Here is a 72,089-nt window from a genome sequence, read left to right as displayed (position 1 = left end):
TGAGTTGCTTAGTCTTGATTCTTAAGCCATTCACAAAATTCTGCATTTGTTCTTGCATCCATATTGTGTGTAGGACATGCAACCAACAGTCTTTTGTACCTTTTATAAGCGTCCCCAAGTGACTCCCATTCCTTCTATTTGAAATTAACTACGTCGTACCTCTTGCGGATGTACACAGAAGAGGGAAAATACTCGTTGAGGAAAGTAGTCTCCATTTGTTGCCAAGTTGTAATGCTTCCAGCAGGTAAAGAGTATAACCACTCTTCATCATCCTCTGATAGTGTCAATGGAAACATCACTAACGTTTTGGCTTCTTTAGAATGCCACTCAATTTTTAGTGACGTAGTCATGGTCATAAATCTCTGTAGATGCTTATTTGCATCTTCATTGATTTTTTCAGAAAAAGGTCTTCTTTCAAGTTGTCTGATAGTTGAGGGGTGCAACTGAAAGTGATCGACATTGACCGGTTGATTAACTATTGTCATCCGGCCAAGTGGTGCATTCGCTCCTCCAAAATCACCTAAAAGTCTTTCCGCGGGAGGTGGATCAGCCGCCATAGTTTCAGATTCTAAATATGACTTCTCAAAAGGAATAGATTGTGTTTCTTCTTTTTCAGATTCCGAAACTATGATTATTTCTTCCTTTGCCTCTAGTCTTTCTTGTCTAGCCTTTCGGAGTCTTGCTCACAATGATCTTTCTGGTTCTGCGTCAAAAAGAAATTCAGCTGAGGTCTTACCTCGCATAAAAAGAATAGACGATAGTTAGTTGTTAGCAAAATTAAAATAAAAATGCAGAAACTAAAATTTTGGTTGCAGAGCAACAAAATTTCAATTGAAATATTAATCACTTATATTTTGGCAGTCCCCGGCAACGGCGCCAAAAACTTGATTAGAAAATTATAGCAAGTGTACTATTCTCTTGATGTAGTAATAATTGGGGTTATCCCCAGTGTCGATCTCTTGAGGACTGCGCAGAAACTTAAGTGTTTTAACAAATTCAATTGAATAAAAACTCCTAGGTTTGTTTCAATGTTGTTTGCAAAATTATAAAATACGAATTAAATAAGGTGTATTTAACAAAGATAAGAATAATGCTAGGGATAGGTGTGTGAAATCGAGTGTAATAACAATAATCTTAATATTAGCCAGATCAATCCTAAATCATATCATCACCGTCTTTGATAGTTGTTTTCCAAAATTCCTTTAAAGAAAACCATTTGTTATTCTCTTTATACCCAAATTCCTTAGCTGTATGGAGAGAATACCAAGTCCTTGGTTTTATCAGAAGTTATACGGTTACAATTTAATATCTCAATTCCTTGATGATATTAATTAAGTATTTTTATATAAAAGGGTTAAAGGTGGTTTTTCCGACCTAAAGTTAACCATAAATCAAAACACTATTTTCCAATACAGGTTTGCATTAAGAACATTATATAAAAAGATGATAATGAAAAAGCCATGAAATTACTGATAATAAGAACAAATTGTCATTACAATTGAAATCAGGGACACCCCCTAGCATTGGGGGGTTTAGCTAATCATAATATTTGAAGAGATAATGAAAGAGATGATAAACATTACAAAAATTATGGATTCCGCTGATCTCCAATTGCTATTGCTCTTGAAGATCCCCTTCTCCCAAACTCTTGCTTCCTCCTCTTTCACGTGAAAACAAAACTTCAATTTGATCAAAGATCACCCTAATGCTTTCCAAAAACTAGGTCTAAATAGTGTTAGGTTGTTCTTTAGTGATGCAAAATGTCAAAAACGCCCTTAATGAGTCAAAATTTGCAAAAACTAAAAAAGCTGAAAAATCTGTTAGTAACTGCTGACACGACCGTGTCATTCGACACGGGCGCCCGTGTCCGCTTCTTATGCCCCTCACGCTTCTTGCTTCTTTTTGCCCAGCCAAATTGACACGGGCGTGTCAATTGACACGGGTGCCCGTGTCAGCTTCTTCCCCTCACACTTCTTGCTTCTTTTTGCCCAGCCAAATTGACACGGGCGTGTCAATTGACACGGGTGCCCGTGTCCTTTTCTTCCTTGCATAATTTCTTCCTTTTTACACAATTTCTAGGGTGCCATGATTTTTCCGCTCTTGTGCTAATTCTTTTGGAACTTTTCTCCCGTATCTGAAATCATAAAACACTACCAAAGCAAGGTTTCAAAAGCATCTAATTATAATAAAAATCAACCAAGTACGAATTTGCAAAATACGAAATAACTAAGTTTATCGATCCTTTTAAGTATCTCCATATTCTTCTAGCATCCTTCATATGTGACACCCTTGGTTCACTCATGTATCTGCTCACTAATTCGACTCTGAAACATATATCTGGTCAACTGTTGCACATATATATGAGAGTTCCCATAATTTGTTTGAGTAAAGTAGCATCGACCTTGTCCTCCCCTCCATGTTTCTCCAGTTTCAAGTTTGGTTCGACAAGTGACGATGCAGGATTTGACTCATCCATTTTGAATCTTTTGAGTATCTCTTTAACATACTTCTTTTGAGTAAGCATTATACCTTACTTCGACATTTGAAATCCCATACCAAGGATATAAGACAAGTTTCCTAGACCCGATATTTCAAATTCCGTCTTCATTAGCTCTTTAAACTTCAATAAGTTCTCTAATCTATTTATAGTTACCATCAAGTCATCAACATATAAGCAGATGATTATTATATCTTATGCCACAACCTTAACATAGACATCATACTCAAACTTGAATTTGAAGAATCCCAATTCGATAAAGTATGAGTCGATGTTCTTGTTCCATGCCCTAGGTGTCTATTTTAGGTCATAGAGCGCTTTGTGAAACTTGTATACTTTCCTTGCTTCCTCTCCCGAATCACAAACCCGATGAGGCTGTGTGACACACACCTCTTCCTCTAAAGTACCATTAAAACTACTTATTTCTCATCTAAGTGAAATGTCGGCCAACCATGCTTGCATGCCAAGGCTACCACTACTTGATCAGTCTCCAATATTAATAGTGGAGCATATACTCCAGAATAGTCGAGTCCTGCTCTTTGAAGAAATCGTCGATCTAACAATCTCGTTTAATGTCTCGCTATCGACCCATCAGCATTGTGTTCCACCTTGAAAAACCACTTCACTTTTATAGCTTTTGTGTGTCTTGACATATCCATTAACTCCCATGTGTTGTTTCTTTCGACTTCCTGTTAATCTTCGACCATATTTGAATTCCACTATTTATTCTTTAAAGCCTCGCTGTAGTTGATTGGTTTAACACCTGCAAGTAAAGAAAACTGAAATAATTCTCCATCTGGTGTTACATCATCATCACCAGTCACTTCATAGTCTTGAAGTCTTGTTGGAAGAACTCTAGTTTTTTAGGTATTTGGCTTGTACTAGCCACACCATCTTCGACATCGATTGTGTCGGGAATGTTAGCGAGTGTTTCGAATTCGAATTTGACTCGAATATTAGCAATTGATTTGTCTTTGACTTCATCATTTTCTTCATCGAAGCCATAGCTCATTAATGGCTTGTTAACTGCATCACCTGAATTCCAATCTTAGAAATAATTTTCATCAATCACAATATCTAGACTCATCCCAATCTTCTCAATTATTGGATTGAACAACCTGTATAGTTTTGTGATATCCTACTAGAATCATCGGTTCACTCTTGTCATCAAACTTCCTTCTTCTTCCATTAGGAACATGCTTGTAAAAAATAGAGCCAAACAACTTTAGATGACTCACCGATGGTGGTTTTCCAGTCCATAATTATTCTGGAACATTTTTCTTCAACTTCTTGATAGGACACATATTGAGAAAATAAACAACAATGGTGACTGCTTCATCCCATAAGGATTTTGGCATATTATTCTGCTTAAGCATGCATCTCGCCCTATCCAATATGGTCATGTTTCTTCTTTCTGCTATTCCATTATGTTGAGGCATATAAGGAGAAGTTACCTCATGATCGACACCATGTTTTGAACAAAACTCCTCAAACATCTTGGATGTGTATACGCCACCTCTATCTATTCGCAGAACCTTGATCTTCTTCTCACTCTGGTTTTCGACAAGTATCTGGAATCTCTTAAAATTTCAAATACTTTATCCTTTCACTTGATCACATAGATCTCGAGGTTTTGACTATACTCATCGACAAAAGAGATGAAATACTTATTTCCACCAATGGCATGTTCCTTAAAAGGTCCCCATACATCTTAATGTATAACTTCTGGTATACAGGAGGATCTTATTGGTATATTCGAAACGAAAGACTTTCTGGATAGCTTCCCTAATAAGAAAACTTCACAGAGTTTGTCAGGCATCACAAGACTTTGTATACCTATTACCATATCTTGAGTGATCAATTGATTGAGTGACCTAAAATTCAGTTGGCCAAACCTTAAATGCCACAACCAAATACTCTTGTGGTCAACAACTATTTTAAGACATTATACCTCAGTCAAACTGATCATGGTCTTAAATGTCTTATTCTTTGACAGAGGAGATTTCAAGATCAAATTATTCTGAGTGTCGAACAGTTCGAATGCTCCATCTTTCATAACCATTGAGAAACCTTTTTCGACCAGTTATCCAACACTTAGCAGATTGCACTTCATCCAGGTACATAAACTACATCATTGATGATATATTTTTCTCCATTGCTCCTTTGAATAAAAATATTGCTAGTACCTTTTGCTTGCAATGAGCTATTATCTGCAAGTTTAACCTTGCTCTTCTTCGACTCGTCGACATTTTCGAACACTCATATGGTTTGAGCAGCAAGAGTCGAGGAACCAGATCTTGGATTCAACATGGTTATCTATAACTGCGACCATAACCACCATACCTTCAAATTATTAATTTGCACAGGAATTCCTCCTTAATTCATAAATTACATACCTCTTCATACAAACTCAATTAATCATGAGTGTTAGTGGAGGCTCAAACATGATCAAATAAAGATTACACATAAATGAAATACAAACAGACAATAAGTTGGACTGCTAAACAAATGGAAAAATCAATCATATTAAAAATGTTCATATAGGTAACACTATTTTTATAGAAACTGCATTTTATGTAGGTGTATGTCAAACTTTACTTTCAAGTCCATAACACATTTACTAAAAGTAAAACGTGTGCCAAAATCTATTGGCCTTTAAGGGGACGGTGTCCTTACTAATAAAGCTGCTAAAGGAAAAATTTGAAATGTACCAGTAAGACTATCCAAAACTTTGTCAAAATTATAGTACATATCATAAATCACACCATCTCACAATATATGGTCTTGAAATAGCTAGGTATTGACCTATTAAGCCACAAAAGTATACGAGTTAGCCTTTATTGCTAAGTATAAACATAATTCTCTAACTCTAATAGATAAAGAAGCCACCATCCATTAAAGGTCTAAGAAGAAAGGACCTCCATCAATCACTATGTCTTCAACCATTCTTCGCAACTATTTATCAAATAAAATAGATGACTCCTCCATGTGATCTAATTGTCACATATTCTCACACTAAGGACTTTTTTTCATTCTTAGAGCCTCATAGAAGTACCTTATATTATGATGGAATTTTATATCATTTGCTACCCTCTAGAGCCTAGTCCTTTTCTTTGTTTTAAACTGAATAAAATAGTTTCCTATCCGAACTGACTTGTAAATAATTTATCCGTTTGAAGTTATATATGTTCTGGACTGGCCCAATCTAATTAATTGGGCCATTCCCGCCTTCGGCCCAATATGCGTCAGATCACACGTGGCAGTTTCTGTCCGACCAGACCGGGCAAACTTGCCAAGTAATCGACCATGAGGACCCCTCGTGCTCGGCAAACAACCAGTCCACGCGTCTCCTAAATATCCGCCCCAGAAGGAGGAGTCTAATCCGCTCAAAAAAATCCTATAAATAGCCCTCTACATACAGAGGGCGAGGTAATCTTTTCTTACCCCAAAAACTCTCTCACTTTGTTGTACCTTGTGGAATATATACTTACTTTGGCATCGGAGTGCCTTGCAGGTACAACCCCCTTTTTCTCACATCCATCATCCCGAACTTCAAGCCTTCATTGTTGCTGGCCATCTGATCCGCTCGGTAAGATCAGTGGCGCCGTCTGTGGGAATACTAGCTCCCCCGTTCCTCTTCTTGCACCTTCTTGACTCATTCTTGCCTCCTGCAAGAACCCAGGAACCAAAGCTTTAATCAAATCAGTACTCATGGCTGGCAATAACAAAGATCCCTCTTCATTAGACGCTGCAATACTCAAGAAAAACGACATCTTCGTCGTCCCCCCTTCCAGAAACACCGTCCCTCGAGACGGTGTCACGGCGTCCCCTTCTCCAAAAGATCTCCAAGGTGATACATTTCATCGTTTCGAAGATACAAATGGGAAGGACAACCACGAAGAAATTCTAGGCAACCCTTTCCTCTCCAAAGAACAGACTCCTCAAGACCAAACCATAAACGTTGTTCTAGCTGCTCTTGCCCAGACCAATGCGCTCATACAGCAGCAAAGTGACCGGATCGGGGCCCTCGAACAGAGGCGCCGCTCGAAAACCCCCCTGATCGCAAAGCTTATTCTTGACGCGACGTAGTCACCAAGAAACGCCCTCGTTCCCCCTCCCCCACGGAGAACGCAGGCCCATATTCCAAGAAAGGGTCGAGCGAGCAGCGTTCCCGACACCGCTCACCGTCCCCTCGGCCAAAAAGGAAGTCTAGATCACCCCCAGCAAGGCACGACGACAACCGGAGGCGACGCAGGCGTAGCCAGAGCCGATCTTTTTCTCCATCCGCCAGCGACGACGAAGAGGAGCGCCATGGTCCTCTATCCCAGGCAATCTTAAAGGCTCCCCTGCCAACCGGTATCGAAAAAGCCCCTCCGCTGGGCACCTATGACGGGACAACCGATCCGGATGAACATATCGAGAACATCGATGCCCTTCTCGACTACAGAGGAGTGCCCGGTGCCATTAAATGCTGTTTGTTCCCTACCACCCTGCGCAAAGGAGCCATGACCTGGTATAAAAGTTTTCCCGACGAATCCATCACATCATGGAAGGTGCTCGGAAAACTTTTCTCCAGACACTTCACGGCCTCCCGAAGACACCCCAAGTCAGAAGCCTCCTTGGAAGTCATTATCCAAGGAAAGGACGAGTCTCTACGAGCTTACATAGAAAGATTTAACAAAAAGGCCGTACAAGTATCCACGACAGCCCATATGAAGAAATTCCTGCTCAAACGAGGTCTCCGACCACGTTCAGATTTCGCTAAAGCCGTCGAAATCGAAACACCCGCTACCCTGGACGAATTCTTTCTCAAAGCCCAAGCCTACATACAGTATGAAGAGAAAGAAGCAACCCATGCAGTCCGCAATTCCAGGCACGAAGAGAGCAGTAAAAATACACGCCAAGATGAGTCTCGCCGAGGAACTGACAAAAAGAAAGATGATAAAACTCGGGACCCTGAGGACTACAAAACCCCTGTGGGGAAATTCCGAGAGTACACCCCGCTGAACGCTTCGAGGGAGCGCATCTTGAACGAATGCGCAAACGCCGAGTTTTAGACGGGAAAGGTCTGGTTCCCAAAGAGCTTGCCCACCCGGCCAAACGTGGATAAATCGAAATTTTGCAGATTCTACAAAGGCCACGGGCACAATAATGAAGACTGCATCCACCTAAAGGACGCAATAGAGATATTAATCAAGGAAGAGCACCTGAAGCAATACGCAAAAAAGTAAGAGGCTACCAAAGAGGCTAAACCAATCACCAAGGAAAAACCGACGGAGGATACACCCGCCATGCAAGTGACCATGAGCGTTATCAAGCCGGAAGATTTTTATTTCCCTGATTGGGCCAACGCGGCAACCACCAACTCCTCCTACAGTGCCTAGGAGATGTTCTCGTCCGCAATGGTTATATCCGGCGGGGGTTTTAGAAAACTGACCGTCGAATCCGTGAAACGCAATTCGACGAACTAATCTCGGCCAGCGCGAACATAGCCTCGACCTTCCACCATGCCAAAGGCAGTCCTTCCTCAATATCTTTTTACAAAGAAGAGTTGCCCAGAGGAGCACCTAACGCGACCATCCCACTCCTCATCTGAGCTAGGATGGCTAATTTTGACGTGCGGCGCATATTGGTTGACCAAGGAAGTTCAGTGGACATCATGTACTCCCAACTATTCAAAACGCTACAGCTGAACGACAGTCACCTTATCCCATACGTATGGTCGGATTTACAAGGATTCAACGGCACGGTAACCAAGCCATGGGGGTTTGTGGAGCTCATAGTTTCGATAGGATCGGCAGAGGCCACAAGGGCAGTGAAAGTCCAATTTCTGGTCATCGACTGCCCATCAATATACCAGTGCATCCTCGGACGCCCCACTCTGGCCAAATTAATTGCGGTCCCCTCAACCGTGCACCTCAAGCTTAAATACTATACAACTAAAGGACAAGTCGCAACAATCAATGGTGATATCGAAGCTTCTAGGAGATGCTTCGAAGCATCTGCCAAAGGCCTATGCACGTTGAAAACACCACCTCAAGACAAAGGAGTAGCCAGCGTAATCTCCGAGACCAACAAATCAATGCCCCGCATCGACAATGTCGACCTGGACAGTCGTTTTCTGGGAGACCCCGAGCAGAGCATAAACCCAGGAACAGCAGAAGGGATCCTCCGGCCAATCCCAGACGGAGACTTCGAACTCGTGTCCCTCGGAGCAGATCCGACCAAACGAGTAAAAATCGGAGCAAATCTGCCGGACCTGACCAAAAGACAACTCAAAGCTTGCCTCCGCGAAAACGCCGACCTATTCGCATGGATCGCCGCCGAGATGCTGGTACTCGATCTAGAAGTAGCCTGCCATCACCTGACTATCGACCCCGCCTACAAGGCCGTCGCCCAGAGAAGAAGAAAATAATCACCAGAGAAAACGGCCGCGGCCGAACTAACTGTAAAAGACCTCCTAGAGGCCAATTTTATATTTGAAGCCAAGTACACCACTTGGCTCTCTAATGTTGTACTTGTTAAAAAAATCAAATGGAAAATGGCACATGTGCACTGACTACACAGATCTTAATAGGGCTTGCCCAAAAGATGCTTATCCTCTGCCCAATATAGATAAACTAGTAGATAGTTCCGCCGGTTTTAAATTACTTTCATTTATGGACGCATATTCCGGGTACAATCAAATACCCATGGCTAAAACTGACAAGAAATATACGGCCTTCATGACCGAATCGGGCAATTATTACTACAACATAATGCCCTTCGGTCTGAAGAACGCCGGCGCGACATACCAGCGCATGATGAACAAAGTATTCCGAGCAGAGATAGGCGATATGCTCGAAGTCTATATGGACGATATGATCGTCAAATCCCAAAGGGAAACCGATCACGCCGCCCACCTTAAAAAGGTTTTCGAGCAAGCCCGAAAGTGTAAAATGAGATTCAACCCGGAAAAATGCACATTCGGCGTCCACGCAGGAAAATTCCTCGGCTTTTGCTTAACAGAAAGAGGAATCGAAGCCAACCCAGATAAATGCAGGGCCTTTTCGGACTTGCCCACTCCAAATTCGAAGAAGTCTATCCAAACCTTGAACGGCATGCTCACGTCACTATCCAGGTTCGTGGCCAAATCCGCTCAGCATGCCCTACCACTATTCAAACTCCTGCGCAAAGAGACCGCCTTCGAATGGACATAAGAGTGCGAACGCACCCTCTCCCACCTCAAGCGGGCACTATCTAGCCCACCAATTTTATCTAGGCCAGAAGCCGGAGAAATCTTATACCTTTATCTCGCCGTATCCACCAAGGCCGTTAGCGCGGCCTTGATATGAGAAACCCCGGAAGGCCAGAAACCCATTTACTTCACAAGAAAAGCACTCCAAGGCCCCGAGATCAGATATCAACAGATCGAAAAGGTCGGACTCGCGTTGATAACTGTTAGGAGTGAATTAATGGTAAATTCATGTGTCAATATAAGTAATTTCTGGTCTAAACTAATGCAAATTGTGATAGATCCATAGGTTTTTAGTGAGAATTGAACTGAAAAGGTTTAGTTCATGTGTAAAGCAAATCGAATCACTTGTGGGTACTATTGATGCAGGTTTAGAGCTGAACTAGAGCTTTAGGAAAACATGAAGAGGAAACGAAGCTGGAGGTCTCAAAGGCAAAGCAAAAAGATGAAGTTTGACAAGGGCGCGCCGCGGGAGTTCTAGCCAGCGCCGCGCCAAAGTCTCTATTTCTGATCGCGCCGCGCTCATCCATTGCCGCGCCGCGGCCTCGGCGTTAAAAGCCCAAAACTTATAAATAGAAGCCCTAGCTTCCAAGTGAAAGACACATCTTTTGTGAGCGAAATTAGGAGAGCATTCTGAGTTTGCAGTCAAGAACAACAATTGAAGGCCAATTCTTTACCAATCAAAGACATTCCATTGATGAAGATGAATCCCTCCATTAATTCTTATGTGTTCTTCATGTCTATGGAGAGCTAAATTCCTCTTGTTGAGTTTAAGGTAGTAGTTAACCTATGAATATATAATGCCATTAATTATTTCCTATGAACAATTGTTTGAGTTTATTATCAATAAGAAACCTTGTTTTTACTTTACACCATTGTTGAATCTTTGATCGAAAGAAAGGATTTTAACTTTTGCCCTAGGTTACAATATTGATTCAATCTCAATTTGCAGAGATGGAATTGTGATTGAGTTTTCATAGTTATCGTTCCTTATTACTATTATCGATATTGATATTTGGAGAGATCGAATCTCATAACGGTAAAAGTTTATCTAATTTGATTTGCAGTCATGGAATCATATTTGAGGATAAGTGAAGATAGTAATTCAAATGATTGTTCAATTGTGAATTAATTGATAAGTTGTATAGGAATAGGTTGATGAACCCTAAAGCTCAACATATCTTCTTAATCGTTAACAAACGTTCATTATTTGCATTTAAATTATTGTTTAAATTTGATAGTATCATAATCATAAAACAAATCCAATTACTTTTTCTAACTCAAAATAATTAACTATAGAACGGCAGTGATATTAACCAATCCCTGTGGATACGATATATTACCGAAAATATTTACCCACAAATACTTCCAACAAATTGGCGCCGTTGCCGGGGATTGGTGTCAATATTGCACGCATTGCAATAGTTCTTATTTTGAGTTTTAATTTTTATTTTCTCGATTTGGTTGTTTCACTTGTTTGCTAGTTTTTGCAGAAGTTCGTGTATGCGCAGCAAAGTTCCCAATGATCAACTTCTTTTTGATCCCGAGATCGAAAGGACCGCTAGGAGGTTAAATAGCAAAGCACAAAGAAGAGCAAACATAGCAAAAGCAAGAGACAACGCGACTGCGGCATCGTCACAACAACTTGAAACAATTGACGAGTCGCAAGAAGGACTTTTCTTTCACAACGCGACTGGTTGTTTCACTTGAACAGGAAGTTACTATACAACCAACTATTGTCAACATGGCTGCTCCTGGACCATGTGCAAATAGTCCAAGACTCAACCCACAGTTCGCTAGAACTGCCGCCAACGGGCGGACTTCAGAATTGAAGACCGGTATCATCCAGTTGATATGTGCGAGTCCTTTCGCCGGATTAGACCACGAAGATCCGTACATGCATCTTACTCGATTCTATGAGTTAGCGGGTACCACAGGTGTCGCTCAAGCTGATGAGGAAACATTATTTAAGAGGTTGTTCCCACACTCTTTGCTATCTAAGGCAAAAGATTGGTACTTGGATCAACCTGAAACAGTGATGACTGATTGGAATACCTTAGAGGAAAAATTCTTGGAGCGGTTTTATTCTCAAAACCGATTTTTTGAAGCAAAAACGGCAATAGCGATATTCTCTCAAGGTAATAGTGAATCATTGAATGAAGCATGGGAGAGGTATAAAGCTATGTTGAGAAAGTGCAAAGGACACGGTTTCGCAGAGGTTGACCAAATCCACATGTTCCGTAATGGTCTCACCCCAACCAACAAAACACTCTTGGATGCCACAGCTGGTGGCTCACTTATGTCCAAGACACCTACTGAAGCTACTCAAATAATTGAGCGAATGGCTCTGAATGATCGTCAGGGTAACCACAATCGAACTGTCAGAGACAAGAAACTCGGATTATTAGAATTGAACAACAGTGATGCCCTGCTGGCCCAAAATAAGCTTCTAACATCACAAGTGGAACTTTTGACACAACAAATGTCTAAATTACCACAACAAATCAAGGAGCTGAACGGGGTATCTAATTCTTATCAAGTTGCTAAGTGCGAATTGTGCAAGGGAGATCATCAAACAGGATTCTGTCCACCAGTTCTAGAAGAAGAAGTGAATTACATGAACAACAACCAAGGACAAAGGCAGAATCAATACCAAAATCATCCATACCAACAAGGTTATCCACCAAGGAATAACAACCAAGGGTACCAAATAGGCCACCAAATCAAGGGTATCAACAACAAGCCTTCCAACCTTACACTCAACCACCACCACAACAAGGAGGACAGTCAAAGTTAGAAGAAACTATGACACAATTCATGCAAATGTCAATGACAAATCAAAAGAATCAAGAGGCAGCTATAAAGAATTTGGAAACTCAAGTGGGTCAACTTGCTAAGCAGATTGCAACTAATCAATCAAATGCAACTTTCTCGGCCAACACTCAAGAGAACCCAAAGGAGCATTGCAAAGAGGTGGTGACAAGGACTGGACAGAAAGGTGGTAAGGATGAAATGGAAACGAATGAGGTTGAGGATGATAAAGAAAAGGAAGATGAAAAACATGATGGAGAAGACGAAGAATATGAAATTATTAACAATGGGGCTGAAGAAGAAGATGTGAATAAAGAAGTCAAGAAGGAGAAATTAAAAAGAAGGAGTGCTAAAGATAAGATGGCGAACAACATGATTCCAAGTCAACATTTGCCATATCCCCATGCTCCATCAAAGAAAGACAACGCTAGACAATATGCCAGGTTTATAGAAATTTTTAAGCAACTACAAATTAATATTCCATTCTCTGAAGCTATTGCTCAAATGCCAAAATATGCGAAATTTATGAAAGATATCTTGACAAAGAAGAAAAGACCGGAAGAAGAAGAGGTTATTATACTTGATGCACAATGTAGTGCTATCATATCACGCCTCCCCCAAAAGGCGAGAGATCCCGGAAGAGTCACATTGCCGGTTACAATTGGGAATCAAAATATTGGGAATGGATTGATTGATCTAGGATCAAGCATCAATTTAATCCCTTTATCAATAGTGAAGCGACTGGGAAATATTGAAATGAAGTCAACAAGAATGACTTTGCAACTAGCAGATAAATCTACCACTCTTCCGTATGGAATTGCACAAGACATGTTAGTGAAAGTTGACAAATTTCTGTTTCTGGTGGATATTGTGGTGATTGATATGGAAGAAGACAAAGATTCACCTATCATTCTTGGAAGGCCATTCATGAAAACAGCCCGGATGATGATCGATATCGATGATGGTATAATGAAGCTAAGAGTCCAAGATGAAGAGGTATGTTTTAATCTTTTTGATGCCATGAAACAACCCAAAGACAAGAATGATTGCTTTCGCATGGATGTAACTGAAGAGATCGTAGAAGAAGTGGCAAGCCAAATTCATCTTTCTAACCCTTTAGAGAGATCTCTTGTTGATTCGTTTATTGTACTTACTCAAGAAGAAGAAAAAGAAATTGAGTTGTTCCTAAAAGAATTAGAGAAAGGTGGCAACACATCCAACAAGGAAGACAAAGTGGAAGATTTGGGGCTGAAAAAAGAAGTGAAAGAGTCGAAGATGGAATTAAAATTACTCCCAACTCATTTGAAGTATGTCTTTTTAGATGAAGAGGGAAGTAAACCGGTCGTTATTAGCTCAAAGTTAAATACTACAGAAGAGGCAAGACTCATCCAAATCCTTCAAAAGAATAAAGCGGCAATCGGATGGGTATTAGCAGATTTGAAAGGTATCAGCCCCGCATATTGCATGCACAAGATCATGTTAGAGGAAGAATTCAAACCGGTGGCTCAACCGCAAAGAAGACTAAATCTAACAATGAAATAGGTAGTAAGAAAAGAGGTGATCAAACTCCTAGAAGCAGGAATGATCTACCCAATTTCTGATAGTGCATGGGTAAGCCCGGTACAAGTTGTTCCGAAGAAGGGAGGCATGACGGTAATCCGTAATGAGAAAAATGAACTCATACCAACTAGAACTGTGACCGGGTGGCGAATGTGCATAGATTACCGGAGACTCAACAAAGCTACGAGAAAAGACCATTTTCCACTACCATTCAAGGATCAAATGCTTGAGAGGTTATCGGGGCAGAATTACTATTGCTTTCTGGATGGATACTCCGGATACAATCAAATCGTGGTCAACCCAGAGGATCATGAGAAAACAACATTTACATGTCCATTTGGAATTTTCGCATATAGGAGGATGCCATTTGGATTATGCAATGCCCCAACAACTTTTCAACGGTGTATGCAAGCCATATTCTCTGACCTTATTGAAAAGAGTATTGAAGTATTCATGGATGACTTTTCAGTATTCGGAAAGACTTTTGATACATGCTTGAACAATCTGGATGTGGCACTTGAAAGGTGTATTGAGACCAATTTGATCCTAAATTGGGAGAAGTGCCATTTTATGGTAACGGAAGGAATTGTACTCGGACACAAAGTATCGTCCAGAGGACTTGAAGTAGACCAAGCCAAGGTGGAGGTAATTTCAAAGCTTCCACCTCCAATAAATGTCAAAGGAGTACGAAGTTTCTTAGGTCATGCAGGATTCTACAGAAGGTTTGTTAAAGATTTTTCAAAGATCGCCAAGCCCTTGAGTAATTTACTCAACCAAGGTACGCATTTTAATTTTGATGACTCTTGTGTTCAAGCTTTCAATGACCTAAAAGAACGGCTAGCCACCGCACCTGTGATTGTAGCACCCGATTGGAAATACCATTTTGAACTCATGTGTGATGCTAGCGACTATGCCATAGGTGCGGTACTAGGCCAGAGGAAAGGAAAAATTTTTCATGTCATACACTATGCAAGCAAGGTGCTAAACGATGCTCAAGTCAATTATGCTACCACAGAAAAAGAGTTTTTCGCTATAGTGTATGCCCTTGAAAAATTTAGATCCTATCTCATTGGGTCAAAGGTGGTGATTTACACAGACCATGCGGCCATTAAGTATCTGCTCACCAAACCGGATTCGAAGCAAAGACTCATTTGTTGGGTCCTTCTTTTACAAGAGTTTGACATAGAAATCCGGGACAAAAAAGGTTAAGAAAATGTGGTAGCAGATCATTTATCCCGTTTGGTCAATGTAAATGTCACCAACCAAGAAGCTGAAATAAATGAGACATTTCCAGATGAACAAATATTTGAAATACAAACAAGACCATGGTTCGCCGATTTGGCTAATCATAAAGCAACCGGTATGATACCAGAGGATTTTGACTGGAACAAGAAGAAAAAGTTGTTAGCCGATGCAAAATACTATGTGTGGGACGACCCATACTTGTTCAAGATAGGTAAGGATGGAATTCTAAGAAGATGTGTTACTGAAGAACAAGCCCAACAAATCTCGTGGCATTGTCATAATTCACCGAGTGGTGGACATTTTAATGGATGGAGGAAGGCAACAAAAGTCCTCCAATCCGGATTTTTCTGGCCAACTATTTTCAAAGACGCCCATAACCATGCAAAGAATTGTGACAAATGTCAAAGAGTTGGTGGGATAAGTAAGCGAGATGAGATGCCACTTCAAACCATTATTGAAGTATAGGTTTTTGACTGTTGGGGCATCGATTTTATGGGGCCATTTCTTCCTTCTTTTACTAATGAATATATTCTAGTTGCAGTGGATTATGTTTCCAAGTGGGTAGAAGCCATCGCTACACCAAAAGCGGATGCCAAAACAGTGCTAAAATTTTTAAACCGTAACATATTCACACGTTTTGGCATGCCTAGAGTGATCATAAGCGATGGTGGATCTCACTTTGTTAATGAACAGGTGGCAAAAGTGCTGGACAAGTATCATATCAACCACAAGATAGCATGACCTTATCATCCCCAAACCAACGGGCAAGCAGAAATTTCAAATAGAGCAATCAAGAATATTCTCGAGAAGACTGTGTCAGAATCCCGTAAAGACTGGTCGGTAAGGATTGATGATGCCCTGTGGGCATATAGGACAGCATACAAAGCACCGACTGGTGCGTCGCCTTTTCAAATGGTTTATGGTAAGGCATGTCACTTACCGGTGGAGGTGGAGCACAAAGCACTATGGGCCTTACGTTTCTTCAATAGAGATGATAGTTTGGCGTATAAGAAGAGGAAAAATCAACTCCATGAGCTTGAGGAATTCAGGTACCTAGCATATGAATCTAATAAAATGTATCAGGAAAATATGAAAAGGTACCATGATAAGAGAATCAAAAAGAAAGAGTTCAAGGTGGGCGACCTTGTGTTACTATTCAATTCTAGGCTCAGGCTCTTCCCAGGGAAATTTAAGTCTAAGTGGTCAGGACCGTTCATAATCAAGGAAGTTAAACCATACGGTGCCATTACTATCGAGGATAGTAAGACTAAAGACAGTTGGACCGTTAACAGAGAACGGTTAAAGAACTACCTTGGGGGAGTGTTTGATAGAGAAGTGTGCACAATCTCACTTTTGAACACCTAGTCAAAGGAGTTCGACCGTCGAGCCATGCGACGTTAAACGAAGCGCTTGTTGGGAGGCAACTCAACAGAGTAAGTTCCTTTCATTTTAAGTAAGTCCTTTTAATTTTTCTGTTAGTTCTATATGTTTATCATCAAATCAGTGCAATAAGCGCAAGGAAGGTTATAAAATATTGAAGTGGGGAAGCACAAGCAGAAAAATAGTCAAAATTTTTTTAATACCACGCCGCGGACCTTTAGTGGGCGCCGCGACGCCAAACAGAGACATTTGCGCATCGCGGGAGTAACCTTGCGCGCCGCGGTAGTGTGAAAAAAATAGATTTTAATTTGAAACTGCTCACTTCCCCCTCATTCTGTTTTTTTGAAACTTCCAACTCCTCAGAGCGAAATATCACGAATCTGCAGTATCACCCATTAATCTTGTTCATTCTCATTCATCATTACTCAATCTACAGCAAGGTATGTTCTTCATTCTCTACTCTTGTGTTCTAGCCATTTTTTTCTCTTGAAGGTAACCCTAAATCTGAGGTACTAGGAATCTAATGACATTTGTGCAAACCCTAGGGTAGATGACATTGATTTGTTGTTCAATTGCTTTGCCATGGTCTGATTAAGGGTGTTAGGGATTCAAAGAAGGACCCAGTGCAGGGAAAACCCTTCAGATGCGCCGCAGCCGCGCCGCGGGAAACCGCAGTCGCGCCGCGGCTGGAGAAATTTGAGAAATTTTGTTTTGTTTTTCTGACCCTATCTGCTGCTCTGTCATTTGTTGTGATAAGTGCAGATGAATCCTGCCAAGAGAGTACGCACCAAATCAACAAGTTCTGGTCCTAGAGGAACACGTGCGATGGCAAACCAATCTGATCGATTTCTAGGTCGGGCCCAAGCAAACAGGTTCAAGAATCTGGGTTCCCGAACCATTTTAACTGAGAAAGTGGTTGTTCCCTTAGGACAAGGAGGAGGTCCTTATGCCACTATGTGGGACTATCTGGAGAATAGGAACTGGCAACGTGTATTTTAACCACACACAATCATTGATTATGACATCGTAAAGGAATTTTATGTGAACGCTATCAAAACCACAGATGAATCAGTAGCCTACACTTATTAATCCTATGTAAGAGGAAAAACTATGGAGTTTGATAGAGCATCGATCAGTGACTTCTTAGGGGAACCACTTCAATTGACGGAGAATGAGAGGTGTTTCTACAGGCAAAATGTAACTAACTGCGCAAATCTTGTGGAGCTGATGCCTGAAACAATTTGTATTCCAGGGAGAGGACCAGAACTTAGCCGGCAAGGAAATCCAACCCACTACAACAGGAAAGATCTGAGCATCCATGCAAGGGGCATTTTATCTGTGATCCTGTACAACATCAGGCCAAGGACACATGTTACCACGGTTCCGCTCGATGTGGCATTTTTGATAACCGCCATCATGACCGAGAATACTGTTGATGTTGCCTTCATTCTCTCGAATGAACTGCACCGAGCAGCATTGAGTGACACACAACATGGCATCAATGCCAAATGTGTGCTACCCCTACCCGGTCTGATTATGGGATTATGCAAAATGGCGGGGGTAGAAATTTCGGGGCAGGGACACCATGTGATTAACACTTTCATTGATGATGTTTTTATTGACAGGTTCTGTGCAAAGCCATATTACAGGGATCAATCAGCAGCCACCTTGCAAGCTGGACCTTCTGTCTCTGCAGCACCACCTAATAGTGGTGCAGCCCCTTTTGATCGTCTAGTGGCTCATCACTATTATTCGGCTATGTTTGAAGCGAATAAGAGGTCCCAGATTTTCCTGCACGATGCCATGCAACAGCAATTCAGGAACCTATCTGTTGCCCCTGAAGAGAGAACTTTCCCAACCCGGGAAAGCTATTTCACTTACTGTGGTTGGCCGGAGACCAACCCTTTTCCTGTTGGGGGGGATGCAGATGCAGGTGGTGCAGGTGGCGCTGGGAATAATAACCCAGAGCAAGAGGATGAAGACATTGATGCCGATTTTGATTCGATGTTTGTGTGAGGGGATGTGAGAGAGGAGTGAAAATAGTTTATTTCTGGTAACTGATGAGATGATAATACTGCTGCTGTTTTATTTGTTTTTATCTGACCTGTACTCTGGTGAACCTTAGGGTCACTATGACTTGTTTATTTCTTTAAAGTTTATGTTAAGTATTGCAATTAGTTTGTTTCTTTTCTATCCATTTCGATTTAGAGTAAGTAGTCCCACAACAGAATGAGAATCTCAAGAAAAGCACCAACAACGGAGCAACATGCGTGAAAGTGGTAGTGAGTGAAGTGAAAATTTTTGAAATTTTTTTAGTTCACTTACTTTTTCAATAAAGTGACAAAGCAGGTACGGATTTTTGAACTCAAACTCCTAATGTGTGCATGAAATTTAGGTTGTTAGTAAATTCTTAACAGAAGTTCTTTATGGTACACTATTTTATTGGATCGGTTTAGCCTTAACCATTGTGAGGAAAGCCTTCCATTGTTTACTATATGCAGGAGACCATCAATTGTTTTGACTTGTTTGTATCATGCTAAACCGGTTGTTGCATCGTTTGTGGAAATCTGTGAAAGTGATTTAGGCACTTATTTGAATCTGAGAGTTCTTTTAGCCTATTCTAACGTAAAACTTATTTTCTTCTGTGAGAGTGTGATCTTTTTGCTAACCATTCTTTGAGCCTGAGGTCAAGATAAGCATCATAATATGCACCAAGGAAAATACCTGGTTGATCTCCAAGTTGGGGAGAGTCACATTCAAAAGAGGAGTAAGTACATGTGGTAATATGTGAAGGATAAAAGAAGTCGTAGCTTGAAAAAATAATAATAATAATAATAATAATAATAAGAGTTTATGGAAAAAGAACAACGTTTGAATACAACGGTTGTTGAAAAAAAAAGAGTGAAAAAGAAAAACCGAGCTACGAATGAGAAAAGATGACCGGGTGAGAAAGCGAAAGTTATAGAGAAGGAGGAATGAGTTATGATTTGGATGCTTCCCTAGATTAGGAACAACCCTTGATTATCTTCTTTGCTTTGAATCTAAACCGCATTACAACCCGAGAAAGACCTTCTGATTCTCAGATTCCACAGGACTTGATGCTAACAATTTGGAGAACGTATGATATGGATCTTTGTTGATTTAATTGTTTGGATGAGTGTTTAACCCCTCTTTTATTCATCATACTTTTTTGATGAGAGTGATTAGTGCTGATTCAATTACAATTGTGTAGTGTTTTGAACTTCTGGAGGTAATTTGCTTTCAAAATTTGTTTCATGTGTACGTTCTGAGTTTGCAGGAAGAGGAGGAGTATTTTGACTTGTTTACTAAATTGAACCACTTGAGAAACCTTTTTGAAAAACTTGTTGCATGACTGTTGGTATGTTTTGTTGGAGGTAAGTAATTTTGTTTAGGGACAAACAAAGCTCTAAGTTGGGGAGAGTTTGTTAGGAGTGAATTAATGGTAAGTTCATGTGTCAATATAAGTAATTTCTGGTCTAAACTAATGCAAATTGTGATAGATCCATAGGTTTTTAGTGAGAATTGAACTGAAAAGGTTTAGTTCATGTGTAAAGCAAATTGAATCACTTGTGGGTACTATTGATGCAGGTTTAGAGCTGAACTGGAGCTTTAGGAAAACATGAAGAGGAAAGGAATCTGGAGGTCTCAAAGGCAAAGAAAAAAGATGAAGTTTGACAAGGGCGCGCCGCGGGAGTTCTAGCCAGTGCCGCGCCAAAGTCTCTGTTTCTGATCGCGCCGCGCTCATCCATTGCCGCGCCGCGGCCTCGGCGTTAAAAGCCCAAAACTTATAAATAGAAGCCCTAGCTTCCAAGTGAAAGACACATCTTTTGTGAGCGAAATTAGGAGAGCATTCTGAGTTTGCAGTCAAGAACAACAATTGAAGGCCAACTCTTTACCAATCGAAGACATTCCATTGATGAAGATGAATCCCTCCATTAATTCTTGTGTGTTCTTCATGTCTATGGAGAGCTAAATTCCTCTTGTTGAGTTTAAGGTAGTAGTTAACCTATGAATATACAATGCCATTAATTATTTCCTATGAGCAATTGTTTGAGTTTATTATCAATAAGAAACCTTGTTTTTACTTTACACCATTGTTGAATCTTTGATCGAAAGAAAGGATTTTAACTTTTGCCCTAGGTTACTATATTGATTCAATCTCAATTTGCAGAGATGGAATTGTGATTGAGTTTTCATAGTTATCGTTCCTTATTACTATTATCGATATTGATATTTGGAGAGATCGAATCTCATACCGGTAAAAGTTTATCTAATTTGATTTGCAGACATGGAATCATATTTGAGGATAAGTGAAGATAGTAATTCAAATGATTGTTCAATTGTGAATTAATTGATAAGTTGTATAGGAATAGGTTTATGAACCCTAAAGCTCAACATTTCTCCTTAATCGTTAACAAACGTTCATTATTTGCATTTAAATTATTGTTTAAATTTGATAGTATCATAATCATAAAACAAATCCAATTACTTTTTCTAACTCAAAATAATTAACTATAGAACGGCAGTGATATTAACTAATCCCTGTGGATACGATATATTACGGAAAATATTTACCCACAAATACTTCCAACAAATTGGCGCCGTTGCCGGGGATTGGTGTCAATATTGCACGCATTGCAATAGTTCTTATTTTGAGTTTTAATTTTTATTTTCTCGATTTGGTTGTTTCACTTGTTTGCTAGTTTTTGCAGAAGTTCGTGTATGCGCAGCAAAGTTCCCAGTGATCAACTTCTTTTTGATCCCGAGATCGAAAGGACCGCTAGGAGGTTAAATAGCAAAGCACAAAGAAGAGCAAACATAGCAAAAGCAAGAGACAACGCGACTGCGGCATCGTCACAACAACTTGAAACAATTGACGAGTCGCAAGAAGGACTTTTCTTTCACGAACTATTTGCGGAAGAAGAACAGAAAGTTACTATACAACCAACTGTTGTCAACATGGCTGCTCCTGGACCATGTGCAAATAGTCCAAGACTCAACCCACAGTTTGCTAGAACTGCCGCCAACGGGCGGACTTCAGAATTGAAGACCGGTATCATCCAGTTGATATGTGCGAGTCCTTTCGCCGGATTGGACCACGAAGATCTGTACACGCATCTTACTCGATTCTATGAGTTAGCGGGTACCACGGGTGTCGCTCAAGCTGATGAGGAAACATTATTCAAGAGGTTGTTCCCACACTCTTTGCTATCTAAGGCAAAAGATAGGTACTTGGATCAACCTGAAACAGTGATGACTGATTGGAATACCTTAGAGGAAAAATTCTTGGAGCGGTTTTATTCTCAAAACCGATTTTTTGAAGTAAAAACGGCAATAGCGGTATTCTCTCAAGGTAGTAGTGAATCATTGAATGAAGCATGGGAGAGGTATAAAGCTATGTTGAGAAAGTGCAAAGGACACGGTTTCACAGAGGTTGACCAAATCCACATGTTCCGTAATGGTCTCACCCCGACCAACAAAACACTCTTGGATGCCACAGCTGGTGGCTCACTTATGTCCAAGACACCTGCTAAAGCTACTCAAATAATTGAGCGAATGGCTCTGAATGATCGTCATGGAAACCACGATTGAACTGTCAGAGACAAGAAACCCGAATTATTAGAATTGAACAACAGTGATGCCCTGCTGGCCCAAAATAAGCTTCTAACATCACAAGTGGAACTTTTGACACAACAAATGTCTAAATTACCACAACAAATCAAGGAGCTGAACGGGGTATCTAATTCTTATCAAGTTGCTAAGTGCGAATTGTGCAAGGGAGATCATCAAACAGGATTCTGTCCACCAGTTCTAGAAGAAGAAGTGAATTACATGAACAACAACCAAGGACAAAGGCAGAATCAATACCAAAATCATCCATACCAACAAGGTTATCCACCAAGGAATAACAACCAAGGGTACCAACAAAGGCCACCAAATCAAGGGTATCAACAACAAGCCTTCCAACCTTACACTCAACCACCACCACAACAAGGAGGACAGTCAAAGTTAGAAGAAACTATGACACAATTCATGCAAATGTCAATGACAAATCAAAAGAATCAAGAGGCAGCTATAAAGAATTTGGAAACTCAAGTGGGTCAACTTGCTAAGCAGATTGCAACTAATCAATCAAATGCAACTTTCTCGGCCAACACTCAAGAGAACCCAAAGGAGCATTGCAAAGCGGTGGTGACAAGGACTGGACAGAAAGGTGGTAAGGATGAAACGGAAACGAATGAGGTTGAGGATGATAAAGAAAAGGAAGATGAAAAACATGATGGAGAAGACGAAGAATATGAAATTATTAACAATGGGGCTGAAGAAGAAGATGTGAATAAAGAAGTCAAGAAGGAGAAATTAAAAAGAAGGAGTGCTAAAGATAAGATGGCAACAACACGATTCCAAGTCAACATTTGCCACATCCCCATGCTCCATCAAAGAAAGACAACGCTAGACAATATGCCAGGTTTATGGAAATTTTTAAGCAACTACAAATTAATATTCCATTCTCTGAAGCTATTGCTCAAATGCCAAAATATGTGAAATTTATGAAAGATATCTTGACAAAGAAGAAAAGACCGGAAGAAGAAAAGGTTATTATACTTGATGCACAATGTAGTGCTATCATATCACGCCTCCCCCAAAAGGCGAGAGATCCCGGAAGAGTCACATTGCCGGTTACAATTGGGAATCAAAATATTGGGAATGGATTGATTGATCTAGGATCAAGCATCAATTTAATCCCTTTATCAATAGTGAAGCGGCTGGGAAATATTGAAATGAAGTCAACAAGAATGACTTTGCAACTAGCAGATAAATCTACCATTCTTCCGTATGGAATTGCACAAGACATGTTAGTGAAAGTTGACAAATTTCTGTTTCTGGTGGATTTTGTGGTGATTGATATGGAAGAAGACAAAGATTCACCTATCATTCTTGGAAGGCCATTCATGAAAACAGCCCGGATGATGATCGATATCGATGATGGTATAATGAAAGCTAAGAGTCCAAGATGAAGAGGTATGTTTTAATCTTTTTGATGCCATGAAACAACCCAAAGACAAGAATGATTGCTTTCGCATGGATGTAACTGAAGAGATCGTAGAAGAAGTGGCAAGCCAAATTCATCTTTCTAACCCTTTAGAGAGATCTCTTGTTGATTCGTTTATTGTACTTACTCAAGAAGAAGAAAAAGAAATTGAGTTGTTCCTAAAAGAATTAGAGAAAGGTGGCAACACATCCAACAAGGAAGACAAAGTGGAAGATTTGGGGCTGAAAAAAGAAGTGAAAGAGTCGAAGATGGAATTAAAATTACTCCCAACTCATTTGAAGTATGTCTTTTTAGATGAAGAGGGAAGTAAACCGGTCGTTATTAGCTCAAAGTTAAATACTACAGAAGAGGCAAGACTCATCCAAATCCTTCAAAAGAATAAAGCGGCAATCAGATGGGTATTAGCAGATTTGAAAGGTATCAGCCCCGCATATTGCATGCACAAGATCATGTTAGAGGAAGAATTCAAACCGGTGGCTCAACCGCAAAGAAGACTAAATCCAACAATGAAAGAGGTAGTAAGAAAAGAGGTGATCAAACTCCTAGAAGCAGGAATGATCTACCCAATTTCTGATAGTGCATGGGTAAGCCCGGTACAAGTTGTTCCGAAGAAGGGAGGCATGACGGTAATCCGTAATGAGAAAAATGAACTCATACCAACTAGAACTGTGACCGGGTGGCGAATGTGCATAGATTATCGGAGACTCAACAAAGCTACGAGAAAAGACCATTTTCCACTACCATTCATGGATCAAATGCTTGAGAGGTTATCGGGGCAGAATTACTATTGCTTTCTGGATGGATACTCCGGATACAATCAAATCGTGGTCAACCCAGAGGATCATGAGAAAACAACATTTACATGTCCATTTGGAATTTTCGCATATAGGAGGATGCCATTTGGATTATGCAATGCCCCAGCAACTTTTCAACGGTGTATGCAAGCCATATTCTCTGACCTTATTGAAAAGAGTATTGAAGTATTCATGGATGACTTTTCAGTATTCGGAAAGACTTTTGATACATGCTTGAACAATCTGGATGTGGCACTTGAAAGGTGTATTGAGACCAATTTGATCCTAAATTGGGAGAAGTGCCATTTTATGGTAACGGAAGGAATTGTACTCGGACACAAAGTATCGTCCAGAGGACTTGAAGTAGACCAGGCCAAGGTGGAGGTAATTTCAAAGCTTCCACCTCCAATAAATGTCAAAGGAGTACGAAGTTTCTTAGGTCATGCAGGATTCTACAGAAGGTTTGTTAAAGATTTTTCAAAGATCGCCAAGCCCTTGAGTAATTTACTCAACCAAGGTACGCATTTTAATTTTGATGACTCTTGTGTTCAAGCTTTCAATGACCTAAAAGAACGGCTAGCCACCGCACCTGTGATTGTAGCACCCGATTGGAAAAACCATTTTGAACTCATGTGTGATGCTAGCGACTATGCCATAGGTGGGGTACTAGGCCAGAGGAAAGGAAAAAATTTTCATGTCATACACTATGCAAGCAAGGTGCTAAACGATGCTCAAGTCAATTATGCTACCACAGAAAAAGAGTTTTTCGCTATAGTGTATGCCCTTGAAAAATTTAGATCCTATCTCATTGGGTCAAAGGTGGTGATTTACACAGACCATGCGGCCATTAAGTATCTGCTCACCAAACCGGATTCGAAGCAAAGACTCATTCGTTGGGTCCTTCTTTTACAAGAGTTTGACATAGAAATCCGGGACAAAAAAGGTTCAGAAAATGTGGTAGCCGATCATTTATCCCGTTTGGTCAATGTAAATGTCACCAACCAAGAAGCTGAAATAAATGAGACATTTCCGGATGAACAACTATTTGAAATACAAACAAGACCATGGTTCGCCGATTTGGCTAATCATAAAGCAACCGGTATGATACCGGAGGATTTTGACTGGAACAAGAAGAAAAAGTTGTTAGCCGATGCAAAATACTCTGTGTGGGACGACCCATACTTGTTCAAGATAGGTAAGGATGGAATTCTAAGAAGATGTGTTACTGAAGAAGAAGCCCAACAAATCTTGTGGCATTGTCATAATTCACCGAGTGGTGGACATTTTAATGGATGGAGGACGGCAACAAAAGTCCTCCAATCCGGATTTTTCTGGCCAACTATTTTCAAAGACGCCCATCACCATGCAAAGAATTGTGACAAATGTCAAAGAGTTGGTGGGATAAGTAAGCGAGATGAGATGCCACATCAAACCATTATTGAAGTAGAGGTTTTTGACTGTTGGGGCATCGATTTTATGGGGCCATTTCTTCCTTCTTTTACTAATGAATATATTCTAGTTGCAGTGGATTATGTTTCCAAGTGGGTAGAAGCCATCGCTACACCAAAAGCGGATGCCAAAACAGTGCTAAAATTTTTAAACCGTAACATATTCACACGTTTTGGCATGCCTAGAGTGATCATAAGCGATGGTGGATCTCACTTTGTTAATGAACAGGTGGCAAAAGTGCTGGACAAGTATCATATCAACCACAAGATAGCATGACCTTATCATCCCCAAACCAACGGGCAAGCAGAAATTTCAAATAGAGCAATCAAGAATATTCTCGAGAAGACTGTGTCAGAATCCCGTAAAGACTGGTCGGTAAGGATTGATGATGCCCTGTGGGCATATAGGACAGCATACAAAGCACCGACTGGTGCGTCGCCTTTTCAAATGGTTTATGGTAAGGCATGTCACTTACCGGTGGAGGTGGAGCACAAAGCACTATGGGCCTTACGTTTCTTCAATAGAGATGATAGTTTGGCGTATAAGAAGAGGAAAAATCAACTCCATGAGCTTGAGGAATTCAGGTACCTAGCATATGAATCTAATAAAATGTATCAGGAAAATATGAAAAGGTACCATGATAAGAGAATCAAAAAGAAAGAGTTCAAGGTGGGCGACCTTGTGTTACTATTCAATTCTAGGCTCAGGCTCTTCCCAGGGAAATTTAAGTCTAAGTGGTCAGGACCGTTCATAATCAAGGAAGTTAAACCATACGGTGCCATTACTATCGAGGATAGTAAGACTAAAGACAGTTGGACCGTTAACAGAGAACGGTTAAAGAACTACCTTGGGGGAGTGTTTGATAGAGAAGTGTGCACAATCTCACTTTTGAACACCTAGTCAAAGGAGTTCGACCGCCGAGCCATGCGACGTTAAACGAAGCGCTTGTTGGGAGGCAACCCAACAGAGTAAGTTCCTTTCATTTTAAGTAAGTCCTTTTAATTTTTCTGTTAGTTCTATATGTTTATCATCAAATCAGTGCAATAAGCGCAAGGAAGGTTATAAAATATTGAAGTGGGGAAGCACAAGCAGAAAAATAGTCAAAATTTTTTTAAGACCGCGCCGCGGACCTTAAGTGGGCGCCGCGACGCCAAACAGAGACATTTGCGCGTCGCAGGAGTAACCTTGCGCGCCGCGGTAGTGTGAAAAAAATAGATTTTAATTTGAAACTGCTCACTTCCCCCTCATTCTGTTTTTTTGAAACTTCCAACTCCTCAGAGCGAAATATCACGAATCTGCAGTATCACTGTTACCCTAGGATTTCGACTTACTAAATAAATGGGCAACTAAGGCCCAAAATTGGCAATTGGGCCTCAATTTGGTAAAAAAGGGCCCTAAATTGGTAATTGGGCCACAAATTAATATCTACACTACCAGTTGGGTCGAAGCGTTTCGACCAAATAACGTTTAGTAGTCGAAGCTGTTCGACTAGGAAGATCGTCTGAGGTTTTAGCGTTCGACCAGACCAAAAGGATGCGAAGACTTAAGGGTTTTTGGCTGCAGAAATCGAAGTGGAGGTCGAGAGGCAGTAGAAGTTAAGAGGCAGTTCCAGGCAGTTTTTCTGGCAGTTCTCACAGGACGCGTGGAAGTCTCACAATTGAAGATCTTGCATGTCAAAGACACGTGTTGACTGATATCCAGTCGACCGTTAGTAATAGTTATTTTATTTTTCTATTTAAGCAAGTTTCATAGGAATAGTTAAGGGTCCGCATTTTCTACATAAACACGAGTAAACTCAAATCTCTGCGCAATGAGTAACGAGTGCAACTTTGGAATGTATGTATGCGTACCAGTTTAATTAAATGCAATCATTTTACATTACATTTTATCTTTCAGTGCACATTTACTGCCTTCTTTTTTATTGCTTTGATTTACTTTAAAGCCTTTAATTTCAGTGCTTACTTTTACGTTAAAGTCACTATTTACATTTAATACAAATCAGATACACATAACATAACAAAATAAAGCAATCAGTCCTGGAGTATTCTAGTTGACTCTGCAAAGTAACCTTTAAAAAGGAAACTAGCGCTTGTTTACCAGTTTTCCGGGTAAACAAATTGGCACGCCCAGTGGGACCCGTCGATTGTTCTTTATTTTTCTTTAGTTATGAATGATATTAAGAAGTGGTCGGAAATTAACTAACATGGCTGAAGTTAATACAAATAATTCTGATCTTTCTGGAAATCAAGGAGGTGTTCTGAACGGAGGAACACCACAAAATGCCGCAGATTCGTCCTCAGTTGGAACAACAAATACTGGTGGATCGACGGCAGCAATAATGGTATCATCACCAACGAATGTACGGTCACCGTTGAATCCATTACGACCTCCGTTTCATGGAATGATGCCTCCACCAGGTTTTAACCCTCAGTTTGGAATGCCCACGTCTATGATGCAAGGTTTGCATACAAATCCTTCATTATATTCTGACAGCATGATGGCTACAAGCACATCAAATCCAGGGGGTCGATTTATAGGCATAGGATATAATCACCAGGTTTTGCCATCTTTAAGTACTACGTCAATGTTGTCAATTCGACAACAAATGGACGAAAGTAATCAAGAAATGGTGAATGCCCTTACTCAACAAATGGGAACTGTTTTTACTCCCATGATTAATAACACAAATCAAAGTTATGAAATATTGGCGGGACAAATGGCTAGAATTGCAGATTTCTTTGGAGCGCCCCCACAACCAAACCTTTCGACTACTCAAGGGTCGAATGTGAGAGGGGTCGAACGTATAGGACAAGGAGATCAAATTGAGCCAGAGATCCCTAGAATAGTACAAAGGCATCAAGATGCTGACCAAGTTCTTAGGAACATCCAGCAAGATGTCAATATTGGACACAATAATATCTCTAATGTAGTTGAACAAATTTTAGTTCAGAATGGAATAAATGTAGGTTTGCATAGACCAAATTTCGTTTCCCCGCTGTCAAAATATGTAAGGCAGACAGAATTGCCTAGGGGGTGGAAAGTCCCAAAATTCACCAAATTTGCTGGTGAGACTGGCGAGTCGACGGTCGAACATATTGCTAGGTTCCAGACAGAGGCTGGAGAAATAGCAAACAATGAAAATCTAAAGATGAAGTATTTTCCAAGTTCTTTAACGAAAAATGCATTTACTTGGTTCACGACCTTATCTCCCCAATCTTTGTTCTCATGGAACCAATTAGAACGATTGTTTCATGAACAATTTTATATGGGACAGTCGAAAATTAGCTTGAAAGAATTGGCTGAAGTTAGGCGAAAGGGTACAGAACCAGTCGATGACTATCTAAACCGTTTTAGGTTACTGAAAGCTAGATGTTTTACACAAATTCCTGAACATGAGTTAGTCGAAATGGCTGCAGGCGGGTTAGATTATTCTATAAGGAAGAAATTAGACACCCAACATTTGAGAGACATGGCACAACTGGCAGATAGAGTACGCCAGGTCGAAAGGCTAAAAGCTGAAAAAGCCAGAGCTAGTAAATATTATAAGAAAGAAAAAATAGCTTATGTTACTACAAGTGAGTTCGACTCTAATAGCGACAGTGAATACGAAGAGGGAGAGGTCAACGTGGCTGAATTAAAGCCAGGGCCACCATATATCTGTAAATTGCTTAAACCTTCAAAAGATAAAAATCTGGTTGAAAGTAAGAATGAAAAATTTTCTAGTAAAACGTATTCATTTGATATAACAAAATGTGACGAAATATTTGATTTGTTGGTTTCTGATGGGCAAATCATAGTACCCCCGGGACTTAAAAATCCTCCTCTTGAACAAAAGAAAAAAAGAGGATTTTGTAAATTTCATAATTTCTTGGGTCATAAAACTTCTCAATGTGTCCTTTTCAGGGATTTAGTGCAAAAAGCTTTGAAAGAAGGAAGGTTACAGTTTGGAGAAAAGCCAAAGTCATCAATGCAAGTTGATACTGATCCTTTGCAAGTCGAAGAGGCTCATTATACTGAGCTTGCTGATGTGATGATGGTCGAGACTACTGATGGTTTCGTTAGAAAGCAAGACGGCGCTACTGATGGCAAAGTTTTGAACATGGTTTATCCTGAACCAAAAGAGAGTCTTTTGAAATTCCTTGAGAGATGCCACAATAACAACTCTCAAGTTGGATTTAACCCAAGGTGTGATGCTGTTTTCAATGTCGATGCTGCAAACAAAGTGAGGTTCGACCCTCGTCGAGGCAAGAATCGTTAATTCATGTATACAGGAGAAAATAGTGGCCGAAAGGCTGGAGAATACAGGAAGATGTTTGAAAAACCAAGGACTTTCCGTCCCAAGACGGATGTCCCTGAAGACAAATGGGTGAAACCCATTAACTTCAGAGGTAAACATCCAGAATGGCAGATTCAAGGCGATGGAACCAATGCCGAAGGTTCTTGGACTGATAGTGGATCTAAAAGAAAAGATTACATATCTCCAAACTACAAAGGAAAGAACCCCATGACTCGAACGCAATGGAGGCGTTACCAAAGAAGCCACAAGAATGGACAAGAGGGTTCAAAAATGGTGCAGGCAGGATTTTCTCACTATCAGTCAAAACCCTTTCATAGGAAGTTGACTGAGGAGCAGGCTAAAATAGCAAATGAAAGATTAGCTGCTGGGATGATCCTAGGAAAGAAATTGATCAAAGAATTGGTCGACGACGATGCTCCGATCCCCAATACAGAAAAAGAGCCTGAGTATTCTCCATTGTCAGACGAAGAAGTCGATGATAACTGTGACATAGAGTCAGATGAATTGGTAATCGATTGTGGGATTGTTTCTGTACTCCCGGCTGAGTTCGACAGAATCTTTTAGGTATCTGAGAATGAAGATGATTTTCTTCCTGACGAGAATGTGGAAGAAACACCTGTTTGTTACTATGTGATGGGAAAAGGAGTGGTAGAAGAGCAAAAGGCTGTGTTTGAGAGGCCAGGTCGAGGAATGATGTATCATTTGAAACCTTTATTCATAAGGGCGAAAGTGGATGGTGTTCCAATAAACAAAGTGTTTGTCGATGGTGGGGCTGCTGTAAACTTAATGCCTTATTCTTCACTTCAGAAAGTGGGAAAGTCGAATAAAGACTTAAGACCCCATAATATGGTACTGTCTAATTATGAGGGCAAGACAAGTGGAATACTTGGAGTAATTCAAGTAAAACTAGCTGTTGGTTCGTCTGTCAGGTCAACCGTCTTCATGGTGATTGCATCGCAGGCAAATTTTAAACTGCTGTTGGGTCGAGAATGGATCCATAGTATTGGGGCAGTTCCTTCCACCTTACATCAGCGTGTGGCCATTTGGAGGTCAGATGGTATAGTGGAGAATATTGAAGCTGACCAAAGTTATTACAAAACTGAAAGTGGTCGCAGACACTTCGATCAGCATTTGGCAAATGTAGCTCCTTGCTACAAAGCAGAAGATGTATATCCTTCTGATGAAAGTGTCTAAGTATCTGAACTTAGACCCAAATTATGGTTTCATTTGGAATAAAGAAGATCCTAATGAACCATTGAACCATGAAAGTCCTCCAGAGCAGAGGACAACAATCAAAGACGATGACCACTGAGTCAGAATACCTGGCTCGAATAACGGCCTATTTGGCCGAAAACAAAGAAAAAGCGGCTTTAGAAGCTGAACTAGAGAAAAATATGACGATTGAGGCCATGATAGTAAAAAATGAAAACGATCAAGAAGTCGATCCTCAAGTCGAACGACTTGACGGGATATACGATGACGAACCTTTAGGTTTCGAAATGGATCCATCAGGATCGGTAAAAAGGATGCAAGCTCAAGATCCTCTTGAGGAAATTGACTTAGGTGATGGAGTCATTAAAAGGCCTACTTATGTAAGCACAAGGCTTACAAGTGACCTAAAGACCAAGTTGATTTGACTTTTGAAAGAATACAAAGATTGTTTTGCATGGGATTACAATGAAATGCCTGGTTTAAGTCGACATGTGGTGGAACATCGACTACCACTAAACCCAGGGAAGAAACCTATCAAGCAACTTCCTAGAAGATTTGCGCCAGAGGTTATGGAAAAAATCAAAATAGAAATTGAAAGATTGCTGAAAAGCAAGTTTATTCGAACTGCGAGGTATGTCGAATGGTTAGCTAATATAGTGCCTGTCATAAAGAAAAATGGTAGCCTTCGTGTATGCATAGATTTCAGAGATTTAAATAAGGCTACTCCTAAAGATGAATATCCCATGCCAGTTGCTGAAATGTTAGTCGACTCTGCAGCCGGATTTGAATATCTCAGTTTATTGGATGGATATTCAGGTTATAACCAAATTTTTATAGCTGACGAAGATGTACCCAAGACGGCGTTTCGATGCCCAGGTGCTTTGGGAACATATGAATGGGTAGTAATGCCTTTTGGTTTAAAAAATGCTGGCGCTACATACCAACGAGCCATGAATTCCATGTTTCATGATTTTATTGACAAATTTATGCAAGTTTATATTGATGATATTGTAATAAAATCTAACTCCGAAAATGGTCACTTAGACCATCTTCGACAATCTTTTGAACGAATTGGTCCATCAAATCATCTATTCTTGGTAGCGGGTATTTGTTCTTAATGGTTACTTTATTCAGCTGTCTGTAATCTACGCAAAGTCTCATGCTTCCATCCTTTTTCTTCACTAACAGCACCGGAGCTCCCCACGGCGATACACTTGGTCTGATAAACTTCTTCTCCAGTAAGTCTTCTAATTGCTTCTTTAATTCTGTCAACTCAGATGCAGACATCCTGTACGGTGCCATAGAAATAGGTCTGGTACCAGGTACAAGATCAATCGTAAACTCAATCCCTCTTTCTGGCGGCACATCAGGAATCTCATCGGGAAAAACTTCAGGGAATTCTCTTACCACCGGTAACTCATCGATGATGTTCTGATTCTCAATTGACAATGTTGCCATCAACGAGAACATCTCTACTTCTTCCTTCAGCAATTGTCGTACCTGCTTAGACGACACTAAGCCAGCTTCTTCTTCTTCGGCAGTTGAAAATCTCACAGTCTTGTTATAACAATTGATATGAGCATAGTTATATTCTAACCAGTTCATTCCCAAAATTACGTCTAGCCCGGCTAACGGTAAACATACTAAATCAACAGCAAAGTCCCTGCCGAAGATCGACAGCGGACACTTCAAACAAACAAGAGATGTAGTCACAAATCCTTTAGCGGGAACCTCAACTACCATCTCTCCATTCATCGAAGATAGCATAAGACCCAATCTTTCAACACATTCAGCAGCGATAAAACAATGAGTAGCACCAGTATCAATAATAGTAATTAAAGGCATACTATTGATGAAGCAAGTACCTCTAATGAGTCTGTCCTCCGTGTTTGTCTGAGTACCAGCCAATGCGAACACCTTACCACCAGCTTGTGCCTTCTTTGGTTTCTGACATTGACTTCCAATGTGTCCTTCTTCGCCGCAATTAAAACACACTACTTCTTTATGTCTACATTCAGACATCATATGACCAGTCTTGCCACAACGAAAACACTTTTTAACGTCATCAGTGCAGTAAGTACTCTTATGACCAGCCTTCCCACACTTAAAACACACAATCGGAGCAGGAGCACCTCCCCCACTTGTTCTCTGGCCCTGAGCAGCTCTTTGTTTGCCCTTGCCAGCTGGAGTGTCATAAGGCTTGCCACGTTGCTGATTCTGCCTGCCTCTTCTATCACTGACAATCTTATAGTGAGCAGCATTATCTTCTTCAAAGATTCTGCAGCTGTCTACCAAGTTAGGGAAAACGCGGATCTGCTGATACCCTATAGCCTTCTTGATCTCAGAGCGTAGCCCATTTTCAAACTTAACGCATTTTGAAAACTCTGCGCCCTCTCCATCATAGTACGGATAAAATTTGGCCAATTCGGTGAACTTAGCAGCATAGTCAGTCACTGACATGTTCCCTTGTTTCAATTCATGGAACTCAATTTCCTTCTTACCACGGACGCTCTCCGGATAATACTTTCTCAGAAATTCCCTTCGGAACACATCCCAAGTGATCTCTTCACCTGCAGCTTCTAGTCTCTGTCGTGTTGCTAGCCACCAGTCGTCAGCTTTGACTGCTAGTATATGCGTCCCATAGCGAACTTTCTGTGCCTGAGTACAATCCGTTACACGAAAGATCCTCTCGATCTCTTTCAACCACTCTAAGGCTCCATCAGGGTCATGCTTGCCTTTGAAGACTGGCGGGTTCTCCCTCTGGAAAGTAGCCAAACTGCGAGACCCAGCATTCTCACCAGCATTAGGTTAATGTTCCAGAGCTTGAGCCATAGCCTCCAAAGCAGCAGCAATCGCAGCATCGTTTCTCCCAGCCATTTCAACTAAACACTGCAACAGAAACATAGTTAGATGACGAGTTTTAACCATACTCGATTTGTTAGCGACTCAACTACTTGGTCGGACGGACCGACCTGCTCTGATACCAATTGTAACACCCCACTTTCCCATATCGAAAATAAGGAATTATAAATACATAAATAATCAGAGTAATGCGAGTAGGATGTCACGTCTTCTAAACAATTCACTAAAACATCACTTTATTTTACTGTTCCTCGTTAAAATAGAATATTCAATACTGCAGCAGAATTTAAAACAGCTTATTAATTTCCATGGCACCACGGCCTCAACAAATAAATCATATCCACTAAACAGGTGGTCCAACAATAATGTCAAAATCAAGATACGTAACAATTTAACATTTAACTGAAAGGAAAACAAAACACAGCGTATCCCAACATCCCCGTGTTACGTATCTGAGCGACTCCTAAGACTTGATCAGGTAACACTCGAGAAATCCAAGCACTACTCTGGTACCTGGTTATCTGTACTCTCGAAGAAGCACAGACACAACAACAGAAAAGGGGTGAGAATTACATTCAATAAATATACGGTGAAAGATCACATGGTTAGGGAGTAGTATCTACACCACGCACAAACACAATCATAAACAGATTCTCACTCCATCAATTACACCACAACATCATTACACAACATTTACAGTCAATCAGATGAATGAAAATGCAACTATCAACTCTACATGCATGTGGTACCAACAGAGCATAAGCCCTCAACAATTGCCATTATTTTAGAGGCAATAACAAGGCATAAGCCTTCAACAACGCCAATACAGGCCAACAAACAGAGCATAAGCCCTCAACGACATATGTATTCAATATGGACATCCAATCAACACAATCCAACAACACAAGGCTTCAGCCTTCAACTCATTGCCATTTAGGCTATCAACCAACTCAACAACATGCAACTATAATTTCATTTTCTTGAAGTTACATTCACAACAATCAACACAAACTTATCACATTATTCTAGGTCCGAAGCATAACTTTTACAGTCTCTCTACGTTTACCTAAGCCCTACCATTCAATGAACTCATAGAGGTATTCATCTCACTCGAGAATTAGAAGAAAATCACAAAAATGGAAAATTATGCACACTAGCGTAGCCATACGCGTATAGCTATCCCATACGCGTATGCCCCTTCCCCATACGCGTCCCATACGCGTACCACCAGGACCAGTTTTGCACTAAAAATTCTCCCATACGCGTATCACTCTTCCATACGCGTATGGCCTCCCTTCCATACGCGTACCATACGCGTTTCACCAGAAGTTGTGCTATGCTGGGACAGGGCTGCGTATCATACGCGTATAGCCCCCTGGGTGTGTCCCTCATACGCGTATGGCCCCAACCCATACGCGTATCATACGCAAACTGACAGGAAAACTGTCTGTCAAAGTCTACACTCGCACCAGTTCGTTCTCACTCGCTTTCATCACTTCCAGTCTGCGATTTCAGGTCCAAAACATCATATTTTCACCTATTAACTCACTCCCTTCATCTAGATTCACTAACCTATTATACTACATCAGTTTTAACATGATGACAACTCAATTCCTACTCATCAAATTGGACAGTTTCACATTCAGATTCAGTTCCTCTTATGAACACAACAACAACTCAACCAACACCCAACACCACATCATAATTCATCAATCCAAAACAGAATTTCGTCCACAATCATATAATACTCATTAGTCATGAAGAACATCATACAAATAAAATCAATTCACACATCAAAGAAGGAATCAGACATATAAATTATGAAACCTAAAGGGGGAAGGAACCCTCACTACCCTCTCATGTTGTTATCACCATTTAAAGAACCCATTCTCCCCCCTTACCTTAGGATTGAGCTTTGATCCTTCAACAATGGTGGAAGTCTCCTTTCTCTCTTGCCCTAGCCTCTTTCTCTGTTTCTACGTTCTTCACAATTTTTGCCAAAAGAAACTATTCCCTCTAATTTTCTTTATTTTTATTAATCTCTCACTTCTCCTTAATTTGCTACTGGGCTTACTACACACCCTCCCAATTACTAACCACTACTTGACCCAAATAACTAATTAATCATTTTACTACTTATAAATAATTACTAAACTAATATAATAATAATTAAAATATCAGTTTAAGCACCAAACACACCAAACAACTACGTAATAAAATAAATATCGAAAATCGGGGCGTTACAATATTAACCAATCCCTGTGGATACGATATATTACCGAAAATATTTACCCACAAATACTTCCAACAATAACCGCGGCCCGAAGACTCAGACACTATTTCTTAGCACATACCATAGTCGTGCGAACCGAGCAACCCGAAAAACAATTGCTTGCACGCCCCGATATAGCCGGAAGGATGCCCCGTTGGTAGTTGGAACTTGCGGAGTTCGACATCAAATACGAAGGAAGAAAAGCCCTTAAAGCACAGATCTTGGCAGATTTCGTGGCCGAAATGGCCTTCCCCGAAACAACAAATAACAACGCCCGAAAATGGACCTTATACGTGGACGGTGCTTCAAGCCCAACTGGCAGCGGAGCAGGGATCATTCTTGAAAATGGAGAAGGAACCCTCATAGAGGTATCCCTCTCACTATCATTCCCAACGTCCAACAACCAAGCCGAATATGAGGCCCTGCTTGCCGGGCTACGCCTCGCAAACGACTTAGAAGCCGAAGACATTGAGGTGTTCACCGACTCTCAACTGGTCGCATCCCACATCTCAGGTGAATATCATATCAAAAGCGAAGCCCTCGCCGAATACTTGGCCCTCGTAAAGGAAAGATTGGCCCGATTCAGGAGCGCCAAAGTAAAACACATCCCAAGGGAACACAACTCTCGGGAAGACGTCCTATCAAAACTGGCGAGCACGAGAAAGAAGGGAGGTAATAAATCCGTAATCCAGGAAATATTGCCAAAACCCAGTTGTCATACCCCAATTTTTGACCCTAAGATCCTATATCATTCATATCCCAATCACTAATCAAGAGCTTCACTTGGAAGTTTTGTTTATGGTGTTGCACTCACCTCATCAATAAGAGGGACCATCAAGTACCAATGATTGTTTATCTTGTATGCATATTATACTAACCCAAATACCAAAAACATTGCTTTATTTCTTTGTAGGCTTTTGTTTTGTAGGTACCAAGCCAAGACATGCAATAAACAAGGCATTTTTCACATTTTTGACTGATGAAATCGATTTCCCTACTGGGTAAATCGATTTCCCTGCAGCAATCTTCAACAAAATCACATTCTGGACAGCATGAAATCGATTTACCTCCTGGGTAAATCGATTTCCCTAGTGTATTTTGCGCCAAATTCTCTTCTGGAACAGAGTGAAATCGATTTCACTCCTGGGGAAATCGATTTCCTTAAGGCGAAATTCAAAAAGTATAAGGAAGGAAGCTTGACATCATTTTGGCACCTTTTTATTTGATCATTTTACCAATTTTCCACCTCATCAAAATTAATCCCTTCATTAAACCCACTTAAACCCCATTTTACCACTTTTTACCATTTAATAGCCACTTTAATCACCAATTAAACACAAGCTAATTACCAAATGCAAAAAGACCAAACTACCACTACTCTTGCTCTCATCCTATAAATAGAGCCCACTACTCTCTCATTTCTCAAGCTTTGAGAGCCAAAAAACCCCTTGCAATTTCTCTCCTCATCCCTACCAAATTCACCAAAGCTCTTTGTTCTTTCATAAAGTTTGTGAGTCACACCTTGAACCTCACAAACTTTGAGCTAAACCACCATCTATTTCACTCTTTTTTCTTCAATTGTTGAGAGATCAAGATTTGTGTTGGTGATTCTTGAAGTAGATCTAAGTTTTGTTCAAGATTTGGTAATTTTCTTCATCCTTTTTGTATATCACAATGTGATTCTTTGTTGTTTGTGTTCAATGCATCTTTGATGCTATATTGGTGCTATTTGTTGGTGATTTGATGGAAAATTCGTGCTCTAATTGATGTGTGATCATAAGGTGTTTGTATATTTGTTCAAGTCAAGTTCCATGCCTTTAAATGCTGTTTTTGCTGAAATTTGCACTGGGGAAATCGATTTCCTTAAGGCTGAAATCGATTTCCTGCTGAACGTAACTTGTTTTTTTTGAAAACTGCACTATGGAAATCGATTTCCCCCTGCATGAAATCGATTTCCAGCAGGCAGAATGTGGTTTTTTGCCTTTTTTGTGCTTGTTTTGGCTTCCTTCTTCCTCCACTTCATTAATATCATTGGATCTAGGGTGTTGATAGGTTTGAAATGACCTAATCCACCAAAATGGATGAATGATATTAATGATAGTGTGAGTTGATTATCTTTTATGCATTTTATTCTTCTTTTCATCTTGTTTCCTTTTGATCGATGAAAGTCTTAATATCTTGAGAATTCTATGGATTCTTGATGAAGACTAGATCAATTTGTTTTCATTCTTATCTTTTCATCTTACTTTCTTTTGATCGATGAAAGTCTTGACATCTTGAGGATTCTATGGATTCTTGATGAAGACTAGATCAATTTGTTTTCGTTCTTATCTTTTCATCTTATTTCCTTTTGATCGATGAAAGTCTTAATATCTTGAGAATTCTATGGATTCTTGATAAAGACTAGATCAATTTGTTTTCATTCTTATCTTTTTTCATCTTATTTTCTCTTGATCGGTGAAAGTCTTGATATCTTGAGAGTTCTATGGATTCTTGATAAAGGCTAGATCATTTCTTCTTCTCCTTCTTATTTCTTTTGATTGATGATCTTGATACATGGAGAATTCTCCTACATTTGTCCCGACTCGATAAAAGATCAAATATGGAAGAGAATTGTATGCGGTTGATTTATGACTTATGGAAATTTATCGTGTAGTCGCTATGATTTTATCAAGCTTCTGATAAGTTTCCATTGACCTTAAATCCGAGTACATCATTCACTCACCATCGATCTTTATTACTAACTTTGATAACATACTTGACAAGTTTCAAGATGGTTATCTTTAACATCTAACAACTAACTTTAATTTCCGCCATTTATTATACCGCTCTTTATATTTCTCGCTTTTTCGCTTTATTTAATCATTTCATCATATTTACATTCCGCCATTTTCTCTTTGTCCATTTGGACGTTTATAATTCCGCTATTTTCTCTTTGTCCATTTGGACATATGTTTATGCTTCCGCTATTTTTCTTTTGTCCACTTGGACCATACTTTACTTTTAGGCTAAAACACTAATAAACAACCAAAATCTAAAAAACACATAAGGCTCTCTTTTGGACTATTGGTTACTATCCCTAGCATTCTGGAGACTCGGACTTATGGACTTAGGACCTCTGGACTCTTATTCTGTTATTACTCTGCTGTTATTCTGTCTGTCTGGCATTGGATTGTTGTCTGTTTGTATGTGCAGGTATTTCCTTGAAAGCCCTTGATGGTTAATTCCAAGGCATTGAGATAAGGATTTTACCCGAAAACAGCCGTTACTCTGCCCGATTTTTGTCAGAATTTTAATGTGCTTAATACAAAGTTGTGCTAAGACAATAAGTTCATCTGGATCCCCCAAGTGTTAATGTGTTGGTATTGATAATTCCAAAGGATGGGAAATCTACCTTGGCTCTTAATGTCGAGTGTTGGCTTCTTCTTCGGTTAGACCGTTTCTTTCCTTAGCTTTTATTTTACGCAATAGAATAGCCTCTTCATCTCCTCCCCTTCTTTAATTTTCAAAATCTTCTCCCTTTTTCTAAAACATTCTTATGTTTGCAACCTTTTCAAAACCTTTTTCTCAAAAAATATCTTTCGCCCTTAGTGGCTTTTCTTCAAAAGTTTAGACACCGTTAATTGTCGAAACGAGTGGTTATACCCCACGATTTTGAAATTGATTGATATAATGAGATCTTTTCCGCGTGAGAGAGCTAGTGGCATACTCGTCGATTTTATCCGAGTTGGAGCCCTTCTTTCATTTGCGATGCAAGGAACTCGTTTGTTCTCATGCTCAAGATCAATGGCTGAGTATTTCTCTCCGACGACGATAAAGTGTTTATTCGTTTTTAAAAACGTTTTCCCAAAAGTGGAACTACATTAGCTCTGACTTCTCCATTGCACCGAGGAGGTATGTAGGCACAAAGCTTAACGCTTTGCCGAGCTTATTTTAAAAATAAAACAAACCGTTTTTAGCACACACACACACAGATTTTCAAAAAGGTTCCTGTGGAGTACCACAGATATGAGGGGTGCTTAAAACCTTCCCCTCATATAAGCAACACCCGTACCTAAGATCTCTTCTTTTTGTTTTAAAAAAAACAAACTTTGGGTTTTTTTTCGTTCTTTTCCCTTTTCCTTTGGAAACAATAAAGCGCGGTGGCGACTTTCACTGAAATATTGATTCGAGTCATCCTATGGCTTCGATATCAGATTTTCCCCGCTACAGTAAAATGTTGACTTCACTGGGGATCCAGTTTTTAAGTGTGTTAAGCCTATTTTTGTTTATCTGTGTGTTTTGTATTTGTATATATTATTGTGTGCTTTGTTTGTTTATTTTTTTTTCTTTTTGGTGCTCGATGGTTCCTCTGTGATGAGATAAAGTTCTAACCCGAACTTTGGTGAGTAACTTGAGATAGGAGGTGGTAAGACCAATAGTCGCATGTCAGGAGCAATCCTTACCATGAGCGTCATATGGTGGAACCCCAATCAGTGGAGGCCTCATGGAAGGTAGTAGAGGTTGTTACGAACCATCGTGATAACGCTATTACTTTCAATAGTGAGTGTCCGTAGAAGCTGAATGGCCTAGAACCTTTTTAACCAATCTAAGCCTTTTTAGGATGTAGTGCAGAAACAAGATCAAGTACCAATTTGAGCTTGTTGTCATGCGATACTACGCTCAGACGAGGTCTTTTTAGGCATATTATTGGCGCCCATGAGCAATTGTGCGTGCTGGTAGTATCCGATAGAAGATTGAAAACTCTGGGAACCTTTGTAGAACCCGATTGGCAGGTACAAAATTTCCTAGATTATACCTTTTGGGATGGTTAGACCCATGGCTCCATGCTCGTGACGTCGAACCTTTGAACTATGATCTTATGTGACCTTGAATGCTCTTGATTGTGGTTGATGCATAAACCATGCATTCATGCATCCATGAAAACTCTTTTTCTTTTGATTTTCAAGGAACTTAGAGATCTTTCCTTGTAAACATCATAAGTTTCATCAAACTCAATGGATCTTGGGTGTTGATGGGGTGAAAACTCTAATCCACCAAAATGGATGATTGATTTTGATGATAACTTAATCAAAGCTTTAGTCCAATGTTGAGTGTTTACAAGTTAATATCTTAAGTTCCTTGAAACTCAAATAATAATAAAAAACAAATCATCTGCATTGCATGCATCATTCTGCATTTGGTCCTGCTTTCTAAAAGAATTCTCCAGAGCCTTATTTCCTTTCTCCTGGTATCATCAGTACAACGCTCGTGCTAAGAAGAAATGGAAAGTATCAAACAAGAGATTCTCGAACTCCATGAAGAGGTGATTACTCTGAAGGCTGGTATCGAGCATCTGACTGCTCTGGTTGAGGCTTTAGTTGCTGCCCAAGTCAATCCTTCTATGAAGGAAGAAAGGATGGCAAAGGTCTTTCTTGAAACTCTGAACTCATCCTTTCCTAAGGGGATAGTAGTCCGTACACCTACTGACTTCCATGGAAAGATGGATATGAAAACGCTTCTAGAAAAAGATGTCCAAAAGGAATGTTTGCTTGAAGAAGGTAATTCAGCTGGTAGTGTGCAGAAGTTTGGTAATGACTTTTCAAAGAAGAGAATCAGGGGAGGAAACAATCATCATCAACATCAACATGTTTCCTATGTCATTCCTGTATCCAATTCAGTTCATGCGATTCCAGATTATCAGTAGAGTACTCGTCAACAAGCTCTTCCACCGAACGAGCAAAATTAATCTCAAAAAGTGGAATTTTGATCCCATCCCCATGACTTACACATAATTGTACCCTGCTTTGATTTGTAAGAAATTGGTTCAGATAAGGTCACCGCCTCCTATGCCTGAGAAACTCCCTTGGTGGTACAAAGCTGACGCTACTTGTGCTTTTCATCAGAATGCTCCTGGACATGGCTTAGAGGATTGCTGGCCTCTAAAAAATGAAGTTCAAAGATTAATCCATGCTGGTATTTTGACTTTCCAAGATGTTGGTTATGATGTTCAAGCCAATTCTTTGCCAAAGCATGATTGAATCACTATTGATGGTATCCTGAAGTTCGAAAGATGTTTCGTTCAGCATATGCCCAGATGGAGAGAGTTTTCTCAGTTTTTAGAATTCTTACTGGTTTTCATTCGTAATATTTCTTGTTTTTCAATGCATTGTTTGCATATAGAAACTTGTTTATTTTTGAATGTTAATGCTAATGCAATGATAATGTTTGTCTTGAAGTAATCCATTCGTTTCACTCATGTTTATTTGTTTTTATGCATTATGATACCAATTACTTTTGCCAAACTCTTGCTTATGCAAAGATTGGAAGGAGGATGATGATCTGAAAACGCAAAATTTCTGGTTGTATGCTTTTGAATAAGACCCTGCTGATGATGTACAGGCATTGTTTCAAATTCCCAAACACCGGAGATATAAGGAAGATAATCCCTTGTTAACCCCTTTGAGCCTTGAAGTAGGAGTTTTCTTTTCTAAACAAAAAACCCTAATTTTTAACCTGGGGCAGGGTAGTGTTCAGTTAATTTGACCGAGTGTTCATATTTCAAAAATGATTGTGCATCCAAAGGTCAAGCATGTCATATCCACATCAATGGTTGGATCATGGAAAACCACAATGGTTATTCCCCGCACATGAAAAGGCTGGAAAATGTGAAACCACAATTGTTATCCTTCATCCGCCAAGAAGTAAAGCAGTCACAACCCTCTCAAGAAGTCAAGACAAAGTCAAATGTCACACGATTTGTTCAAATAAAAAAAAAGAATAAAAAAGAAAGAAAAAAGAAAGAAGAAAAAAGCTCGCTAAGTCAAAAACTTGAAAACAAGTGACTTAGGCAAAAGTTAGAGCATCCCGCTGGACGACCAATTCAAAAGAATCAGTCCAGGAAAAAGTTAGGGAAATAAATAAATTAAAAAAAAAAGAGAAAAGAGTGAAAAGTGAAAAAGAAAGGACTATAAAGCAAAAGTCCTCAAAAATGAACAAATATGTGTGAATACAAAAACGAAGACAAAAGGGTGACTGCTACTCCAAGAAAGCTTCATTAGGTCCTTAACGGTACAAAATCCTTTTGAGAGACGAATACTCATGTTGAGTTAACTGAACATAGGACTGGAGAACATCACGAAGATGGGGTGGGCTAAATAAACTTTGAGCCTAAAAATCTTTTTTTCTGAAAACCATGAACCAGGCCACGTTACAACCCTCAAAAGTCCTAATTGAAGCAGGGTTTATTTCGAAAGCATACTTAAACAAGAAAGTGTTCCTGACTCCTATCGGTTATGCTGAAAACTTGTGTTGGTATTATATGCATACAAAAATCAATGTCATTCCTTAACCAGTGATTCATTCACAAGGTTTTGTGACATCTTTTCAATAAAACTTCAAGACTTACATAATTGTTGCATTTTCATTATCATTCTCAGAATAAACATTTTTCTGCTTATAAACATTTGTTTGACATCCAGGAAGTTTACATCTGATCATCAGTAGAAAACTAAAACATTGCCAGGGGCATGTTGTTTTCCCAGTATAATGCTTTTGCAAGTTTGATTACCATCATGGGGAAAATCTCGAAGACTTTGTCGAGTAAAAGAATGTGCCAAGTTTAGTCAATCTGGGCAGCTACGTCGAGATTTGACAAATCTCTCCAAGAATCTGTTGATCTGGGGCAGATTATTCCAAGTCTTCATGATGCCAAGGATCTCTATGAACCTTTTTGAGGTAGTTTCCTTTCATAGACTATGTAGTCTGGGGCAAGTTGTGAATCAGAAGTTACCTTGATCACCTCATTAGCTTGAAGTACAAAGGTTGTTGCCCTGATTAGTCCAGAGTATGTCACTCTCTACCAAGAAGTTTTGAGACAACGGTTGACTGTTGGGTTTTCTTTCTCACCTTGTGTTGAGTTTTGAACTAAAATCCCCTGCATGGTAACTTGTTTGCTTTGATGTTAACTTCTTATTTCCTCTGCAAGTTCAGAATGGAGATTTTCTCCAAAGAAATTTTCTCTGATTCCCCCTAATAGAGCTTGATGTGTTGTCCAACCTTTTTGATAAGAAGAAGATTATCTGTAAATTCCTCGCAGAAATTGATAATCCCCACTGAGTTTGTTCTTCGTGGAAGAATTTTTCTTCAGTGTTCCTCTTCAGCTCATTTGTCAGGATGGAATTAATCCCCATTTGAGTTTATTCCTCAAGGGGCAAAGCTTTGTTTGACCGTTTCTATCCAGCTTGTTCTTGGAGTTGAACTTTGGTCTCTTGCAATACTATTTTGAACCTCTCTAGGCTGGGAAACCTAGATTGAGAAGGCATTTATTTTGCACCTCTTGAGGATTATGCTTTCCTCTATAATGGAGAACTTGTTTGTGATTGATGTTCTTATCAGATATTGAAAGATTTATTTTCCAGCAGTGATGTTATTGCACTCCCTTGGAATTTGTGCTTGAAAGCAAGGGGCAGGTTTTGACTTTGAGCAACTTGTGTTATCCCCATCATGTTTTGGTTGACAACAAATTGAAGCCTCTTTATTTGAGCAAGTTTGTGCGTCTCCACATATCAATCTTATCTTCAAATCAAGTGATAATCTCTCATACTTTATGAACTTCTTGATTCCAAATGGAAGAAGCTCAACGAATGGCAGTCTCTTTCAGCAGAAGACAGTTCGTTCCGCTTAAGGATTTCTCGACAGGGTCGGCAAATGGCAGTCTCTTTCAGCGGAAGACAGTTTGTTCCCTTTGAGATAACGGATGGCAGTCTTCTTCATGAAGACAGTTCGTTTAAGAATTCTTATTTTAAAGTCAGCAAATGGCAGTCTCCTCCATTAGAAGACAGTTTGCTCACTTTTTCCTAAGATGGGTCAACGAATGGCAGTCTCTTTCAGCAGAAGACAGTTTGTTCCCTTTGAGATAACGGATGGCAGTCTTCTTCATGAAGACAGTTCGTTTAAGAATTCTTATTTTAAAATCAGCATATGGCAGTCTCCTCCATTAGAAGACAGTTTGCTCACTTTTTCCTAAGATGGGTCAACGAATGGCAGTCTCTTTCAGCAGAAGACAGTTCGTTCCGCTTAAGGATTTCTCGACAAGGTCGGCAAATGGCAGTCTCTTTCAGCAGAAGACAGTTTGTTCCCTTTGAGATAACGGATGGCAGTCTTCTTCATGAAGACAGTTCGTTTAAGAATTCTTATTTTAAAGTCAGCAAATGGCAGTCTCCTCCAGTAGAAGACAGTTTGCTCACTTTTTCCTAAGATGGGTCAACGAATGGCAGTCTCTTTCAGCAGAAGACAGTTCGTTCCGCTTAAGGATTTCTCGACAGGGTCGGCAAATGGCAGTCTCTTTCAGCAGAAGACAGTTTGTTCCCTTTGAGATAACGGATGGCAATCTTCTTCATGAAGACAGTTCGTTTAAGAATTCTTATTTTAAAGTCAGCAAATGGCGGTCTCCTCCATTAGAAGACAGTTTGCTCACTTTTTCCTAAGACGGGTCAACGAATGGCAGTCTCTTTCAGCAGAAGACAGTTCGTTCCGCTTAAGGATTTCTCGACAGGGTCGGCAAATGGCAGTCTCTTTCAGCAGAAGACAGTTTGTTCCCTTTGAGATAACGAATGGCAGCCTTCTTCACGAAGACAGTTCGTTTTGCTTAAAGATTCCTCAGCAAAGTCAGCAAATGGTAAGTCGCTTTAGTGTAAGTGACAGTTTGCATCCAGTTCCTTTTCTCAAGCCATGTCCTTGATTAAAGAAGAAGTTGATCCCTATTCTCAGCGGCAACTCATTGTTCTCAGCAGCTTATCGTCAACCATTGAGGCGGTAATTCAATTTTCTTCTACCTTCAACTATTGAGTTGGTAGCTTATCGTCAACCATTGAGGCGGTAATTCGATCTTCTTCTACCTTCAACCATTGAGTTGGTAGCTTATCGTCAACTATTGAGACGGTGATTCGATTTTCTTCTACCTTCAACTATTGAGTAAGAGGATGGTCCACGAATCAAAATCTTATCGTCAGTGGTACGGCGGTACATCTCTTCATATCATCAGTGGTACGATGGTGTGTTTTCTGTTGACGGAAGGTTGGCATTCTGATTCAGGATGCATACTTTCTCATCCCCAGTGAAAGAGGATGTTCCCCTTTTCTCATCCCCAGTGAAAGAGGATTCTATAACCTCTCTGACGCGAAGTGTTTTCCCCAGAGAAATTTCTTTCCCTACCAAAGTTTCATCTCTCCAACAAAGTCTTGCCTTCCCCAGCGGAGATTTGCCAGCAAGACATTTATTTTCCCCAGTGGAGTACCTTTTACTCCCCAGTGTTGTCATGCTTTATTATCATCATATGCATTCATTAAACATTGCATTGCATCTTAGGATCAAAAATTGTGTTTTATATATTTAAGTCTCTTCGATTTTGTCAAAACGAAGATTTCCAATCATCGTATCTCCAAATCGAAGAAACTTAAATAGGGGCATCTGTCATACCCCAATTTTTGACCCTAAGATCCTATATCATTCATATCCCAATCACTAATCAAGAGCTTCACTTGGAAGTTTTGTTTATGGTGTTGCACTCACCTCATCAATAAGAGGGACCATCAAGTACCAATGATTGTTTATCTTGTATGCATATTATACTAACCCAAATACCAAAAACATTGCTTTATTTCTTTGTAGGCTTTTGTTTTGTAGGTACCAAGCCAAGACATGCAATAAACAAGGCATTTTTCACATTTTTGACTGATGAAATCGATTTCCCTACTGGGTAAATCGATTTCCCTGCAGCAATCTTCAACAAAATCACATTCTGGACAGCATGAAATCGATTTCCCTCCTGGGTAAATCGATTTCCCTAGTGTATTTTGCGCCAAATTCTCTTCTGGAACAGAGTGAAATCGATTTCACTCTTGGGGAAATCGATTTCCTTAAGGCGAAATTCAAAAAGTATAAGGAAGGAAGCTTGACATCATTTTGGCACCTTTTTATTTGATCATTTTACCAATTTTCCACCTCATCAAAATTAATCCCTTCATTAAACCCACTTAAACCCCATTTTACCACTTTTTACCATTTAATTGCCACTTTAATCACCAATTAAACACAAGCTAATTACCAAATGCAAAAAGAACAAACTACCACTACTCTTGCTCTCATCCTATAAATAGAGCCCACTACTCTCTCATTTCTCAAGCTTTGAGAGCCAAAAAACCCCTTGCAATTTCTCTCCTCATCCCTACCAAATTCACCAAAGCTCTTTGTTCTTTCATAAAGTTTGTGAGTCACACCTTGAACCTCACAAACTTTGAGCTAAACCACCATCTATTTCACTCTTTTTTCTTCAATTGTTGAGAGATCAAGATTTGTCTTGGTGATTCTTGATGTAGATCTAAGTTTTGTTCAAGATTTGGTAATTTTCTTCATCCTTTTTTGTATATCACAATGTGATTCTTTGTTGTTTGTGTTCAATGCATCTTTGATGCTATATTGGTGCTATTTGTTGGTGATTTGATGGAAAATTCGTGCTCTAATTGATGTGTGATCATAAGGTGTTTGTATATTTGTTCAAGTCAAGTTCCATGTCTTTAAATGCTGTTTTTGCTGAAATTTGCACTGGGGAAATCGATTTCACTAAGGCTGAAATCGATTTCCTGCTGAACGTAACTTGTTTTTTTTGAAAACTGCACTATGGAAATCGATTTCCCCCTGCATGAAATCGATTTCCAGCAGGCATAATGTGGTTTTTTGCCTTTTTTGTGCTTGTTTTGGCTTCCTTCTTCCTCCACTTCATTAATATCATTGGATCTAGGGTGTTGATAGGTTTGAAATGACCTAATCCACCAAAATGGATGAATGATATTAATGATAGTGTGAGTTGATTATCTTTTATGCATTTTATTCTTCTTTTCATCTTGTTTCCTTTTGATCGATGAAAGTCTTAATATCTTGAGAATTCTATGGATTCTTGATGAAGACTAGATCAATTTGTTTTCATTCTTATCTTTTCATCTTACTTTCTTTTGATCGTTGAAAGTCTTGACATCTTGAGGATTCTATGGATTCTTGATGAAGACTAGATCAATTTGTTTTCGTTCTTATCTTTTCATCTTATTTCCTTTTGATCGATGAAAGTCTTAATATCTTGAGAATTCTATGGATTCTTGATAAAGACTAGATCAATTTGTTTTCATTCTTATTTTTTTTCATCTTATTTTCTCTTGATCGATGAAAGTCTTGATATCTTGAGAATTCTATGGATTCTTGATAAAGGCTAGATCATTTCTTCTTCTCCTTCTTATTTCTTTTGATTGATGATCTTGATACATGGAGAATTCTCCTACATTTGTCCCGACTCGATAAAAGATCAAATATAGAAAAGAATTATATGCGGTTGATTTATGACTTATGGAAATTTATCGTGTAGTCGCTATGATTTTATCAAGCTTCTGATAAGTTTCCATTGACCTTAAATTCGAGTACATCATTCACTCACCATCGATCTTCATTACTAACTTTGATAACATACTTGACAAGTTTCAAGATGGTTATCTTTAACATCTAACAACTAACTTTAATTTCCGCCATTTATTATACCGCTCTTTATATTTCTCGCTTTATCGCTTTATTTTATCATTTCATCATATTTACATTCCGCCATTTTCTCTTTGTCCATTTGGACGTTTATAATTCCGCTATTTTCTCTTTGTCCATTTGGACATATGTTTATGCTTCCGCTATTTTTCTTTTGTCCACTTGGACCATACTTTACTTTTAGGCTAAAACACTAATAAACAACCAAAATCTAAAAAACACATAAGGCTCTCTTTTGGACTATTGGTTACTATCCCTAGCATTCTGGAGACTCGGACTTATGGACTTAGGACCTCTGGACTCTTATTCTGTTATTACTCTGCTGTTATTCTGTCTGTCTGGCATTGGATTGTTGTCTGTTTGTATGTGCAGGTATTTCCTTGAAAGCCCTTGATGGTTAATTCCAAGGCATTGAGATAAGGATTTTACCCGAAAACAGCCGTTACTCTGCCCGATTTTTGTCAGAATTTTAATGTGCTTAATACAAAGTTGTGCTAAGACAATAAGTTCATCTGGATCCCCCAAGTGTTAATGTGTTGGTATTGATAATTCCAAAGGATGGGAAATCTACCTTGGCTCTTAATGTCGAGTGTTGGCTTCTTCTTCGGTTAGACCGTTTCTTTCCTTAGCTTTTATTTTACGCAATAGGATAGCCTCTTCATCTCCTCCCCTTCTTTAATTTTCAAAATCTTCTCCCTTTTTCCAAAACATTCTTATGTTTGCAACCTTTTCAAAACCTTTTTCTCAAAAAATATCTTTCGCCCTTAGTGGCTTTTCTTCAAAAGTTTAGACACCGTTAATTGTCGAAACGAGTGGTTATACCCCACGATTTTGAAATTGATTGATATAATGAGATCTTTTCCGCGTGAGAGAGCTAGTGGCATACTCGTCGATTTTATCCGAGTTGGAGCCCTTCTTTCATTTGCGATGCAAAGAACTCGTTTGTTCTCATGCTCAAGATCAATGGCTGAGTATTTCTCTCCGACGACGATAAAGTGTTTATTCGTTTTTAAAAACGTTTTCCCAAAAGTGGAACTACATTAGCTCTGACTTCTCCATTGCACCGAGGAGGTATGTAGGCACAAAGCTTAACGCTTTGCCGAGCTTATTTTAAAAATAAAACAAACCGTTTTTAGCACACACACACACAGATTTTCAAAAAGGTTCCTGTGGAGTACCACAGATATGAGGGGTGCTTAAAACCTTCCCCTCATATAAGCAACACCCGTACCTAAGATCTCTTCTTTTTGTTTTAAAAAAAAACAAACTTTGGGTTTTTTTTCGTTCTTTTCCCTTTTCCTTTGGAAACAATAAAGCGCGGTGGCGACTTTCACTGAAATATTGATTCTAGTCATCCTATGGCTTCGATATCAGATTTTCCCCGCTACACCAGTACCGAGACCTCATCTTCACTCTCACTCGTAAGCGCAATTGGGGACGCGTCCTGTTGGATGACCCCCGTATACAATTACCTAGCAAGTGACCTCTTGCCCGCTGATCCAAAAGAGGCCTCCACCATCCGAAGGAGAGCCTGCTCGTACGTCTTAGTCGAAAATCGCCTCTACTGGAGAGGATTTTCCATACCCCTCCTCAAATGTATAGACGAGGGCACAGTTCCCCACATACTCCGAGAGATACACGAAGGAATCAATTCCCAACATCTAGGAGGAAGATCACTTGCTCGGAAAGCCCTCCGAGCAGGCTACTATTGGCCGACGATACAAGACGACGCCAAAGAATACGTGGAGAAATGCGACAAATGCCAACATTTCGGGGACATGCACCTCGCACCCTCCAACGAACTCAAGTCCTTATCATCTCACTGGCCATTCGCATGGTGAGGGATGGATCTCCTCGGTCCATTCGTGACCGGAAGCAATCAGAACAAGTACCTAATAGTTGCGGTCGACTATTTCATCAAGTGGATCGAGGCCGAGCCATTGGCCAAAATCACATCCTTGAACGTACTCCGCTTCTACAAAAGAAACATCCTCGCCCGGTTCGGGGTACCATTGGCTATCATCACCGACAACGGCACCTAGTTCACAGACGGGCGCTTCCAAGAGTTCGTCATGAAATTAGGAACGAAGCAACATTTCGCGTCAGTCGAACACCCACAAACGGACGGGAAAGCAGAGGTTGCTAACAGAGTAATTTTGAGGGCCCTCAAAAGAAGACTAGACGAGATAAAAAGGGGATGGGTAGAAAAGCTGCACAGCGTCCTGTGGGCCTATCGCACCATCCCACATTCCACTACCGGAGAGACCCCCTTCCGACTCATGTACGGAACGGAGGTCATGATCCCCGTCGAAATACATGTGCCTTCGAGACGCATCGAAGAGCCACTCGAGACAAAGGGCAACATCGAGGCAATCAGGGAAGAGCTCGACCTGGTCGAGGAAATTCGCACCGGGGCCGCTCTACGCGAAGCTTCACTCAAGCAAAAAATCGCCCTAAGACATGACGCGAAGGTCATTAAACGGGAATTTAAAGTAGACAGCCTAGTGCTAAAAAGAAACCACAAAGATTCCCGAGAAGGCATACTGGCCGCGAATTGGGAAGGCCCCTATCGTGTCCGAGCAAGGACACAAAATGGGGCATACTACCTGGAGAACTTGCAAGGAGAAGAACTCGCTCGACCCTGGAACACTGAGAAACTCAAATGATACTACAGCTAAAATAAAGGTGCGGCCTGGTACGAGCCAAACGCCTCTGAATGAAACAAAACAACGGGAGCCCGCTCTTTTTATCGAGCAGACTCTTTGTTCTTCGAGGAGCCCTAAATACAGAGTATCCCCATCATAAACATGTACCATGATGGCAGAACGCCCCGCTCGCGAAGGGACCGTTCATGCCACGAGCCCCGGAGCTCAATACAACAAAATCCAAGACTCACCATATGCCAGGCACATGTCCCCGGTAATCGACCACAGTTCCACACACTTGGCGATCAACACAGTATAGTTGAGCAAAAAACTCCCGAAAATGCAAAATAAACCGTAAAACACAACAAGATTACTTTACTTATCATTCATACAAATTACAAAACAGATATCGAATAAAAGGGAAACGCTTCACTCCCTCTGACGAGCAAACTCCTCTGAATGAAGGTACTGGTACCAATCTTCATCCCATTCAGTCTCGGAACAACCTGTCTCAACCACGCCTCTTACCCCCGTCAACCGGGCACGAGCATCCGAATTCGCAGAGCCTCGAGAACGGGTAGCAGAACTACTTGAAGTCTTCTTATCCTTCGTCTTCTTCGCCCCGCTAGAACGCGACATTGAAGACACCTGCTTTTCCTTAGCTCCTCCCATTCCTGCGAAAAATGAAGAAAGAAGAGGTCCGCGAGACCTCCTTTTATAAGGGAAGAAGGGGAACGATAATCTTGGGAAACGAATATGCCTTCAATAAATAAAGACATTGGAAAACGATAACACTCTTTCCAAAAAATCACTATGCATGCACACAGATTCCAAGGAAATAGCAAAAACCGTTAATACTTAAATAATTACGGGCAAAAGCCCGATGAAGTGCCCAACTACGGCCGTTAAGACCGAGCTGGTGAGAATACTTACAAATTAAGAATGGGGGGCATACCCCCCAGCATAACACTTACAAAATCAAGGCACGCAGGCCCAAACATTCAAAACACATAAAAAGAAAATCTTCAAACACCTTCCTAGACTTGGACCTCCTCGGCTTCCTCCGTCACGAGCTCCTCCCCAAAGGCCGGAGAAACAATCTGGTCGCCCTCCACACGATGGTAAGGCCCAGTACCTTCGATCACCAACTCCACCCCCGGATTCTTCAATTTGAGCTGGGCCACAGTGGAGTGATACGATCCTCGGCAGCCGCCACACAGTCACTCCCCAAGACTCTGATATATTGAATCAAGTCTGCCCGGGTTAAAAGAGCCTTCTCCTCTTCCGACTCATCCTCAGCAGGATCCTGAGAACGGCGAAGAGAGGCCTCCCTAACCGAAGAAGACATCATTGTTCCATACAGAGTTCTGGAGAGCAAGGTGTATCGACCTTGCACGTCCACCAGAGCAGCCTCCTTTTCGTTCAGCCGAGCCTTCACAGCGTCCAGTTCCTCGCCCTACTCCTTCAGCAGCTGGTCGTTCTCCTCCAAGGCAGAGGCCTTCATCTTGACCTGCTCCTGAAGCAACCTCACTACTTCCGCTGACAAAGGCGTCGAGCGAGCATAGAGAGTGGCCATCTCCAGAAGCCGAACCATGGCCGAAGCGTCCTGCACAAGGAACCTTTGACGAACAGAAGGCTCCAAACCCTCAATGTGCAGAGATTCAGCACGTGGAATAGTCAAGGAGGGTCCACCTTCGAAGAATATGGGCTGAAGAAAGTACGAAGGGAGGGTGAAGATATCAGCAGCCTCCTTCTGAGTAAGGTCCACGACTTCGGTTCTCTGGCGCTTGCGGCGAACCAAGGCGTCCGGATCGGGCTGTGGGCGAAGGGGAGAAGGAATCACCGTAACTGGCCTCAAAGACTCGTCCTGATCAGAGTTCCTCAGGGGGGAACCAGCAGCGGTAGCAGCACCAGAGGAGGAGACACCCAAGCCTCCTACCGGGGATCTTTGCGCAACAACCAGTCTAAGACCAACGCTCTTCTTAACAACCCCTTTTAACTTGCTGGCCTGCCTAAGCATCCGGTCATGACGAGCACGATCCATTGACTCTGCAAAAGGAAAAGAAAAACGTGAGAAAACTGCCCCTCATAAAACCACTAAGAAAGAAAGCTATTAAAACAGCAGAGCCAAAATAAAAGACGGGACGAAAAAGAAGGAGCAGATACCCAAATAGGCAAACGCCCCCTCATCGGTTCCCTCAACTAGAAGCTCCTTAATATTAATCACCCCCGGCTCCCTAATAGGCTCCCCGTCCTCGCCAAGGATAGGTATCCCCGAGCGATCCACTTTGGCGACTACAGGAAGACCCTGCACGAACCGCTGGAGGGCAGCGTAATCCCCTCGAGCGTCATCGTCCAAATCCGAAAGCCTGGTGATATATTGATCGGTCCCATACCTGAAGTGGTCCTGTGACCAGAAAAACCTAAACTTATATCGACGGGAGGTAACAGGCTCCCTAATGTCGTTGAGCACCGGACGACCATGAACATCCAAAGTCGGCATGCGATCAAAGACACTTTCCCGAGCTTCCCGAGAATGAGGACGAATGAGGAAGAAGCGAGGCTTATAACCCTTCAAAGAGTCAGAATAAGACTTGAAAATTTTCTTGGACTGCTTTAAAGAAACCCATCCTTAACGACCATCTTTCACCGTACGCTGAACACAGAATATATAAAATAACAGAGGGATCGTTGCCCCTATCTTTAAATGCGTACAGACCAACTCAAAGGCCCGGATAAAAGCGATCGAGTTGGGGTGAAGCTGCCCAGGAGCCACCTCCAAATGATTAAGCACCGCCACTTGAAACTCAGTGAAAGGGGCACGAAAACCCATATCCTGAAACACCACTTCATACATAGGAATTAAATTCGGGGTATACACATCACAAATTCGGTCATCTTCGGCCGAAATCAGAACTGACAACCCTTCTCCCACCTCGGTAAAGACATCAGAGTCATCCTCCACGAAATAACTCTCTACGTCCAGTGCTTCCTGATGCACCCAGGCCAACTGAGGCACCTCTTGCCGGGCTGGAGGGGTAGAGGACGACGAGTCCGACGCCGTCGGACGAGTTGCATCGGCCATTTTTCACCTGAAACACAGGGGAGAACAGTGACTTCGATAATTAAATCAAATCCACCCTTCCACCATCGTCCAGAGTGAAAGGGAACTTCAACGGCCCAGAGACCAGATGAACCGCGTCATTGCCCCCTCCATTACCACAAATCCCGAGCTAGACGAAGTTCGCGCCCGGGAAAAGGGCAAAAACACAGGACATCTGACTACGACACACGTACATGAAGAAAAACACCAAAAGCATAATCAAATGACTATCAACAATGCAGAAAGCTAGAATCTAAAGATAAATTCAACAAAACACAGTCGTGGACGACGGAGAAGCCTCTTATCTCCGCCATACGCCACCACATTCATCATCTATTTTCATCAAAGCCTTCCTAAAAACCTACCCTAACCACATGCAATCAGTTCTAAAACAACGATCGAAGCATAAAATACAGAAATAAAAGATCAAAGGTTGACTTACAGGTACGATTTTGATGAAAAGTTGAAGAATCTGTAACAAACACCACTGCAAGAAAGAAAGGCCGACGGAGGGAAAACGAAGTGACTGAATTTGAAAAGTTTGGAAAAATGAGGGGTTCTTCTATTTATAGGCTACCTAAGGCCCCACACGCGCCGCACGTGCCATACTGTACAAAGGAATGGCAATCATTAACCCTATAGCATAGGTAATTGATTAGTCATCATTTCGCATTAAATGCGACACTCCCCCTTGCAACCTTTTTTGAAACGACACGCTTCCCTACTCCCGGCCTGACCCTTCTTCTCCCCGGAAATGCACGACCTACCTCCCTCGGATATCTTATGCTCGGACCCCAGAAAGACCCCCGGATCAACTTCCTATAAGTCGTCACTCCTCTGACCGGAAGCAACGACTTGGGGGTCTCCTGTTCTGGACCGGCCCAATCTAATCAATTGGGCCATTCCCGCCTTCGGCCCAATATGCGTCAAATCACACGTGGCGGTTTCCGTCCAACCAGACCGGGCAAACTTGCCAAGTAATCGACCACGAGGACCCCTCGTGCTCGGCAAACAACCAGTCCACGCGTCTCCTAAATATCCGCCCCATAAGGAGGAGTCTAATCCGCTCAAAAAATATCCTATAAATAGCCCTCTACATACAGAGGGCGAGGTAATCTTTTCTTACCCCAAAAACTCTCTCACTTTGTTGTACCTTGTGGAATATATACTTACTTTGGTATCGGAGTGCCTTGCAGGTACAACCCCCTTTTTCTCACATCCATCATCCCGAACTTCAAGCCTTCATTGTTGCTGGCCACCTGACCCGCTCGGTAAGATCAATATATAAGAAAGAAAAACATTTAGTATAGCATACAATTAGGTTCGGGTTTCTCTGGAATAACAACATTTAAAGTTTTGGGTGGTGGTGTTAAGATTAAACTTCATAAAAGAGACTATGAAAAATATCGGAAAAATAGGTACCATTCAGAAGAAAAAAACAAGAAAGAAAAATAAAACAAAGAGAATTAAAAAATATTAAAAAAAGAACGGGTACCAAAAATATTTGAAAAACTTTAAAATAACTTAGGACCTACCCCTAAATGTGTTGATTACGGAAAAATAAACAAAAACCTCTTAAAAATGGATAAATGAAGGAATTTAGTGCCTAACTCTATGAGTTAGTCCACGTTTCCCAAATTTATCCAAACCTAATTAAAGTTGTGTTACAACCCTTAAGACCTCAAAATATAGTGTATTAACAAATGTTTGATATAGTAATTATAAAGAATTCATGTTTATCGTAAACTCGTCATTCGGGTGAAATGGTGAGAAGATAGAAAATTTTGAAGAGAGATGATTATGATTGAAGTGTTTTGAATTACTCGTCTCAAGGTATGAGAATAAAAATAGAACTTCCGAAAGAGAATGGAATTATTCTGCTAAGTAGCGTCAACTAAGAAATAATCATTGAAATAAACAATTTCTCATGTTTTCATAAAAATCTTAATTTTCAAGCTTTTTTCTCAAGGACAAGAAAATGCTCAAGTTTCGGGTTGTAATGACAATCCATCATAGCATGTTTTTAATAACAATTTCTTTTATTTTAAAGTACTTTAAAACTTAAAGTGTTTATATTTTTTTTTTGTAGGTTTTAATAAAGATTCAGTAGAATCGTGGAAAAATTCAATCCAAGTCAAAATTCAATCCATAATTTTCTAAACTTGTATGAATTTTTATGCGCTTTTTAGAATATTGAAGTTTCCCTAAAATTTCATTCATCAAGATTTAAAAGAGCAAATATGATATGATGAAGATTTATCAAATTAAATATTACAAATTAACTTAATGAAGATTAATTTCATGCGCTTGTGGAATTTATTCAACTCCATTTGAAAGTAGAAACCCTAATAGGCTTTGCAGCTGAGCTCACTTACTATCAAAGAGGAACTCTTCATTGTAAAAGACTCAAATCTTAAGAATCAAGCAAGGCTTGTTTAGTTATGTTGAGTATTTTGTTTTGTTTTAGTTTTGTGTTGTTATACTCCATTCATAAGTCATATTCCTATATTGAGGAATATATTATCTTGAGTTGAAACTTGTTCCATCATTCATAAGCTATTGTAACTGTCCAAACACTAGGGAGAGTGTTTGAAAGAAATTGAGAGGGGTCTCATATTCAGGGAGGGCCGTGAATAGAAATTAATGGGTAGTACTAGAAAAATGTGCATTGAAATAAGGTGGTTTAATTAAGACAAATTTGTACTTTTGACTAATAAGATTGAATTTTCTTTTTTTTGGTTAACGCTCTCTAAACATAGGTGACTTTGCATCGAATTGGATTAACAATTTCTTGTATCATTTTTACTTATTGTTATTTTTATAGATTAGGTACTAATCTTGTCATACACATTATTGCAACATTGTGTGTGACACCTTAGAATTCCCCAACCATAATTTCAAACAATATATTTCCTTACCATAAACAAAATAGGATTGTGGGATTGTTTATGCTTTTTAGAAAAATATGGCATATTGAGTTGTGATATGAGATATTTTTTCATGCAATAAGCCTTCTTGTGATTTTGTCAATGCCATTTTGTATTGACAATAATAAAGAAGGTTACTTGACAAAGAAATCCTTCTTAACTATTTTGTAAAATAATCGTGATTTAAGAGAGAACGTTGTAAGTTACACAAAATATACCATAGGAAGAAGCAAAGAATTCAAAAGGAAAGTATAAATTTAAAGGGACAACAAACACGGTTGAAGTCTGAGAGAAAAGATAAAAGTAATAACATTTATTTACTCCCTCCATCTCACAATAGGTGTCCTCTTTCTTATTTTTATTTGTCTAAAATTATTTGTCCATTTAGAATACCAATGTGATATTTATTATTTATTTCCACTAACTTACTCTTATTTATTGTAATTTAATTCATTTAAGTACTCCACTACCTATTATTAATAAGGTTATTTTAGTAAATGAGACTCATTTTAGCATTGAAATCAATATAATTAATTATTTTCTTAAAATGTGTGAAAATTTCAAAGAGAACACCTATTGTGAAACGGATGGAGAATTTATTTTTTAAAAGCTACATGTTAAAGGTACCATTAATATTTTCCACATTTACAAATGTGCTTTATGCATTTTGCAACTTCAGCAAAAACACACTTAGTAGCAGAACAATCTTTATCAGAACTGCACAAATCTAATCCTAAGATGTCAAATGAAAAAAATGAATATTAATAATTGGGAATAAAAAAATGTGTATATGATAAAGAAGAAAAATTGAAGATTAAAAATTGACAAAGTGAACTTACCAACGTAAGTTGAACCTTCTATGGTTAAGAAAAGAAAATTAATTATAATATAAACAAAACTAAGAACTTTAGACATATTTTTTTCTTGTTGGCAAGGCAAAAATACCAAATTGTTTGATCACTTTAGAATGTAAAAGCTCCCATTCATCGAATTTATATTATGCTGAAATAAAATAGTGTTTACCAATATTAAAGTTGCAAAAGACCATTCAAATAATTAAAATAAAAATCAAATATGTCTTTTAGTTGTATTAATGGGTTGAAGTTGTCTTTTAAACTCACTTAATGGATCACTTAACCATATATGACTTAAAAATCATAATGGTTATTTGAGTTTTTATTGGCAAAATATTCATTTTTGTCTCTTAATTATACCCTTGAATTTAGATTGGTCCCTTAATTTTTTTTTCTATCACCTTGATCTCTTAACTTTTAAAATGTTTCATTTTAATCTTTTTTGTCTAATTAACGACGAAGAAACTTTAAAAACAATCGATAAATCCGTCTCTAATTTGACAAATATGACAAGAATGAAACATTTTAAGAGGTTAAGGGACTAAGGTGATAAAAAAAATAAATGACCAATTTAAATCTAAAAATATGGTTAAAGAACCGAAATGGATATTTTGCTGTTTTTTTTTTTTTGTAATCAAGAAATACATTGATTTAGAACAAGAGTTCTAACAAACTTGGTTACAAATAGCATAGACCGCCATAGACGGAAAAAACAATCACCGACAACAACTAACTTAAGTAATACAAAGGGAATTTGCAAAACTCATAGAAGTTGCAAGGAGAGTTAATAGATTTTCCTACAAAGGACCATCTCCAAACAAGCATCTTGCAAGACCAAACCAAATCATTAACATTACAAATGGCATTATTGAAGATAATATCATTCCTATTAAGCCAAAGACTCCACACAATTGCCAACCAAATACTACCTTCTTTGCCTTTCCGCACCTTCTTAATACAAAAAGAATTCCAATTCCAAAAGCTCTCCATAATATCATTAGCTTTTACAAGATCCATTCCTATCCAAACAGACATATTAATCCAAACCGCTTCCGCTATCCGACACTCCATCAACAAATGGAAAACATTTTCATTAATCTCATCACAAAAGACACAAACAAGATTCGAAGAAGATAACGGGATACCTCGCTTCAAAAGCGCATCTCTTGTCGGAATCTTATATTTAAAACATCTCCACCCAAAAGCTCTCACTTTAAGAGGAACTTCCACTTTCCAAATTAAAGAAAATATAAAGTCAAAGCGATTAACCGGACCGAAAGGAGAAGATGACTTACGAATCTCATTAAAACAAGAGGCCACGGAATAAGACCCGGAATCCTCCAACCTCCATTTAGCCGAATCCGGCCCATCTAACATAGCATAAAGCGCTGGCAGCCGCTGAACAAACCGGTTCAGCCGCGAATTCAGCTCCGGTTCAGCCCCCAAGCGCACCCCTAAGTCACCCCACTTCCAATCCCCCATCACCCATCCTCCCATACCGGCTATAGCGACATCCTGCAAAAGAGAAGAATTAAACAAAACCGGAGAAACAAGTTTAAGAATTCCCTCTTCCGCCCAATTGGCATGCCAAAAAGGAACCGACAAACCATTCCTCACTTCAAAATTAATATTATTTGCCAAAAAGTCTTCCGGCAAACGGTTTTTTAGAGCCATAATGACCGACCACCAAACCGACCTACTAACCAAATTCTTTCTATTCGAATCTCCAACCAAGGCCTTCACCTTAAGATCCCCATATCTAGCCTTTAAGTGAAAAATAATAGTTAGGAATGCGCGATAACTAACTGTAATACTCCCTCCGTTTTTTATTATAAGTCGTTTTAGACTTTTCACACAGTTTAAGAAAAATAATAATTGTTGTATGAAAATGAGAAATTATGAAGGTTTTTACAAAATTATCCTTCATTAATGACATATGGAAGATAAATTTATATAATTGAAAGGAGAGAATAATAAATATTTAAGGATATAATAGAAAAAGTAGCATTAATTAATCATTGGAATTGTAAAGCGACTTATATTTAAATACAATTTTTTTTTCCAAAACGACTTATAATAAAAAACGGAGGGAGTAAAAGTTATATATTCTATTATTTAACTTTATTTATCATTTATTTTTGGGTAGATTTTGTTGTAATTAGTAAGTATTGTTTTGTCATGTTATGGAATGAGTTATAGTTAGTAAGGACACAACTTCATTCTAATTGTGTAGTTTTCAAATTTTTGTTAACATTTAATTCTTTTATAAGCAATTTTGCATTAAACAGCACATAAGGGATACTAACTCAAAATAAAAGAAACAAATACAAAACATTGAGACTGAAATACTTAACTTGACCAAGCTGATTTTTCTGATTTTTCAAATGCGTTTTGACACTTTTAATTAATATAAAAATATATGAACTTTGGGAATTGAATTACATTATTTTCCATCTAAAAAATATTGCATTAAAAATAAACCCATGGAAACTATATTTTTTTAATTTTCATAACCCTACATTAAACACTTTATTTGTTAATAATTATTGATGGATATTCCTATATTAATAATATAAAATTAAGCTACAACAAATTGGCAATTTCTATGAAACTTACAAAGTAAGTTGTGTATTTGATATCAAGCAACAACTACAATCCAAGTAACTTTCTAAATATTTTTTTTATAAGTAATAAACTTTCAATATGATAGACTACAAGGAGTATTCAAACTCTTACACAATAAACCTCAAGGGAAAAGTTAAATCAGTAAAAAAATTACAATTGGAATAACTTTTGTTATCTAAAATAGACCATTTCCAAGACATGAACTTAATAGACAAGATGTAATCCTTAAAATTAAACACTGCTTCATTAAACATAATTTCATTCCTGATGATCCATAAGTTCCACACTGTTGATAACTAAATAAGAGATAAAATACTTTTTCCTTCTATAACCCTTCTTTCATGGCAGTGGAAGATAAAAGAAGCTAAACATATGTCTTGGATGCAATCAAACCAACCAGACCAAGAGTGAAGCTAAACACCTTGAGTTTACCTAAGTCTGTTACAGCTCGTTTTCCAAGTGTCATGCACTGTTCATTACATGTCCCCAGCAGATTTGTTTCCTTCCTCCCAGTTTAAAGGAAGGATGTTTTTTGTTTATTCCATATGAATATATTATAGTGGCTCAAGGAATGGACTTTGTGCATAAAACAATATGTATATATTCATATGGACTTTGTACATAAAATTTTCATATATACATATTGTTTTATATAAATATATTATATGTTAAAACAATAAAAAATATGAAAATTTTAGTCAAAATTAAAAATTGAAAGAGAATTAAAATCTTTAAAAAACTCCATTTTCACTCCATTTTCAAAGCTTTTAAGCTCATTACTAGCCCTAACTCAAACCAAATACTTAGCCACTCAAATAACCTTTCACATAGCTTCTATATCACATATAGAAACTATCCATAACATCCTACCAAAGGCCTTGAACCAGAAATCACCATTTCAAAACTCCATTAAAGAACCTTTGAACTCAAACTTGCAAAAATCGATTCTACTTGTGCGTTTTAAGGCTTTATGGTTTAGATAGCTTCTAAACTTCATATAGTAGCTATCCCAACACCTGTTCTTGATATGTAACACCATTTTCATAGTGTACTGACCATAACTTTTTCAGGTTCAAGGTGAAATCGTGTTCTAAGTTACAGGGGCTTTCAAAGAATTCTAAGCACCCAGATAGTTTCAGTGATAGGTAGTGAAGCTTTCCAGACCATTGCACCATCTCTGTAGCTTCTCTAACCTAGTTCAAGACCTCCATTTTCCGAGGTAATAAACTGAATTTTGGGCTTACACGTTTTTCCATCATTTTAATTAGTTCTTTTTACCAATCTACTTGAAATCATGTAGGGATTAAAAGCCCTTAGGTTTTGGGGCTTGATTATGTGTTTACAGAATTTAATTTGAAATTTAAATTTTAGGGTTCATCTGGTTTTCTATGAAATTCATGATTTAGAACGTGTTTTAATTGTTGTTAATACCATGGTTGAACTCATGATAAAATTCTAAGCATTTTAGCATTTTACTTTTCTAAAAATGGTTGAGTTTTGAAGAAATTCAAACTTCGCCATGAATGTTGTTGTTTGGTCTCAACGAAGAAGATGAAGTTGTTGTGTGTTTGGAAATTTGAATTTTAGCGCGCACTTTATATTATATTGAATGGCATGTGTTTTATAAACGAATACATCGTTTAGTTCAAATGGAAAGGCTTGTGTGTTTGTGTGCGCGTCCACAGGGTCTGGGGTTCGAACCCCCCCTCGCCCCAGACCTTTTGTTCCTTTTTTATTTTCAACATTTTGCAACTTGTTTTAACATGTATTGAAATAGAATGGGCCCAATGACATGTACACGCACCTGACCTAGTGGCTAAGTTTTGTGCCTCAAACATGAGGGCGTGGGTTCAAACCCTCTTAAGGCCAAATCCTTCTTTTTTACTAGTTTTTTAGTTTTTTTATTAAACTTCAAAAATGCATAAAAAATAGTAAAATTAATATTTTTAACCCCTTCCTTTTTGTGTGATTTATTTATTTCATGTATTTTAATACCATGTTAAAAAATCCCAAAAATATTTTATTTATCATTATTAAAAAAATTAATCAAAAAACATGTTCTTTTATGTTTAAAAAATCAACTAAAAATTGTTTATTTTGATTGTTTCTTTTATAAAACTTTATGAATATTTATTAATACTTGTTTAGGGTTAGGATAGAGTGTCTTTAACTTATCTATGTACCCTTAGACCATTTCTCTTAAAGAAATTGGTATTTAACAATTAAAATTAAATATGTTTAGGTGTATGTTTCAAAACCCTAATTTCTAAAACACTAATTTGAAAATCCCTTAGGCTTAAAACCCTAACCAAAAAATTTGCAACATGTTGATCTTTGTTTATCCATGTTTATATTTGTACACAATTGTTGATTTCAATCCATGTCTTGTACTTAATTATTAATCTTTATTTTAGTACATAATTGTTGATTTTCTAATCCATGCTTTGTACTTAAACGTAAAACCTTGTCTTGTACATATACTTGTTGATTTTATATCCATGTGATTTGTACTTATTGTTATATTTTGTTTATCTAACCCAATGTTTAATCATCACATTAATCATTCATCATTCATACATGATTTGTATCCAAGGGTTTAGATACATTCATCTCTTGTTTGTTAATACTCACTTGTTTGTTCTTGTACATACATGAGGTATTTATTGTTAATTGTTTAAGCTTGATGTTTTATCCAAAGGATGGGAATGATATTGACTAAATTGTCAAGGTACTTAATTTCTTTTCCAATATCTTTTATGTTTGTGTTAAGTATTTTAAAGCTTTTCACTTGTTTATGGTTTAGTATTGTTAAAGCTTAAACCCTTTTGTTTTGAAACCTTGGTATTAAGAATAGAATTATTCCCGATGAAACTATTCTTGATCCATTGATCTTGTTTTTAAACCTTGGTGTTAAGAGATGAACTATTCCCGGTGAAACTTCTCTTAACCCATTGACCTTGTATTTTAAAGCCTGGTCCTTCTTTGATTTATTTTAAAATTTGTTAAGTATTTTAAAGCTTAACCTTCTAAAACTTATTAGGTATTTTAAAGCCTAATTCCTTTTCCAAAATTGTTAAGTATTTTAAAGCTTAACCTTTTAAAGTTATTAGGTATTTTAAAGCCTAATCCCCTTTTAAACTTGTTAAGTATTTTATAGCTTAACCCACTTTTAAAAACTTGTGAGTATTTTAAAGCTCAAACCCAAAAAGATTGTGGCCACTTTGGCTCTTTTTTTTCCTTTTTAAAAAAAAGGAACTACAGAAGCTCTGACTTCCCTATTGCACTTAAGGGGTATGTAGGCCTAAGATGCTATATCTTATCGAGCTCACTTTCAAAAACTTCTCTTCCATCCCCTCCCTCTATTTCAAACAATTTTTTCACATAGGTTTTTCACAAAAAAAGGGTATTTACAAACAAAAGATAATAACACAAAAACAAAGAGGTTCCCATGGAGTACCATGGATATGAGGGGTGCTTAAAACCTTCCCCTTGTATAACAAACCCTACGTAGCTAGATCTCTGATAAGTTTATTAGTTTTGATTTTAAAAATTCTTGTGGGTTTTATTCGCTCTTTCACCCATTCCTTTTTGGAAACAATAAAGCACGGTGGCGACTCTGTTTAAAATGAGTTAAGTCTTCCCATGACTTTAGTCTCACCAATTTCACCGCTACACTATACCATGTAAAAAGAGTTAACCGAAAAAATCTTTGAATCGTCAACATCCCAATCAAAATTATCCTTAACCGAAAGAGCTCATAAACCTGCAACAAAACATAAATTTTGTCCGACATGATAATCACTTCGTTCCCACAATCTTTTAAACCAAGCTTCCATGTCCATTCCCAAATCTGGCCCAACCACTTTCCACCTTCGGTCACACTGATGAGAGGTTGCTCTATAAAAAGTAAAATCTCAGGATAAGCCTCTTTTAAAGTTTGATTTTCCATCCATTTATTATGCCAAACGCAATGCTCCTACCATCTCCCAATTTGTTGCTCAAGTTATCATGAAAAATATTTTTATCCAAAAATTCTTTGACATCCAAAGTAACCAAGCCCCTCCACCAAATTGGATCACTTTTCCTAACCAATATTTTGTCATTCATAAGCATGAGTTTTTCAGGAATTTTGTATCTATTTTTGAGAATGTCGTACCCCAAAGCATCTTTCTCCTTCAAAATTCTCCACTTCCATTTGAAGAGAAGAGCTTTATTGAAAGTTTTTAAGTTCTTAATGCCAAGACACCCCTTATCTTTCGCCACACATACCTTATCCCAACTTACTCGATGCACTATCTTCCTTGAATCCGAACCTTCCCAAATAAATATAGCTTGGATGCTCTTGATCACATTAATAACTATGCAAGGGGCTTTGTAAAATGACGTAAAATACAAAGGGATTGAATTGAGAACCGATTTAATCATCATCCCTCTGCCACCCAAAGAAAGGTGTCTACTTTTTCAATTAGATAACCTTCTCTCCAGGTTATCAATGATATCATTACATATATTGGCTTTCCTCGGAATATCTCCCACCTTCACACCAAAAAACTTGAAAGGCAAGGAGCCTGTTCTGTAAGACAAAAAAGATGAAGTCGCATTCAACATGCAACCCTTGATAAGAATACCAAATATCTGACTTTTTCTAAAATTGACTTTTAGACTTGTTGTAACACCCGTTTTATTTTCGTATTTTGTTTAATTCTGTGTTATGTGATTTATTTAATTATTATGTGTTAATTAAGTGCTTATGTGATATTTGTGTTATTTATTGAGTTTTAATAGTAAATAGCATAAGTTACTGAGTTAGGTGAGTTTTTGGGCCTAAGTTGGTATTAGTAAGTGAAGGCTGTTAATTAGAGCCCACTAGAAATTGGGAATTAGTAAGAGTTTCACAAAAACAGGAGTTTTAGAGAAGAATAGAATTAGAGCTCATTTTTGGGGATTTTGGTGAAAGAAGAGAAGAGGAGAATCTCAAGGTTGAGATAGAGTTGGCTTCAATCCAAAACCTAAGGTAAGGGTGGGGTTCTTTCATGCTAAACGGATGTATGATTACGTTTAGGGTGGGTTGGATTGTATGATTGAACCATGGATTATCTTTGTGTAGAAATGTTAGGGTTTGTGAACAAAATGCATGAAATTGTGATTAGAAATGTGTTTTGATTGATGTTTGATGATAGATGATGGTAGGTTTTGTGTTTATACATGTTTAATTGCTGTTTAGAATGAGTATTGGGTGGGGAAAGGGTGATTACGCAGGTCTGTTAGTGCTATCATTTTTTTTTGCAAAATCGTGCTACCGCTAAGCGGACGTGGGTTCGCTAAGCGGATGTTGTTTCATCTGGAAAAATAAATAGGCTCGCTGAGCAGATCCAGTCCGCTAAGCGGAGCCTATTTCGTAAAATTTTTTTGCCACACGCCTCTTGAAGTGGGGTTATTGAAATTTTAATTCCATAAGCGCGCTTGAGGGTCGCTAAGCGGACCTTGCTGTGCAAAACTTGTTCAAACTTTGACATGATGTATCTTTTGAATCGTAACTTGTTTTTAAATGTCGTTTGAACTGCCATGAAGCTCTAATTAATATCTTTCCATTATGTATGCTTTTAATATCCTTGGAAATATTTATGAATCCTTTCCTTAAATTGAATTGCTTTATGTTGTGAATGTTGTTGTGAAATGAAGTATTGTTGTATGATGAAGATGCCACGTAGCGACGTGATTGTAAAGTGACGCATTCTTATGAATGATGGGGATTTTGTTGTTGTTGTTGTTGAAGTTCGACATTTTATTGAAAATGTTCGATGGTTATTTAGACGACGTTGTGATGTATTGTTATGTTGTATTTGTGGATTGCATCTTTGAGTCGCATCCATTGCATATTGCATGCTTGAAACTTATGGCAAACACGACGGCCTGAAAACTATGCTAAACACGACGACCTTAATGGAAAATAGTGATGATGTGCCCAATGGCAACTTTTGAGACGATGTGAGTTTTACTCCGAACGGTACCACATGCATTTACATAAGTCGAGTCACATTTGAATTGCATTTGATGTTGCTTTGAATGTGTGTTTGTTGTGATGTGATGATGAGATATTGTCGCGACGTGATGATAAGATGTTATTGGGATGTATTGAACTCATAATTGTGAATGGATATGTGTCATACTTATTTATTGACATGGTTACCATTTTATAAGATGTTTTAATGATATCTCACTCCTTCTGTTTGAATGTTACCCTTTGTTGGTAACGTGCGGGTAACGACGTGGAGTAGCCGTTTACCTTTCAGCTCGTATCCGTTGTCTAGGCTCTCATACGTAACACTCGGGGGACGTCTAGCTTGTTTTGACTATGTCTTGCCGTCTTGTCATTTTTGTTATTATATTTGGATATTGTTATCTCTCATTAAATTATGTTGTTATGTCCTATAGAGATATGTTGGATTTTTAGTTGCCCATGTTTGGCATGTATGACTTGGATTATGTTGTTGATGTTGTTCCGCTGCGATAATATGACTATTTGAGCATTGATGTTGATTAGATGTGAGTTCCCTCCGTATTACTTGCTATGTATGTATATATATATATATATATATATATATATATATATATATATATATATATGTGAGCATGCGTATGATTTGTTTTACGATGTAATTGTGACGCCTCAAATGTGATGTATGTTTTGAGATTTTGCACTCTGATTTTCCTGTATATTTTCGGGGTAGATTTGGGGTGTTCCACTTGTCACCAGTTCAAACCCTCTTATGACAGATTTAAATTTTTTCAACTAACATATCCGAGAATCAAGGTATCATCTGCAAACTGAATCATATCCAAAGACACTTCTTTAGTAACAAAGAAACCTTTGAATTCCCCCACCTCCACCTCCACCTCATTTTTCATCATCTTAGTGAGACCGTCCATGACTAAAATGAACAAAAAAGGAGACACTGAATCCCCTTGCCTTAAACCCTCCCCATGAGAAAATCCCTCATAGCGCTACCATTAACAATTACAGACACAGAACTACTGAAAATGCACGCCTCCATCCACTGAATCCACTAAAAAACCAGATCCCATTCTTTTGAGAATAAACCTTAGATAATTCCAATTCAAACTATCGTGGGCCTTCTCGTATTCAACCTTCACCACTAAGTAACTTCTTTTCTCTCTCTCGTACATGTCTAAAACATCATTGGCTACTAAAGCCCCATCTAAGATGTTTCTTCCTACTATGAAAGAAGTTTGGTTTTTGGAGACTAAACTGCCAACCACTTTCCTTAATCTCAAAGCTAATAATTTGGAGATGATCTTGTAGATGCCCGCTACCAAGCATAATATGTTAGAACAAGATTTGTTCTGATCAGTATTCTTGTTTTGATGATAACAATCTATATGAATTTTGTATAAGACAATGTGGTACTCTAATCCTTTACATTTTCCATTTCAGGAAATATATAAAGAGTATGCACAATTCAGCGCAAGAAGCACTGACTCAGAAGGTTCAAGATTGCAACATCAGAACATGCTCTCGCAAGACATCAGAAGATGGTCATTGTTATACCCCAAAATTTTCCCATCATATTTACTCATGTTTCAGTCCATATGACTTTCAAATGCTTGAAGATATACAAGAAGGAAGCATGCACTCTCTCTCCTAAACAACAACCCTCAAACCAGGTTTTTGTATTTCTCAAAGTAAAATCAAGTTCTGAAAATTCAAGTGGATCCCATGGTCTCTCATACGCCTCAGAGAATCCTCAGATCAAGTTTCAAGATTTGGCTCATAAGATTGCTCAGTCTACAGTCCAAACGATCTATAATTGACTGGTTGACCTAAAAGTCAAACTATGGTCAAATCACAATCAAAGTTCCTGATTTTTTGTCAACATTATCACCTTGAAGTATCATTCATCAAGTGATCAAGGGTTGATCATGATTCATCAAGGAAAGTTCAGAAATCAAGAAAACGAAAAAGTTACTAATTTAGGGTTTTTGAACTAAAAGTCAACCTGACTTTGACTAATCATATCTCTCTCATACTTTATCAGAAATTCCCCAACCAAAGCCTATTCTCAAGGAAATTTCATTCTCTACAAATTTGATGTTGGGTCCAAGATCAAGAAATGCTTCCGCCTGAAAGATATAAGTCAAAACATTACAGGTCCTTCTAGAAGCTCGCAAAAAGCTGTTTTTTGTCAAGAGCTATATCATCAAGATAAAATCCTCAAATGCAAAAAAGCTTCCAAAGTGACTTGTAAAGGACATATTGGGCTTTCCAAAACGTCCTTGAACATCTTCATATGACAAGTATTGAGAGAGTTATGGCTTGCACAAGTTGGGCGATTTTGAGGAAATGCACTTAATACAAAATGGAGAATTTTGATGTTTGGAATCTTTGGGCCTAACTTTTGGATTCTAAACAAGACCATGAGCATTTAAAATACATTTTAATTAATTATTTTATTTTTATAATATTTATTGTTATTTATTTGATTTTTAATTCATTTAAGTGATAATAAAACATTATAAAATATAGAAAATTAATTTTAATCAAAAGATTTGTTCCCCAATCAAATCCAATCATCCAAACATCATGATATTGACCAAATTTCGTGATTTAAGGGATTGGAAAGAGAGAGATACACATTAGGGCAAAAAATAGAAAGATTTAGTTAATTTTCACACAAAATTTTCTTTCTAAACAAACCAAGGTCCAAGCCCAAATCTTAACCTAAAAAATTCTCATATATATTCTCACCATGTTCAGAAGTCAAGAGGACGAAAATTGGCTAAGAGGTAGAGGCTTCAAAGTTTCCAAAAATCTCAAAAAACTAGGGCAAGGTTGATTTTCCACTACAGCCTCTCTCACTCCATTCTAAGCATTTATTCACACTCTTGAAGACACTAGGAGTCGTTTCCGATCATCCTTGAGGCTAGCAACGCGTTGGAACCGTCCCCACGAAGTTGCACCGGTTTTGGTAAAATTCTCAATCTCAAACCTTTCAATTTATGCATTGCTAATGAGTTTCGATTGATTATATCATCTCAGGACCTTCATTAGAGAAGGTTTGAGGCATTAGAGCGAAGCTTTCACGTACAGAACCATGGCCACCATTACTAGGGCATAAGCTAACATGTTCATATTAATAGTTACAACAAGTTTCAGGTTAAATGGACCTCACCATTGGATTCGTGAGGTCCGAATTAGTGGACAAGGGTCCTTCTTGTTTTCGTTTTAACCGTTTTTGCAGGTCTGAAAGTGTGATCCCGTCGGAGAAGAAAGACTGGCCGCGTGTGCAGCGGCGGCTAGCGGCGGCTCTTGGAGAAGTTGCTTCTCTTCATAATTTGCCTTGTGGATCCCATTAACAGCGCGTACAAAGTGGCCCAGTGGTAGCGATGCCCATGTTAAGGTTCTGATACGCAGGGGCACGGGTTTGAGCCCTGCCTCCTGCATGATATTTTCTCAAATATTTTGCCATGTTTAAGTCACAGGTTGCATACACCTCTCTCAAGCACGACTACAATGCACCCTCAGCGATAGGCCATAGGATCTCCATCCCAGTTGATCCAACGCATCAGAACTGAAGGAGCACCATGAACCTCCTTGGCCACGCCGCACCAGATTCCAGCTAAGTTTCTTTAAAATTTTTATTTATTATATAATTTCTTTTTTTATTTATTCCTTCTTTTTTTTTTTATTAATATTTATTTTAAAATCTTTTAAAATTTCCTTTTTTCTTCATAAAAGCATTATTTTGTTTAATTAATTTATTTTAATTGTTAATAATAGTTTCTATTTTGATTTAAATGATTAAATAAATTAATCTAATTGTTTAATTATTTAATTTGCGCCGATTTAATTAATTAGGTTGAAAACCAATAATTAATTAATTTGGTTTTTATTTAATTTATTAACCATGGTTAACTTGTGCCCGAATCAGGGTTTACGAGGTTTATCATTCGATCAGTCATACACTAAAAATTTTGCCCTTTTTCTTTATGCAGTTTTCAGGGTTTTCATCAGAGTTCGTCCGCCTACGTGCCATATAAGATCAAAAGCTAAGTCCTATTCTATATTTATTTTAAATTTTAGTTTGCCTCTGTTTATCAAATTAGGGTTAGCCTTAACTGTCAATGAATTGGTAACGAATTGGTAACGCACTCACCCTTTGCTTTATTTTTCCTTTTTCAATTTTCAGGGTTAGCCAGCCGGTCAAAGCTCGATTAGTCGGTAACCCTAAAACCTAACTTATTTGAATTTCTTTCTTTTAAATTATTATTTATGTTAGACCTACTGCTCTATTGAATTTTTATTATTGCCCTGTTTCCCCGTCCCATGGCTATTATGTAACTGTTCCTTAGTTGTATTGTGTGGCCTTGAAGGCACTTAAAACTGTTATATTATATTAACTGTGTGGTTAATAATCCTAGGGAGTGGTAACCTCGAATTGAATTAGAATCATTAATTTTACAAGATAATTTATTTTGAATATAATCACATGATTGTTTTGAATCTGATCACGTGATTGTTGCACCCACGCACCTTTTATGGTACCCCTCTTGTTGCCTGTTGTCATACCCCAAATTTGTCCTACCCTTTCCCTTTCTAACTGGCTTAGGATTTGCATTTCATCAGCATCTTTCCATTAGGGCATTAACGTAGATCATGCACCGTTA

At 38.9% G+C, this 72,089-nt stretch overlaps 1 long non-coding RNA gene and 1 pseudogene across 1 annotated transcript; both read right to left on the bottom strand.

The window, feature by feature from the left end:
• Positions 1–23,969: 23,969 nt before the first annotated feature.
• Positions 23,970–38,974, bottom strand: LOC131594742 (uncharacterized; annotated as a pseudogene).
• A 17-nt stretch (positions 38,975–38,991) lies between these two features.
• On the bottom strand, positions 38,992–58,899 carry LOC131594743 (uncharacterized). The gene is made up of 3 exons (XR_009281481.1): positions 58,764–58,899; positions 56,171–58,657; positions 38,992–53,943 (listed from the first exon to the last, which is right to left on the bottom strand). It is a non-coding gene; the product is annotated as an uncharacterized LOC131594743 (long non-coding RNA).
• Between the last annotated feature and the right edge of the window lie 13,190 nt (positions 58,900–72,089).

The sequence above is a fragment of the Vicia villosa genome, linkage group LG4 (genome assembly GCF_029867415.1).
Source record: "Vicia villosa cultivar HV-30 ecotype Madison, WI linkage group LG4, Vvil1.0, whole genome shotgun sequence".
NCBI classification, from domain to species: Eukaryota; Viridiplantae; Streptophyta; class Magnoliopsida; order Fabales; family Fabaceae; genus Vicia; species Vicia villosa.
The sequence above is the reverse complement of the archived record's forward strand: the minus strand, read 5'-3'. Positions and strand labels throughout refer to the sequence as shown.